Genomic DNA, 72,089 nt, shown 5'->3' on the forward strand with positions numbered 1-72,089 from the left:
CTCGTGCTCGGACAACTTTTGTTCGACCTCCTGGATCGCTCCCCGTGGGTTTCCTGATTCTGAACCACATGATCAATCGAAGCCTTAGTCGGGTCCAGCGTGTCCTTCTTCAGTTTGGCGAAGCAATCCTCGAAAAACTTCACCAGCTGCTCCGTCGACCACTGCCGTCTCCCCGCGGCCCTTGCCCTCCGCCATGCTGTCCTGTGTTACCAGCTCTGTTTCCGTCTCCCTTATAGAACTTTGTCGTCTCACATGGCCACTTCTGGTCCAATTCTCTATACACCGCAGGGGGATTTCTCCTTACTGTCTCACTCTTTAGTGATTTATCCCATATAATCCGGAAAAATAAGATGAAAAAAGGGTCCAAAAGTCCGTTACAGGCGGGAGCTGTCAAATGTGCGATATACTCCTCCATGGCCGCCACCGGAAGTTCTTTCCGCCATTTTATGGATAAAGTATATTTTCACAACAAAACTAAAGTGGCCACACTTCAAATAAACTGGCTGTAGAGCACACTGCACTGAGCTGAGGTTGTGAAAGGTGTTTTACAAATGTGAAAATATTACTTTCTTCTATCAACGTTGTGACACCCGCATTGGGAAACTACAAGCTATAAGTAACATCTGCTTTCTTTCATGTCAATCATTGAAACCTGAAATTAGCAGAGCAAAACCATAATACTGATATGATGTGGAGATGCCGGCGTTGGACTGGGGTGAGCACAGCAAGATGCCTTACAACACCAGGTTAAAGTCCAACAGGTTTGTTTCGAATCACTAGCTTTCGGAGCACAGCTCCTTCCTCAGGTGAATGAAGGGGTAGGTTCCAGAAACATATATATAGACAAAGGCAACATCTTTAACTTTGTCCATATATATGTTTCTGGAACTTACCTCTTCATTCACCTGAGGAAGGAGCAGTGCTCCGAAAGCTTGTGATTTGAAACAAACCTGTTGGACTTTAACTTGGTGTTCTAAGATTTCTTATAATACTGATAATCACAGATTTGTCTCATTTTGGTTTTGAATGAGTGAAGTTGCAAAAATCAGTGAAAATTGGTGGCATGGCAAATCTTCTTTAGTGGCTTCAACCAGGTTATTTGGTTGCTTGACATGGTTTGAACAATAATTAAATCAATTCAATTAGGCCAGTTTGACTTTTAGCCCTGCCACATCTGTTTATGTTCCGGTCCTGTCTCCAGAGTCCTGGTTCTAGTGATACATTTGGCAGAATGCAATGTGATAATGTGAGCAATGGGGGGGTCTTGCCCACCGACTGCAGAGCCGGTGAGAGCCCTGTATCACCTATTCCCAGAAAAAAACACCAGATTAAGTTCCGACACCTAATTGGGCAATGCTGGGCCTTCCCCGGGATCAAGGACCTGGTGGGGAAGTGGGTGTGGGGGGAAGGGTGGCAGGAATCCCACCAGCCCCGAGGCTGTCGGCCAATCAGAGAGGGAGGGTATTAAATGCTGCCCATTGTGTGTTTGCACATAGAGCAGGTTACTCTGAAAGGATTTGATTTTCAATGGGGATCACTTGTCCCTTATCCAAAAAGACAAAAAATGGTGTACTGCAACTGATCATCTCGGTACGTATTCCCACCATTGTGGTCAGTTAAACATGAGTAATTCAGCATTTTCAGCCCCTCTAGACATAACATTTGTTTAATGACTTTACCCATCCGGTCTTTATCACATTGCTGTGTATATGAACTTGCTGTGTGCAATATAATTGGAAAATGCTGGAAAAACTCAGCAAGCCTGGAAGTATCTGTGGAGAGAGAATCAGAGTTAACGTTTCAAGCCTGTATGACTCTTGTTCAGAGCTCTGTAGAAGAGTCATGCGGAATCAAAAAGTCAACTCTGTTTCTCTCTCCACGGATACTGCCACACCTGCTGAGGTTTTCCACCACTTTCTGTTGGTATTTCATATTTCCAGCATTCATGGTAATTTATGTGATTGGCTGCCATGTACCCTACATTACAACACAGACTACACTATAAATGTACTTCACTGGCTTTCAAACACTCCGGGACATCCGATGGACATAAAATACATTAGTGAAATACAAGGATTCAATGTTTCTAACCCATCAGACTCATGTGTACCTTCCCAATCGCCGTTTCATTCTTCACAGGAAGCCCTTTGCTGCACATTCCCCTCCACCCACAGGCCAGAAGTTGCAAGCTTTAGTTTTCGTTCTGTGGTTTCAACATAGTTAGTTGGCAGGAAGTGCAATAAGACCTGCTGAACCAATTTATGTTAGATTATCCTTTCCAGCTAAGAACATTTGGCTTTGTTAAATCACTGTATTTAGTGAAATGAGGCAAGCAAATCTGACCGACAGCCAGCTTAGGACCTACTGCGTGCTTCGGGATCAAATGCCTATCTGTTTAATTTAGTCAGTCACAAGTGGCGACGCGGTGGCACAGTGGTTAGCACCGCTGCCTCACAGCGCCAGGGTCCCAGGTTCAATTCCGGCCTCGGGTGACTGTCTGTGTGGAGTTTGTATGTTTGATGTTCTCCCCCTGTGGATTTCCTCCGGGTGCTCTGGTTTCCATCCACAGTCCAAAAATGTGTGGGTTAGGTGGATTGGCCATGCTAAATTGCCTCGTAGTGTCCAAAAGGTTAGGAGGAGCTACGAGGGTAGGGTGGGGGCGTGGGCCCAGGTGGGGTGCTATTTCCAAGGGCCAATGCAGACCCGATGGGCCAAATGGCCTCCTTCAGCATTGTATGATTCTATGATGACAAATTTGTGCTCACCACACTCATCAGTTTCTCACATGTAAATGAAGCAAACAGACTTTTTAAAATGTCCTGTAAAACTTATTCCATGAATCAATGGGCAGTGTCTGCCCTGGGAGATGACACTTTTTTTTTCAGAGGTTATCAAGTATATTAATACAATATATAAAGCTTTACAATAGATACAGACCCTTTCTTATTCTGCCTCTGTGCAACAATGGACTGCAAACCCTCTTCAGTAAGAATGTCAACAATGTAGAGATGGAGCTCACTTTTAACCAAGTTCCATTATGGTAAAAACATTTAATGGGCCAGCAATGCATTTGGAGAGTAGCGACGGGCTTCAAACCCAATTGAGATTTATTCGGATTCTTTGGGCGCGATTCTCCCAAAACGGGAGAAATCGTAAGGCTGGCGTCAAACCCGGGCGGGTTTGACGCCAGCGCGCCCCTTCCCGACCGGGAACCGATTCTGGTCCCCGGTCGGGGCTAGCAGCCCGACGCCGCAAGCTCCGGCATCACGGGCTTAACGAATTTCGTTAAGCCCGCTTGCCGGAGTTAGCGCCGGCTGACGCGTCATATGACGTCAGCCGCGCACGCACGGATTGGAAGACTCCAACCCGCGCATGCGCGGATGACGTCATCGCGTATTTGCGCGAAACCCGCGCATGCGCGGGCCGGGATGCCCCTCAGCCGCCCCGCGAATGGATACTGCGGGGCGGCGGAAGGACAAATAGTGCCCACCGATCGCGGGCCCATGGCACCCTTGGCACGGCCGTGGTACTGCCGTGCCAATCGGTGCCATGGTTATAAAAAGCGAGTTGTTCCCGCCGTTTTTACGAACGGCCAGACCAGGTCTGTTTGCCGTTCGTAAAAACAGCGTAAAGGGCTGGGACTTCGGCCCATCGAACAGCTGTGAATCGCTGCCGGCCGTAAAAAAACGGTGGCAGCGATTCGTGTCGGGAGTTGGGGGGGGGGGGTGGAGAATAGCGGGAGGGCGGGAAAAATGTCAGGAAGGCCCTCCCGCTATTCTCCGACCCGTCGTGGGGGTCGGAGAATTTCACCCTTTATTCTTCATGCTGTTTACACTATTTGAAGAATCAGACGCCACTTTCAGCTTTCAATCTTGACTGTATCAACAGAGGCAGGACATAAAACTGCTGATGAGATTGGACATCTGTTGTATCTGTAAAATTTCAGATACTTCGACCAGTATATCAATCAAAGGTTTACTTAGGTGCCCTCATGTGTGAGGTGAACAAAGGACAAAATAGGTTCACGGTTTAATGCAATTTTATTCACAATTCTCTCACTCAACAAAGTATGACTCAGACACACAGCTGAGCTCTAGGTATTAACCTCAGTGAAGGAGGCTGGCCAGGCTATGATCACTCAATGTGATTTGATTTGATTTATTGTCACATGTACCAAAGTACAGTGAAAAGTATTTTTCTGCAGCCGAGGGAATGTACACAGTACGTACATAGTAGACGAAAAAAGAATGATCAACAGAGAATATTGACAAATGGTACATCGACAAACAGTGATTGGTTACAGTGTGGAACAAGGAGCCAAACAAAGCAAATACATGAGCAAGAGCAGCACAGGGCGTCGTGAATAGTGTTCTTGCAGGGAACAGATCGGTCTGAGGGGGAGTCGTTGAGGAGTCTTGTAGCTGTGGGGAAGAAACTGTTCCTATGTCTGGATGTGCGAGTCTTCAGACTTCTGTATCTTCTGCCTGATATGAAGGGTCTGGAAGTAGGCAATGCCTGGGTGGGAGGGGTCTCTGATAATGCTGTCTGCCTTCCTGAGGCAGCGGGAGGTGTATACAGAATCAATGTAGGGGTCATAGTTTGAGGATAAGACCTTTTAGGACTGAGGTGAGGAGAAATGTCTTCACCCAGAGAATGGTAAATCTGTTGAAATCACTACCCACAGAAAATAGCTGTGGCCAAAACATTTTGTAATTTCAAGAAGGAATTAGATATAGCTCTTATAATCTTTCTTAGTGTCACAAGTAGGATTACATTAACACTGCAATGAAGTTACTGTGAAAATCTCCTAGTCGTCACACTCTGGCACCTGTTCAGGTGCACAGAGGGAGAATTCAGAGTGTCCAATTCACCTAATGTCTTTCTGGACCTGTGGGAGGAAACCCACGCAGACATGGGGAGAACGTGCAGACTCCGCACGTTCCCAAGACAGGAATCGAACCAGGGTCCCTGGCGCTGTGAAGCCACAGTGCTAAACACTATGCTACCGTGCCACCGTCACTTCATTGCAGTGTTAATGTAAGCCCACTTGTGACTCTAATAAAAATGAATATTGCAGCTGTTGGGGCTGAAGGGATGAATGGATATGGGGGAAAGGCAGGATCAGTGTATTGAACTTGATGATCAGCCATGATCACAAAGAATAGCGGAGCTGAATGGCCTCCTCCTACTTCTATTTTCTATGTCTCTATGATTCCATCTCTTGTTTCCTTATTTGGTTCACTGTTGTCTCCTTTTGTCTTACACATTACCCTGTTGTCATTTAATCTCTTCTGCTTTGTCCTGTGTAATCGACTTTTCCTTTTGTTTTTTCCATTTTCCCACCCTTCCCTTGACTCCGCACTTGCTTAAAACCGGTTACGTTTCCAGCTTTTTTGCAGTTCTGTTGAAAGGTCATTAACTTTGCTTCTCTCACCGTTTGATCTCCGGAATATTTTCAACATTTCCTGTTTTTATTTCAAATTTCCTGCATTTCCCAGTTGTTTGCATTTGGAAAAGTATCTGTTCTAACCGGTGCCTTTTAGTACTTCTCCAACATACCCTCTCCCAGGAAGTATCTGGCATTGAAGCATTTCTCCCCAAGATGCTACAATGTACAAACATTGTAATAATATCACTGCCCAAAGGACAAAGCAAACAGCAAGATGCTGGTGATCCTAGTATCTAGATAAAATGATCAATTTTTATTGACCTCCTTCTGTGCTGAAGTGACTCAATGTCGGAATTTACCGCAGGCGATGGGGGTGCCGCATGCCGGCATCCCAAGTTGTCTCCTTTCGGGAAGGCCCACCGAATTGTGTGTCCACCAATTAGAGACCGACAGCAGCTTCATAGAATCATAGAATCCCTACAGTGTAGAAGGAGGCCATTCAGCCCGTCGAGTCTGCACCCCCAAAAAATCACCCCCCATTCACCCTTCGAATGAGCACTCTGTCCATTTATGAGATTGTACCCTGCCCGATTCCCGTAATCCCATAACCTAACCTGCACACCCCGGATATTAAGGGGCAATTTAGCACGCCCAAACACACACAGCTTTGGACTGGGAGGAAACCGGAGCACCCGGAGGAAACCCATGCAAACACGGGGATAACGTGCAAACTCCACACAGTCACCCGAGGCTGGATTTGAACCCTGGTCCTAGGCGCTGTGAGGCAGCAGTGCTAACCACTGTGCCACGTGCTGCCCCAAACTTGTTCCAGGCATTAGCACGGGAGTGGTGGTGGCAGCTGGTAATGCACCCAATGGAGGCCCAGGATTGCTGAGGGATCCAGACCATATGTGAGTTGAGGCCAGGGTGGGGGCGGAGGTTGAGGTGGCTCTCTGTGGAGACCCTCCCCTGCCTGATGCCTGGTCCCGCAATCAGACAGAGTTTGCTTTTAGGACTTTCCGCATGGTGACTCTCTTGCCCGTTTCTCACTGATGAGCAGCGATGGCAGAGAATATAACCCTTAAGAGGGCATAAATCAATCTCTGTGGTGAGTGAAGGACCCTGTCTGTGGTGCTCCTTTTTTTTGATTTATTATTGTCACATATATTAGTATACAGTGAAAAGTATTGTTTCTTGCATGCTGTACAAACATAGGGGAGGAAGGAGAGACTACAGAATATAATGTTACAGTTATAAAAAAGGTGTAGAGAAAAGATCAACTTAATACGAGGTAGGTCCATTCAAAAGTCTGATGGCAGTAGGGAAGAAGCTGTTCTTGAGTCGGTTGGTACGTGACCTCAAACTTTGGTATCTTTTCCCTGACGGAAGAAGGTGGAAGAGAGTATGCCCGGGGTGCGTGGGGTCCTTAATTATGCTGGCTGCCTTTCTGAGGCAGAGGGAATTATAGATAGTGTCAATGGATGGGAGGCTGGTTTGCGTGATGGATTGAGCTACATTCATGACCTTTTGTAGTTTCCTGCGGTCTTGGGCAGAGCAGGCTCCATACCAAGCTGTGATACAACCAGAAAGAATGCTTTCTATGGTGCATCTGTAGAAGCCTGTGAGGGTCATAGCTGACATGCCAAATTTCCTTAGTCTTCTGAGAAAGTAGAGTCGTTGGTGGGCTTTCTTAACTATAGTGTCGGCATGGGGGGGACCAGGACAGGCTGATGGTGATCTGTACACCTAAAAACCTGAAGCTTTCGACCCTTTCTACTTCATTCCCATTGATGTAGACAGGGGCATGTTCTCCACTACGCTTCCTGAAGTCGATGACAATCTCCTTCGTTTTGTTGACATTGAGGGAGAGATTATTGCCGTCGCAGCAGTTCACCAGATTCTCCATCTCATTCCTGTACTCTGTCTCGTCATTGTTTGAAATCCCACCCACTACGGTGGTGTCATCAGCAAATTTGAAAATCAAGTTGGAGGGGAATTTGGCCACACAGTCATAGGTGTATAAGGAGTATAGTAGGGGGCTGAGGACACAGCCTTGTGGGGCACCGGTGTTGAGGATGATCGTGGAGGAGGTGTTGTTGCCTATCTTTACTTCTCGTGGCCTGGGGGATAGAAAGGTCAGGATCCAGTCGCAGAGGGAGGAGCTGAGGCCAAGGCCACGGAGTTTGGAGATGAGTTTCGTAGGAATGATGGTTCCGGCTTGTGTGGTGTTTTCCATGTCTCTGGGAGCCTGCAGAGTGAAGGCCCTGCCTTCCAGGGCATTTTCCTGGTCTCTGGCAGCCGCTGTAGGGGAATTCCCAGGCCTGGGACTGCAGTCCGACAGCTGCTCACACGTAGTCGGCAGGTCCTGGTCGATTTCAGGTCGTCAGTTTCAGGTGTCTCCAGGATCCTAAAGATCGCTAAATCTGTAAGTAATTGAATTGGAGCATTGTTAGAGAGTTTAAAAGAGTTGGAATGAAGTTTTAGAAGCATAGAATGAGGGTAAAAGATAAAATTAGTGGGTATGCTGGACACAGCTTGCAAGAAGTCATCTCACTCCGGTGCCATCTGGGTTCATTCTATGCTATGTTCGGTGAGGGAAACTGCCTCTAGTGCCCCCTTGGGTGGGTGAAAGAATCTGCCTATAATACCCCCTGTGGTTGGCTAGGGAAACTGTCTGTAGCACCCCCCCCACCCCCCCACCGTTTGGTGGGTTAGGGAAACTGCCTGTATCACCCTCTGTGGTGGGTTAGGGAAACTGCCCGTAACGCTCCCTGTGGCAGGTTAGGGAACCACAGGTAGGCCATTTTGGGACTGAGATGAGGAGGAATGTTGCCACTCAGAGGGAAGGGGATGAATCTTTGGAAATGTCTAACCTAGAGGGTTGTGGAAACTCAGTCATTAAGTATGTTCAGGATAGAAATTGATATATTGTTGTTAGAGATATCAAGGGATATGGGAACAATGAGAGACAATAGCATTGAGATAGAGTTTCCTGTTAAATGGCAGAGACTTCCATAGAATCCCTACAGTGCAGAAGGAAACCATTCGGCCCATTGCATCTGCACCGTCCCTCCGAAAGAGCATCCGCCTAGGCCCATTTACCCTGCCCTATCCCCACCCGGAGCACACGGAGGAAACCCACACAGACACTGGGAGAACATGCAAACTCCACACAGGCAGCCACCAAAGGCAGGTATCGAACTTGGGTCCCTGGCTCCGTGAGGCAGCAGTACTAACCACTGGGACTGAATGGTTTAATCCTGCTCCTATTTCCAAAGCACTCTTCCTGGAGCACCCTTCTGGTGGGTGAGGGAATCTGCCCAGAGCGCCCCCTGTGGTGGGTTTAGGAATTTGCCCAGAGCACCTCCTCTGGTGGGTTAAGGACTTTGGCTCCGGCACCCTCCCCCTTTGGTGGTTTAGGGACTGTGGTTGCAGCGCCCCTCTCATTGGTTAGGGATTCTGGCTGCATCGCCCACTCTGGTGGGTTAGGGAACGTGGCTGCAGCGGTCCCTTTGGCTGGTTAGGGAATGTGGCTGCAGCTCCCCTCCCTGGTGGGTTAGGGAATGTGGCTGCAGCTCCCCTCCCTGGTGGGTTAGGGAGCGTGGCTGCAGCAGGACCTCTGGCGGATTAGGGAATGTGGCTGCAGCTCCCCTCCCTGCTGGGTTAGGGAATGTGGTTACAGCGGGACCACTGGCGGGTTAGGGAATGTGGCTGCAGCGGCCCCTCTGGCGGGTTAGGGAATATGGCTACAGCTCCCCTCTGGCGGGTTAGGGAATGTGGCTGCAGCGACCCCTCTGGCGGGTTAGAGAATGTGGCTGCAGTGCCCCCTCTGGCGGGTTAGGGAATGTGGCTCCAGCTCCCCTCCCTGGCTGGTTAGGGAATGTGGCTGCAGTGCCCCCTCTGGCGGGTTAGGGAATGTGGCTACAGTGCCCTCTCTGGCTGGTTAGGGAATGTGGCTGCAGTGCCCCCTCTGGCGGGTTAGGGAATGTGGCTACAGTGCCCCCTCTGGCTGGTTAGGGAATGTGGCTACAGTGCCCCCTCTGGCGGGTTAAGGAATGTGGCTACAGTGCCCCCTCTGGCTGGTTAGGGAATGTGGCTACAGCGGGCCCTCTGGCGGTTTTGGGAATGTGGCTGCAGTGGCCCCTCTGGCAGGTTAGAGAATGTGGCTGCAGCGCCCCCCCCTCTGGCGGGTTAGGGAATGTGGCTGCAGCTCCCCTCCTTGGCGGGTTAGGGAATGTGGCTGCAGTGCCCCCTCTGGCAGGTTAGGGAATGTGGCTGCAGCACCCCCTCTGGCAGGTTAGGGAATATGGCTACATTGCCCCCTCTGGCTGGTTAGGGAATGTGGCTACAGCGCCCCATCTGGCGGTTTTGGGAATGTGGCTACAGTGCCCCCTCTGGCTGGTTAGGGAATGTGGCTACAGCGGGCCCTCTGGCAGGTTAGGGAACGTGGCTGCAGCGCCCCCTCTGGCAGGTTAGGGAACATGGCTGCAGCGGCCCCTCTGGCGGGTTTGGGATTGAGCCTGCAGCGCCCCCTCTGGCAGGTTAGGGAATGTGGCTGCAGCGCCCCCCTCTGGCGGGTTAGGGAATGTGGCTTCAGCTCCCCTCCCTGGCGGGTTAGGGAATGTGGTTACAGTGCCCCCTCTGGCTGGTTAGGGAATGTGGCTACAGCGGGACCACTGGCAGGTTAGGGAATGTGGCTGCAGCTCCCCTCCCTGGCGGGTTAGGGAATGTGGTTACAGTGCCCCCTCTGGCTGGTTAGGGAATGTGGCTACAGCGGGACCACTGGCGGGTTAGGGAATGTGGCTGCAGCTCCCCTCCCTGGCGAGTTAGGGAATGTGGCTGCAGCTCCCCTCTGGCGGGTTAGATTTAGAACATTACAGCACAGAACAGGCCCTTCGGCGCTCGATGTTGCGAGCAATGATCACCCCACTCAAACTCACGTATCCACCCTATACCCGTAACCCAACAACTCCCCCTTAACCTTACTTTTTAGGACACTACGGGCAATTTAGCATGGCCAATCCACCTAACCCGCACATCTTTGGACTGTGGGAGGAAACCGGAGCATCCGGAGGAAACCCACGCACACACGGGGAGGACGTGCAGACTCCACACAGACAGTGACCCAGCCGGGAACCGAACCTGGGACCCTGGAGCTGTGAAGCATTGATGCTAACCACTATGCTACCGTGCTGCCCCTTTTAGGGAATGTGGCTGCAGCTCACCTCCCTGGCGGGTTAGGGAATGTGGCTGCAGCGGGACCACTGGCGGGTTAGGGAATGTGGCTGCAGCGCCCCCTCTGGCGGGTTAGGGAATGTGGCTGCAGCTCCCCTCCCTGGTGGGTTAGGGAATGTGGCTGCAGTGCCCGCTCTGGCTGGTTAGGGAATGTGGCTGCAACTCCCCTCCCTGGCGGGTTAGGGAATATGGCTGCAGCGGCCCCTCTGGCGGGTTAGGGAATGTGGCTACAGCGGCCCCTCTGGCAGGTTAGGGAATGTGGCTGCAGCGGCCCCTCTGGCAGGTTAGGGAATATGGCTACATTGCCCCCTCTGGCTGGTTAGGGAATTGGCTACAGCGGGCCCTTTGCTCGGTTAGGGAACGTGGCTGCAGCGGCCCCTCTGGCGGGTTTGGGATTGAGCCTGCAGCGCCCCCTCTGGCAGGTTAGGGAATGTGGCTGCAGCGCCCCCCTCTGGCGGGTTAGGGAATGTGGCTGCAGCTCCCCTCCCTGGCGGGTTAGGGAATGTGGCTGCAGCTCCCCTCCCTGGCGGGTTAGGGAATGTGGCTACAGCTCCCCTCCCTGGCAGGTTAGGGAACGTGGCTGCAGCTCTGGCCCCGGTGAATTCCGCGTGCGGCAACGCTGGCTTTCCCCTCCCTGGCCGTGCGCATGCGTTGCCGCGCGACGAGTGCCGTAAAGTGATTGGGCGGCCTGCAGTTCCGGCTGTCTTTGCGACTCGGCAAGATGGCGGACATGGCGGATCTATTTGGCAGCGACGGGGACAGCGAGCCCGAGCAGAAAGGTAACCGGCGCCCCGGGGCTGGGGGTAAACAGTGCACTTGCCCGGGTTCTGTCACCATCGCCCTGTCGGATGTACTCACGGACTGAGGCGGCGCAGGCCGGCCGGCCGGGCCCAGAGGCTTTGGCCATTAAAAGATGCTCAGACTCTTGTTGACTGACCAAGGAGCCCCTGCTTGTTGTTACTGGATGGGGGCCTATTGGGGGCTCAGACCACCCACCAGCTCCCCATCTGAAACCTTTTTTGCCAGTGCAGATCTGTGGACTTGAGCTGATCAAACCTGTTAAGATCTGAGCCACCAGCAGAACCAAAAAGGAGCGATGGAAACTGGCATTTTAGTCTCTAAAACACCCTGCCTTCCCTCAGAACCATACAATCTCTACAGTGCAGGAGGCCATTCAGCCCATCGAGTCTGCATCAACCCATTGAAAGACACCCTATCCAGGCTCACTCCCTAACCCCACCTAACCTGCACATCTTTGGACTGTGGAAGGAAACCGGAGCACCCAGAGGAAACCCACGCAGACACTGGGTGAACATGCAGACTCTGCACAGACAGTGACCCAAGGCTGGAATTGCACCCGGATCCCTGGTGCTGTGATGCAGCAGTGCCAACCACTGTGCCTCCCTTGCTCAAGTTCCACTTTGAGATTTGATGGCCATTTTTGTGTTTTTCACAATAACTTCATTGAAATGTACTTGTGACAATAAGTGATTATTATTAGGGGCTGGTTTAGCACAAGGCTAAATAGCTGACTTTTAAAGCAGACAAAGGCAGGCCAGCAGTGCCGTTCAATTCCCGTACCAGCCTCCCCGGACAGGCGCCAGAATGTGGCGACCAGAGGCTTTTCACAGTAACTTCATTTGAAGCTTACTTGTGACAGTAAGCAATTTTAATTTAATTTCATTTTCGTATTGGAATCAAGCTACACAAAAGGCTAATATTACTGTCACAATATCTTTTAATTTGAGTACAGAGACAGAAACGGAGCCAGATTCATCAGATTGATTTGTTTGTTCCACAGATTTTGACTCGGGATCTGGATCAGGCTCTGATTCGGAGCAGGAACGAGCAGCATCAGAAAGCAATCCTTCAGGGAGCGAAAGTGAAAGAGAAGGTGCGAATGAGGATGAAGATGGGAGAGAGGCTGCAAAGCCTAGTAATAAAGAGTTATTTGGAGAGGACAGTGAGGATGAAGTACACTCAAGACACAGTGGAAGTGACGACAGATCTGATAACCAGTCCATAGCTTCAGGACACTCTGAGCAAGATGATGTCCAGCATTCAGAGACAGAGCAGCAAAGTGGCTCTGAGGAACAACAGTTTGACAATGAAGATGACGACAATCGTTCTGATGCGGGCAGCATGCATTCTGATGCAGGCAGTGTGGGCTCTGAGGCTGGCAGTGTGCATTCTGATCATGGCAGTGTGCATTCTGATCGTGGCAGTGTGCATTCTGACGCTGGCAGTGCGCATTCTGACGCTGGCAGTGCGCATTCTGACGCTGGCAGTGCGCATTCTGACGCTGGCAGTGCGCATTCTGATGCTGGCAGTGCGCATTCTGGCGCTGGCAGTGCGCATTCTGGCGCTGGCAGTGCGCATTCTGGCGCTGGCAGTGCGCATTCTGACGCTGGCAGTGCGCATTCTGACGCTGGCAGTGCCCATTCTGACGCTGGCAGTGCCCATTCTGACGCTGGCAGTGCGCACTCTGACGCTGGCAGTGTGCACTCTGATGTGGGCAGTCCCCATTCTGATGCTGGGAGTACCGGTACCGATGCTGGCAGTGTCCACTCCGAAGCTGGCAGCATCCAATCTGATGCTGGCAGCGTGCGATCCCACTCCGAAGCTGGCAATGTCCATTCCGATGCCGGCAGCGCCCATTCCCGATCTGATGTCGCCAGTAACCATTCCCACTCCGATGCTGCCAGTAACCAGTCAGATGCTGAGGTTTCTGGAAAGGAGGCGCACTCTGAGAATGAGAAATGGGAGAGAGAATCCAGAAGTGACCAATCAGATGAAGAGGGAAAACCACATCATTCGGATGAGGAACAGCATCTTTCGGACGATGAGCAGGAACATAAATCAGGTAAATTATTTGGCAGAGAGGAGGATTGAACTTGGTGCGTTACCGGTCTGTGTGGCTCAGGTACTGATTGGGCAAGTTTCTTGAGCATTAGTACAGCCCAGTCTAAGCTGACTTAATTGAAACATCATGCCAGAAGAACCCTGTGAGTCGTGTTGGTTCAATATGTTGATCGTCACAAGAAGAAGCAACCGTTTGTGTGTCGCTTTTCAGGTTCCCTATCAATGGTTTCAGATTGTTCAAAACTGATAATCCGGTTTGCAAAAGATGCTTTGAGGTCTTGATAGGTGTCGGTCAAAATATTGCTTAGTTTTCCCTTCAAATTGCTTGTGTGGTCCCACAAATATGAAGTTAAACTTTTTTCAACCTTTTTAAGGTATCATAATCTGTGATAGAACCATTTGACATACCATTTAAAATGTGGTCATCAAAGATTCATCAAGGGTAAATGAAATAAGTAACCTGTGTGTGGAAATCCGTGGCGGAGTTCTCCCATTTCGAGACTAAGTGCAGTGGCGGGCGGCTCCGGCCAACCGGAACAGTGGGATCTCACGCAGATCCTGCACTTGGAAGCTCATTACTTATGTACCAGACCATGCAGAATGTCAGCAACCCAAAGGAAAAGGGCTAGCGGTCTCTAGAATATGTCTGTTCCTCAATTCAGCCACCTCCCGAGCCCGTCACGTGCATGGCACCCATGCCTCACTTGGACTTCTACTCACCGCATCTGGAGCCTTCATCCATCTCCTTCCAGTGTATGATGTTTGACCCCTTTGTGATCTTTTCATGCAGTCTTGTTGGGGTCAAGCTTCCCTCCCCTTGGCCTTCTCTCTGCCTTCCATTGTTTGTCTTCACCCACCTCCTTGTTTCTCTGCTTGCCATCGTGAGTCATCACCACTCCCCCATCCTTGCATAGCTCTTCCAAATTGCCCCCTTTTTCTTCATTAGGCCTCACAACCTGGCCTCACCTCGCACTCCATCCCTGGTCGAACTTCAGACCTTGGTTGCGGTAGCTGCATGAACCCCGCAGCACAGTGCTGTCCAGATAAACACTGCTGTGTGGCACCAGGGGGAAGGAGACCCCTGTACTCCCCAACACCAGGCACAGTACTGGTGATCCGACTCGGCGACGCTGGAGGGTCCATGGTCTAGCAGCACAGTGCTGTCCATGAAGACCAGTCCGGCATGGAGCTGGAGGCAGGAACCGGTCTGCTCCAGCAGAGTGGTGAGCAGTGCAGCACTACGGCAGAAAGTTGTTGCACTCACCCCAAAGTCTCTGCCTTGTTCACACCACTGTTTTATCAGTCAGATTCGGCACTGGCGTAAATTCCTACTGGCGTGACGCAAGATTGAAAGGTTTGACGGGAGGCCGATGGGCAACTGTTTTAAGAAGCATTCATGAGATGCAAGTTTCATTTGCCCCCCCTGCCAGTGGGAATAGTCACCCACCATTGGGAGAATGGCAAAGGGATTTTACGTCGGTGGGTTTCCGACTTTTTGGCGCCCGCCACCAAAACCACCATGGGCTGGTTGGGAGAATTCCGACCTGTGAGTCATTATTTATATTTCCAAATGTTTATTTGTTCCCAATTTACTGAGAATCTGTCTAATGGCAGAATTCAGCATTTTCATTTTCCACATGGAAAAATCAGTTGCTTTAATCAGTTTTCAATATTATAAGTTGGCGAAATAGGGCTACATATTTTTCAAATATTCACAACTTCAATATTTGTAATCTTGTATATTGGGAGTATCACTCCGAATTTGATTTTGAGCAGTCCTGCTCTTTGTAATATTGCTTCTATAATTTAACTTTCTGTGAAAATGGCTGGGTGAGGAAGGGGGGTGTGAATAAGTTTCTGGCCCACAACACCTGGTTTCCCCAGCGTCGTGTTTCGGGCGTTGCCCAATGATGTGCTGAGGAAACCCTCAGACGTTCCCATGTAAGCATTTATCTGGCAATTGCCCAGAAGTGCTAACTTCCTCCGGACAATTGCGCTGAGCTGGGAACCATCCAACAGAAATGATTTAGCCCCGAGTTACTCGAGTTAAAGGAACCTGCTACGACTGGGTCCGATCCTTCCCTCCCGGTACATCCCAGATGGACCTCCACTCCCAGGCGGAACCTCCTGCTCCTAGACGGGACCTCCCTCTCCCAGACGGGACCTCCCTCTCCCAGACGGGACCTCCCTCTCCCAGACGGGACCTCCCTCTCCCAGACGGGACCTCCCTCTCCCAGACGGGACCTCCCTCTCCCAGACGGGACCTCCCTCTCCCAGACGGGACCTCCCTCTCCCAGACGGGACCTCCCTCTCCCAGACGGGACCTCCCTCTCCCAGACGGGACCTCCCTCTCCCAGACGGGACCTCCCTCTCCCAGACGGGACCTCCCTCTCCCAGACGGGACCTCCCTCTCCCAGACGGGACCTCCCTCTCCCAGACGGGACCTCCCTCTCCCAGACGGGACCTCCCTCTCCCAGACGGGACCTCCCTCTCCCAGACGGGACCTCCCTCTCCCAGACGGGACCTCCCTCTCCCAGACGGGACCTCCCTCTCCCAGACGGGACCTCCCTCTCCCAGACGGGACCTCCCGCTCCCAGACGGGACCTCCCGCTCCCAGACCGGACCTCCCGCTCCCAGACCGGACCTCTGCTCCCAGGTGGGACATCCACACCCCCCACCTCCTTTTTATATTCACAGACAAAGGCGCACACACACACTCTTTCCCCCCCCCCCTCCGATTGCCTAAACTTGAAGACTTTGACAAAGAGTCATCTAGACTTGAAATATGAGCTCTATTCTCTCTCCACAGATGCTGTCATTTTCTGTTTTTCATAGAATTTACAGTGCAGAAGGTATAAGGTTTACCTGCTCCCTTTAAATTGTCCCTTTAAATCTCCGCTTTACGGCTGCTACTGTCACAAAAAGGGGAAGTGACTTCCCTCTACAGGCCAGTTACTCAACGATGATGCTTCGCTGCTCCTGTCTCATTCGGCCTGAGTGAGGAAGGCTGGGTGAGATAGGGGGCTTCAGAATCCCAGCAAAGGTAAGTCCAGCGAAAGTGGCAATCCAACGGAGATTACCACTCTGCGGAAGTTACAGGCCAGTCTGAGTTTAAAAAGTTGTCTTTTAAACTGTCCTCCATTTCAGTTTCTGCAAGAGACAGTGACAGTGATGATGAAATAGTTAGACAAAAAACAAAGAAAAGAATTGCTTCCGATTCTGATTCTGACAGTGATGCAAAAGATGCAGGTAAGATTCTTTTAGCTATTTTATCCTTCTGGTGAAAAAGTTTTGTTCACAAACCATCTCTCTACTTTAAAGAAAAGAAGGTACCAGAATATTGGTGCTGCTACTTTATACACTACTGTGCAATCTTTTCCTAAATATATTGATGATGTGACTGTGCTGCAGATAAAATAGAAGGCGATGATCTTTTTGGGGGTGCAGATGATATTTCATCCGATAGCGAAGGTGAGAAGCCTCCCACTCCAGGCCAACCTGTAGTAAGTATTTGTTAAACATTTCTAATAAGTCTATTTTTCATCTTCTAGACTGCGACTACTGCAGAAACTTGGACATTTTAAGTTGAATTTCCTCCAATTTAATTTGAATACTTGAAAGTTTTAATAAAGTTGCGTTCAGCCGTGTCAAAATTGCATATAGAATTACATAGTGCAGAGATTGGCCATTCAGTCTAACCAGTTCATGTCATCATTGTGCTCCATTCAAGCACCCCCTCATTCTTCCGCTCAATTCTATCAGCAAAACCCTCTTTTTCCTTTTCCTTCCTATGCTTATCTTGCTTCCTTAAAATGCATCCACTCTATTCACCTCAGCTGCTCTCTGTGGTAGAAAGCTTTGTATTCCCAGCTCTCTGGCCAAGACTCTTTGGAATTTCCAATTTGATTTCTTGGTGACTGTCATATTGGCGACCTCTAGTCTTCCCCCAAGTGGAAACGCTCTGCGCCTATTCTTATTAAAACCTTTCATGATTTAAAACTGAGAAAGATTGCTGCTCGTATGGAGCTGGGAATTGATTGAAAAAAGAAAAAAGTGACATTGAATTTGCGCAAGGCATTGGCTAGGCCACAGTCCGATTATATGTGTTGGGGCGATTCTCTAAAATTATTGCTGGGTGAATAGAGGTTCAAGATTAAGAGGGTTAGAGAAAGTAATAGTTTCCACTGGCTGGTAAATTTTTAATTCATGGGACTTGGGATCTGGATTCTCAAAATAAAAACAAAGAGGAATGTTAGATTGGCATTGCATAAAGTGATGTTACACCTTTGTAAATAGTGACACTGTTGCACTGTTCTTTAAATTTTTAACTAGTCCGCATGTCAAATTGAACGTTATGGGGTGACATTTTAACTGTTTTATCATCCTTGGTGATTTTTTGTGTTCATCAAAAATTAGGAATGTTAGCACTGGAAAATGGAGCACTCTTCATTTTTGGGTACTCAGTCCCAACATTAAGTACTTTCAATCTGGGTATATGGTAAGACCAGATGAGTTGTTTTATGAACAAAGGTTGGACAAGCTAGGCTTGTATACGCTGGAGTTTAAAAGAGTAAGAGGTGACTTGATGGAAACATAAAAAATCCTGAGGGGTCTTGACAGGGTGGATGTGGAGAGGATGTTTCCTCTTGGGGGAGAATCTAGAGCTAGGGGTCACTGTTTAAAACAGCGCCCGAACAGGGCACGAAAAATGTATCCTGAACTCTCGTGGCAGTTGTGAACAATCGCTGCATGGAAGGTGTGCTCCATTTTACTGTGTTTTTTTATGGCCATATTCTGTTTCTCGTTCTCTTATAGAGGCATCAGGTTAGGTCTAATGATCGTATTAAGCTTGTTATACTGCTGTTCTCCTGTCCTCCTCTTGTCCATGTATGTGGGGCCTTTTGTTTTTGCTTGCTGTGCTGTATCATTCTTGTGATTTTCTTGTGTTGTTTGTTAAAATATCAATAAATATACTTGTCGTCCATATAAAATGGAGATGAGGCTAAATAAATTCTGTCAGAGGGTTGTGAGGCTTTAGAAATCCCTTCCTGAAAAGGCAGTCGAAGCAAAGTCTTTGAGTATTTTTAATAATAATAATAATCCTTTATTGTCACAAGTAGGCTTCAATGAAGTTACTGTGAAAAACCCCTAGCCGCCACATTCCGGCACCTGTTCGGGGAGGCCGGTACGGGAATTGATCACTAGCTGCTGGTCTTGTTCTGCATTACAAGCCAACTGTTTATCCCACTGTGCTAAACCAGCCACCTTTTAAGACATAGATGGATAGATTCTTGGTGAGCTAGGTTATCAGAGGTAGGTGGGATGCAGATTTGAGGTTAGTATCAGATCAGCCATGATCTTATCAAATGCGGGGTAGGCCTGAGGGGTTGAATGGCCTACTCCTGCGCCTTGTTTGTTTGTATGTAAGAGTTAGGTACATTCCATTGACCCTGTGCAACCTATGTCAAACCACAGTCTTAAAGCAGTCCTGCTAATCAGCTTGTGAGAATGATTCACTTTTCTGGGTAATTGCTAAATCGGTGCAGTTCTATGAAATGTGCTCGTGCCCATCAGGAGCTCGGGGCTGGCAAGAGTGACTTCGTGCCATTGACTCATCACCCTGTTGCAGTACAGTTTCTGCAGATGACGGGAGTGTATCCAAGACGATTGCAATAATTCTTTTGGTTGTTCGCAAACTAGGAAAATAATTTCAGTATGCAATCTATGCTTTTAGGAGAAGGCTAACGGTACTACATAACATCGAATATGTCTTTAAATTCTATTTCGTGTTTTTTGTTGCAACTTTTCCCTTCTTCCCGTAAAAGGTAATTTCTCCTCTTCCCTGAAAAGATAATGTGAAGTACCAAAAGGATTTGCAGGTTTTTAAACAAATGTTTGTTCATGGGATGTGGGCATCACAGACGAGGTCAAAATTTAATGCCCATCCCTGAGTGCCCTTAAAGAGGTGATGGTGAGCAACCTTATTGAGCCACTGCAGTCCTTGTGGTGATTATACTTTGTCATAGTATTTTGATACAACTGAGTGGCTTGCTAACCCACTCCAGGAGGCAGTTAGAGTTAACTACATTGCTGTGGGCCTGGAGTCACATATAAAGGTAAAACCTGGTAGAATTAACACATTTCCTACCAAGAAGGGCATTGGTGAACTAGATGGATTTTTACAACAACTCGCTGGGTTTCGTGGCCACCATTGCAAATAGAATATTTTTATTTGGGCAGCACGGTAGCACAAGTGGTTAGCACTGTGGCGTCCAGATTCAATTCCCCGCTGGGTCACTGTCTGTTTGGAGTCTGCACGTTCTCCCTGTGTCTGCGTGGGTTTCCTCCCACAATCCAAATACGTGCAGGTTAGGCGGATTGGCCATGCTAAATTGTCCTTGTGTCGAAAAAGGTTAGATGGGGTTATTGGGTTACGGGGCTAGGGCGGAAGTGAGGGCTTAAATGGGTCGGTGCAGACCTGATGGTCCAATGGCCTCCTTCTGCACTGTACGTTCTATGTTATTCCAGATTTTAAAAAAAACTGACTTCAGGTCAAGGGGAATTGGGGATGGGCAATAAATGTTGGCTATGTCAGCAATGACCACATCCCATAAATGAATTTTAAAAAATGAACTTGTGTCTCTGGATTGTTACGACATCCTGGGTTAGTGTGCAGTCAATTCCAGTCCCACTTGACCCGGAGTCGCAACACAATTGAATTCACAAATAATTCTTAGAAAAATACTCAAAATCTTTGGTCCTAGCCTGCCCAATAATTATAGTCACCAGGTTTGTAAATTTAAACACATTTACTTTTTATTTATATCAAGAGCTATAATGAAATAAATAATTATAATCAAATACAACTGGTTGACTATCATCTAATTCCTAATCCCCCACTTTAACTTGCCCCCCCCCCCCCTCTCTAATATATATACACACACACACGACAGATAAATGCAGAGGGGAGGAGGGGGAATAAAAATAAAAAGTAAAGGGGAAAAAGCCCCTACCGGGAATTACCGGGAAGAATATAGCTCTTTGGCAAGCCAGTTAATCAAACCCATCTCTCAGGTGCAGAAAAGTTTGGGTCTTGCTGTCCAAAGCTAGCAGCACCGTATACTATGTTGCAACTTCTTGAATTCCTCCTCCTCTCTCCTACTTGACTTAAAGATACATGTCCATTAAGCATCCTTGGATCAAAATGATAACAGCAAAAATAAAGGAAGGTTGAAATAAGGGAATCAGCAGAAACGACCCTTATGGGATCATTAGTTCAGACCTCTGGACATAACCGCTATGCTACTCTACCCTAACTAATAATCTGAGGAACTGTGGCCTGAAAGTTCCTTCAATAGTCATAACCACCTTCATACCAGCTGAAAGGAATTTGTCCCATGCAGGGGAGATTTTTATGGCTTCCACAAGTCATATAACTTCCACACCCAAGGAGAGTATCTGGCTAGATATGAACATCATTTAGAGCTGGATCTCTGATCTCAACTAACTGGGACTTTATGGAGTTGAAATCCTCTGGTGGGGGGGGGGGGGGGGTTGAGTCGAGGGGGGACAGCAATGCTATCCACTAAATCAAAGGCTCTCTCGCTGTTCTGGGTGGATATACAGTTGGCATCAATCCTTGTCGTTCCCAGCTTAATTATTTTCTTTTTTCTTCAGGATGGGTATGGCATGGACCAGGAACATCAAGAAGAAGAAGCAATCCCAGAAACACGGATTGAAGTAGAGATACCTAAAGTGAACACTGATTTGGGAAATGATCTGTACTTTGTTAAACTACCTAACTTTCTTAGTGTGGAGCCCAGGTATGTCAGACTTGTATCTTGCATCTTCTTAAATATTAGTATGAATGTACAAGCCAGATATCTCGCCCACTTTTGATCACAGCACAGATGCAAAGGATTATTTGGCCCATTTTAGCTCATCCAGAAATATTTTTACAGTTTTTCAAGATAGTATGCAGTCAATTAATTTAGAGTTTCTCCTTCCACTATTCTGCTTCGAAATCCATTCAATGTGTTGCATAAGGAACTCGTGAATAGAAGGTTGTGTTTTTGTTACCTCTATTTAAAGACAAATTTCAAAATGGTTCTCTGATGTTAGGGATCAGTCTTCTGGCTTCTTACTAGGGCGGCAGGGTGGCCCTTTGGTTAGCACTGTTGTCTCACAGCGCCAGGGACCCAGGTTCAATTCCGACCTTGGGTGAATGTCTGTGTGGAGTTTGCACGTTCTCCCCGTGTCTGCTCTGGGTGCTCCGGTTTCTACCCAAGTCAGGTCCAAAGTGGATGATCCCGCATGTTAAAATCCATTTGGCACAGTCTTTGCCCATTTACTTAATCTGTTAAAATCGCTTTGTAATTTTCATACAATGTGACCTTTTTGTAATCAGAAAATTTTAATATTTCCTTTGTGGTGGAAGATATTTCGAAAGTCGCATTAATACTAAAGAATATGGGGGAGGAATTAAATACCACCACCATTACTAGAGAAGTAGTATGATACAAACCAATGGGGCTAAAGGCAGATAAGCCCCCGGCTTTGATAGCTTGCATCCTAGGATCCTAAAAGAAGTTGCTTCAGGGATAGTGGAGTCATTGATTGTAATTTTCCAAAAATCCTTGTATTCTGGAGAAGTACCGGAGGATTGGAAAACTGCCAATGTGACATCTCTATTTAAAAAGGGAGGGAGGCAAAAAGCGGGAAACTGTAGGCCGATTAGCCTAACATCTATTGTTGGAAAAATGTTGGAATCAATATTAAGGAAGTAATAGCAGCACGTTTGGAAATTCATAATCTAAAAAAGCAGAGTCAGCATAGCTCCATGGAAGAGAAATTGTGTCTGACTAATTTATTAGAGTTATTCGAGGAAGCCTCAACCAGAGTGGATAGAGGGGAACTAGTAGATGTGTTGTATTTGGACTTCCAGAAGACATTCAACAAGGTACCCCACAAAAGGATAGTCATAAGCTAAGAGCCCATGGTGTTGGAGGTAGTATATTGGTACGGATAGAGAATTGACTAATGGGCAGGAAACAGTGAGTGGGGATAAGGGGTTCTTTTTCAGGTTGGTGACCTGCAATCTGTAGGGTTCCACAGGGGTCAGTGCTAGGATTACAATTGGTTACAATATATAGTAATGACTTGGAGGAAGGAAGTGAATGTACTGCAGCCAATTTGCAGACAACACAAAAATAGGTGTAAAGACAAGCTGTGCGAGGGATACAAACAGTTTCCAAAGAGATATTAATAAGTTAAGTAAGTGGGGTGAAAAGTTGGAAAATGGAGTACAATGTGGGAAAATGTGAAGTTGTTCACTTTGGAAGGGAGAATAAAAGAACAAAGTATTATTTAAATGGAGAAAAACTGCAGAAAGCTGCAACACAAAGGGACTTGCGGGGGGGAGGGGGGTACTTGTGCACAAAACACAGAAAGCGAGCACACAGGTGCAGCAGGTATTCGGGAAGGCGAATGTAATGTTGGCTCTTATTTCAAGGGGGTATAGAGTATAAGAGAAGGGACATCTTGCTGCAACTGTACAAGGTACTGGTGAGATCACATCAGAAGTACTGTGAGCAGTTTTGGCCCCCTTATCTAAGAAAATATATTATTTCACTGCAGGCAGTTCAGAGAATATTCATTGGAATGATCCTTGATATGGTGGGATTGTTTTATGAGCAAAGGTTAAACAGGTTGGGACACAATGGAATTCAGAAGAATAAGAGGTGATCTCATTGAAATATATAGCATTCTTAAGCGGCTTGACAGGGTAATTGGCAGGATAATCTGGGGCTGTTTAGCACAGGGCGAAATCGCTGGCTTTGAAAGCAGACCAAGGCAGATCAGCAGCACGGTTCAATTCCCGTACCAACCTCCCCGAACAGGCGCCGGAATGTGGTGACGCGGGGCTTTTCACAGTAACTTCATTTGAAGGCTACTTGTGACAATAAGCGATTTTCATTTTCATTTCATTTCATTGCTGAGAGGATGTTTCACCTCATGGGAGAGTTTAGGACCAGAAAGCACAGTCAGGGTAAAAGGGTGTCAATTGGACATGAGGAGGAATTTCCTCTCTCAGAGGGTATGAGTCTTTGGAACTCCTTGCCATAGAGAGCCATGAGGGGGCAGAGTCCCTTGTGTATATATACGGCTGAGATAGATTCTTGATCAGTAAGGCAATCAAGGGTTATGTGAAAAGGACAGACAGGAAAGTGGACGTGAGGAATGTCGGATCAGCCATTATCCTATTGAACGGTGGAACAGGCTGGATGGCCTATTCCTATTTCCTGTGGTCTTATCGTCTTATGATACATGTGTAGATGCTGACCCAAGTAACTCAGAGATAAGATAAAGGCAGCACTTCCTTTATTAAATTACGTTGATTAATGTCAATTTGACTATATCACAAAGCTGCATGTTTTGTGATAGAAGATAAAGCTGAGTTCTGGCTGCATTGACCTTTTTATAAAACTATTTATTCTTTGCTGTGCTCTCCAGCAGTTAGCTGAAAACAATTCATGTCTGAATCCGCCTGATTCACGAGGTGGTTTTGTGAGCTCCCTGTCAATTTGCACAGGATGCATCAGGATTACTGCTCATATTTTATAATCATCTTGCTTGAGCACATACTATAAGAGCTAAGGTTGTTTGGATTGGATTGGATTTTGTTTATTGCACGTGTACAAAGGTACAGTGAAAAGTATTTTTCTGCGAGCAGCGCAGCAGATCATTAAGTACATAAAAAGAAAAGAAAATAAGAGAAAATACATAATGGGACAACACAAGTTACACAATGAAACTACATAAACACAGGCATCGGGTGAAGCATACAAGGGTGTAGTGTTAATCAGGTCAGTCCATAAGAGGGTCGTTTAGGGGTCTGGTAACAGCGGTTTTTGAGTCTCTTCATGCGTGTTCTCAGACTTTTGTATCTCCTGCCCGATGGAAGAAGTTGGAAGAGTGAGTAAGTAAGTTTGTAGTCATTTTTAAATGATCTTTTTTTGTGGGTTTTTGCTTCAGACCATTTGATCCCCAATACTATGAAGATGAATTTGAAGATGAGGAAATGTTGGATGAAGAAGGGAGAACAAGACTTAAGCTAAAGGTAATGCCTTCTCTGTAGGATAAGTGGTAAACTCACCTGATTGTTGAGATTTTGCTGCATGTGATTTACTTTGGAGGGTGGGGGAAGGTGGGGATTGAACTTTCTCATCAAGGAAGTACCCGAGCTATTGACATCTTCAAATTGGATTTTGTTTTCTGGTCTTAGGTTGAAAACACAATTCGCTGGCGAGTGCGTAAAGATGAAGAGGGAAACGAAACTCGCGAAAGTAATGCTCGAATAGTAAAATGGTCAGATGGAAGGTTAGTAATATTCATTACAAATACAGACTAAAATGTCTGACCAAGATGACAAGGGCTGCACAACTCAATATTTTGTATTTCTACTTGGATATATTATGATTTCTTCTGAAGATCCTGGCTTAAGTTTGCTTATTATTATTTGTCACATATCCATGTATTAAAAATAATGCTGAGCACAGTCTGCTCATTCAACCTGCATTGATCGTTATGACCTCAGGAATGTAGGAAGAATGCTACTTTTCTTAAAAGCCAAACAAATATGTGTGTTTATCTGTAATTGTGTGTATGAGAGCGAGTGTGAGACAGAGCGGTAGATATTTTGATTGGTCACCCTTTGGCATTATGTCTCCCATCAGTAGGAACAATTAAGCGGTGGAGCCCCTTTCAAAAGTAATGCATTTATAGAAATGCACGACCTGATGGCTGCACCTATCAGTTTTACAAATTTTATTTTGAGATCCTCAGTTTATGCTGCGCACTTTCAAGCCTCTGATATCAGTTGGGGATATGTAAGTTCTTAAAAGCCTGTCCCAAAATCTGCTCACCAGCTAGTGAAAATTTTACGGTTAAAAGACAGACATTGAAAAAATAACTCTTTGCAACAATGCAAACCGAAAATGTGAAATGAATTTTAGGAATGTTACATACAGGCAGTATGTCTGCTAAAGCTGTGATTAAGGGGTCATAAAAGTGGGTAATTGATTTTTGAACCATTTACTTGTTTACAGATACATGGCTAATGGAATATTGTTTTAATTTTGGAGGATCCCTGGGGTGTAGATAATTTATGAGGGACAGTGCTTAGTCCTGAATAAACAGGTCATGGGACTTCTCAGTGGGAGGAGACCGAAGAATGCCTTATGATGTAATTAAAGGGTGGAGCCAGGTCCGCCTGTAGTTTGCCATAGGATTTTAACTGATAAGACTGGTATTCAGCTGGCTCCTGGAATGTTTTCTCCAAGGTCTTTGCATAGATGCAAACCTGATTGTTAACTTTATTTATAAGTAGCCTTTGAACTATATTGGTTTGCTTAATTAGAATATATGTATGATTGCAGGTGTAGGGAGTAAGTTTAAAAAGTTATTTTTATTTAAGAACTATTGAAACTGTTAATTGTAAAGCTGTTACTTGGTTGCTGATGTGATTGATGAGAAGTTTATTTTGACATAAGATACCGAGGGCAGCACGGTGGCGCAGTGAGTAGCACTGCTGCCTCACGGTGCCGAGGTCCCAGGTTCGATCCCGGCTCTGGGCCACTATCCATGTGCCGTTTGCACATTCTCCCAGTGTTTGCGTGGGTTTCGCCCCCACAACACAAAGATGTGCAGGCTAGGTGGATTGACCACGCTAAATTGCCCCTTAATTGGAAAAAATGAATTGTGTACGCTAAATTTTTTTTAAAACCCATGATACCTATTGGTCACTGCTATCATTCCTGTGACGAAGTATACTTCCCTCACAGTTTTACAAATTGCAAATTGTTGGGTTTCTCATTCGCGGTCCTAATAGATCACCAGGGCTCTTTTTAGTCTTTTATATTTAAAGAGTTGACTTTGCTTTATTTGCAGGTATGCTGATACTGAAAGTGCCTCACATATCTGCACTATCAAATACAAATTCTTTTCTGAATTTGACAAAGTACAAAACAATTTTTAATGTTGCCTTTAAGCAGCAATACTATTAACAAAGAGTTACATTACATTATAGTTTCCATTATTTATTTTGGGGTCCTGCCAAAATCATTGTGTGAATGTATTCTCCCCAACTGAGAATAACGTTAGGGTGGCATGGTGCCGCAATGGTTAGCACTGCTGCCTCATGGCATTGAGGACCTGGGTTCGATCCCGGTCCCAGGTCACTGTCCATGTGGAGTTTGAATTATCCCCTTGTCTACATGGATCTCCCCTCACAACCCAAACATATGCAGGGTAAGTGGATTGACCACGCTAAATTGCCCCTTAATAGGAAAAAAAAATGAATTGGATATTCTACATTTATTAAAAAAAGAGAATATTGTTATAAAAGCAACATTATTTTCTGAACATACTTTCCTAATTTAGTTTATAATTATGAATAGGGGTAGGTCTGTTCTGCCATTTATTGAGATCATGGCTGAGTTGTGTCTTTAACTTGATCCATCTGTCTTCGTTATTTTTACCCTAGTCCAGCAAAAATCTATCAATTTCAGATGCAAAAGCATGAATTGAGCTAACATCAACTGTTTCTGGCGGGAGGTAGTTCCACAATTTTGCATTACATGGAGAAAGACTATTTTAAAATGTAACTATTAGGGTACCTGGTGGCTCAGCAGTTTGGTTCACTAGTATTATATACTGCACATTAGGGTTTTGGGAGAGGTTGAAGAGGAGCTTGGGAATTCCCACTAATAGTCCCCTATCTGGTGAGTGCACAGTCTTAGATGTTTTTTTTTTGCATAGTCTTAGATGAGTTGGCAGGCAGCTATGCCAAATGGAGATCAGCTCTTTCAGCAACACAGCTGCATTGTGTCCTAGTGTTTAATGGCGAGTAATACTGCCGGGTTGGCTGCTCATCACAGTGGCCATTTAATAATATGTACTGTGCCGGAACCTATTTGAAAAGGGGCAGAGAGCAACTTTATTTTCAAAACTTGAGCAAATTTTTTTGTTTTTGTTTTGAAGAATGAAATCGGAATTAGATAGATATCTGACATTGCCAACTTTTGTCAGCAAATGGGTTCAATGTTATTAGCAACCAAGGAAATAGTGTGGAAAGGTAGGCTGGTTTGATCGACAGTCTTCTGCCTGAATCAATTCATTTCTTTAACACACAATTGACTCCCTAAAGAATAAGTAACTGTTTCAGAACTTCAATATTACTGAAATGAAAGACATGTCATTGAAGCTTTTCATCCTGCACTCACAGGACAAATGCAAGAATGCCAAATTTCAAATTATCACAACAATGTGTATTACAGGAGAAAAGGTGTTGATTGATTGGCAGTTCATCTCATTGCCAAAACCACCACATTTGGACATGAAAAGTGCCCAGTTGACCTTGTAATAGCAAGAGTACAGCCCATGATTGGGCAGGATTTGCTGAAAAATCCTGAGTGCGCTACTAGCTGCACCACCAACCAATTTAAGATAATCAGTCAAGCTTGTAATGTGGCCTGCTTTTGCTTGATAGAAGCAGCATACATTCAGACGCAGGGACACGTTCTCTGTAAACAAAAATAATATGTTCAAGCCTTGTGCCATTGTTGAATTACCCAGAAAAATGGGGAGCCTATAGTTTCCGTTGCTTTCTCCATGATATCGCCGTGGCCAGTCAGAGTCGACTTGCCAACAAATCAGCAACCCTTTTCTCCTGTGGTATAAATTGTCGTGATTGTTTGAAATTTGGCATTATTTTGCCTGTCCTGATGAGTGCGAGATGAAAAACTTCAGCAAGATGTCTCCCTTTTCACCAATAATAACTCTGTTCTTATATTAAAGTCCAATGACTTGTGAATTTCTGTGTTATTTCAAGGCACCAAAGCCAGCATGGAAAACTGTCACTGTCTGCATACAGCGTTCAAATAATTATAATTTGTTTTATTATTGTAGTATGTCCTTGCATCTCGGAAATGAAGTTTTTGATGTCTACAAGGCTCCACTTCAAGGGGATCATAACCATCTTTTCATTAGGCAAGGAACTGGTTTGCAAGGTCAGGCAGTCTTCAAAACCAAACTTACCTTCAGGTATGTTGAACTCTCAGGAGTTGAAATTACAGAACTTAATCGGGTGTCTAATAAACTGAATGAAAACATTGTGTGAGTAACACACAATGGCCTAAAAGAATGTTTACCTTGAGTGGAAATATTTGATGAGGACCTGTTTATCTTTTAAATAAAAAGACTGCTTTTACAATGGAAATGGTTTTATATGAAAAATGGCCTTGAAATGTATCAGTATTTTGGTTTCATAATCTAATCCGGTTAAATGCCTTTGTGTTAAACTGTACAAATTAAAGTAAACAAATGTTCCCTTTATCAGGCCCTTTAGAAAATTAAGTCAGCATCTAGGTTCACCATTATAAAGCCACTAAACCATCTTTATCCCAATGTATCACAGGCCTCACTCCACAGACAGCGCTACCCACAGGAAGATGACCCTGTCTTTGGCAGATAGGTGTTCAAAAACACAAAAGATTCGAATCCTACCCATGGCCGGCAGAGATCCAGAGTCCCAGCGCTCTGAAATGATAAAGGTAGATAAACCTGACTGAGCACTAATGAAAATGATTGAAATGGAGGTGCCCTCCCTTAAAGTATTTGCATTTATTGGGGTGGTGTTGTTATCAATGGAGAGTGTATCCATGTGCACTTTGAAGTGACTTAGAAGTATAAAAGCAACTTTTGGCCTTGACAGAAAGAGGAGGAGCGCCTGAAGGCTTCTATTCGAAGGGAGTCACAGCAACGCAGAATGAGAGAGAAGCAGAGTCAGCGAGGCCTTAGCTCCTCCTACCTGGAACCTGACCGCTACGATGAGGAGGAAGAAGGTGACGACACCATCAGCCTCGCAGCCATCAAAAACAAATATAAGGGAGGAGTTAGAGGTATGAAAAATGATCAAGAACTTTGTTCACTGAGCAGCTCATTCTCACAGAAGTACGGCACTGTTTTAATACAAATCTCTCGATTTGCAGCTGAGAAAATAGTGTCTTTGCAAATACAGTATATTTTAATTCTTTCCATAAAGTATTACACCAGTTTGTATAAATAGTCACTTGTGTGTACTAGTGGGATTGGTGATGATGCACCAAATCGTACTTTAGGTCCTGAGTCTAGAATCTGTGGTTACAAATTTGTAGATTATTTGGAAATACTGAAATCGATCAAATCAAATAATGGTTGTAAAGTTTTTCAAAATTTCTCTCAAATGTAAAACATTTTTTTCCTCCACATTTAACAGCCAAATGAAATTGCAGGAATGTGTGGCTAATTGAGTTTCATTCACAAGTCATCAGTTGTGTGATGAAAAGAGGCATTCTGCTATTTTAAAGCAGGATTTCCAACCTCAGTTTCCCACAGATAGCTCACTTGAGAAGCTTTTGTACTTTATTGTCATGAGAAGATTACTTCGATGAAAATAGTGAATCAGAATACTTGCTAAATTAAAATGTTTCAGCGACTTGATGTTGACAATTGACATTCTACTGCTGAAATGCTGAACATAGCAAATTCTGATGTAACTGAATTATTTTCATCCCAAGGTGGAAATGGGGCATTAGTTGACTGAAAATTGCGATGCAGAAATACCTTCTTCCTGCCCACCTCCAGCAGTGACTGTGATGTTTGAACTAGCTACAAAATAGGAGTCTACTTAAAATACACAGATTGAATTTCCATGCCCTATTTAGGATCTGGTGCAATTTTGTTTTTGCACTACATGGAGAAGAACCCATTGAATGGCCAATCCAGTTGTTTTAAAGGGACTGCTGCAGGCAGGTCATTAAAAAAATTAAAAAAATAAAAACAGACTTTGCCAGTGAATTTAGTGGAAGAACAAGGAGCATTCATGCGCATCCAACCCCCCAAAACCTCCCACCTGTTGCCAGCCACTTTTTGCCTCTTCCATGCATCAATTCTATCTCTATTTGTGAAGGAGTCACTGGATATTCTGCCTCTACCCTGCCCCCGTCAATGAGTTGGCTTTCCGTGTTCTTTCAACACCAGTAGCTCGCAGATATTATGGTCATGAGGCATGACCATAAAAAGACTTCAGGCTTCCGTCGCGTCATCAGGCAGACATCTCGCAAACTGCTCGATGTGGCGTTTTAACTGAAAATCACCACGTCCACCTAAGAATTCTGTTTATACTTGTATAATACCATCTGTGATAAAAGAGGAATGAATGTCACCAAGAACATTATAAATAGTCTCATTTTATTAATACAGGTTCTAAGAAACTTGAACGTTGAAATTATGCTGACATTAGCATGTGAGGACTTAATGAAATTTCTCTGCCCACTATTTTAGTCTGTTAGTATCCTGCAGAATATTACCATGTAAACTGCTATAATAACAGTGGCAGCGTATTAAACATATGAACTCAATCACATATAGTTCACAAACACACATTTTGTTGATTATAGGATAGACTTAGCTCTGCACCGAAAGCCTGTAAATCCATCTTTTAAAATCTTGCAAGATATAAGTAGAGCCATCATCAATCTCGCAGTTGTGGCTCATTCCCTAGAGTGCATTGCTTAGAAACTATTTTGGAGGAGTATGGCTGGATACGATGAATAATAAGGCAAAGCAGGTACCAGAGTTTCAGGAAGAGGAAAAGTAAGAATGGAGAACTTGGGTCCGAGCAGCCAATATGTGCCAGGAAACTGAAATGGAGACACATTTAATTATCAGATCAGGGGCAGAGAGCTAGGTGCAGCATGACAGGAATTTAAGGTGATAGCTTTTTAAAAAAAGTCCAATTAAGGGACAATTTACCGTGGCCGATCCACCAACCCTGCACATCTTTGGGAGACTTACGCAGACATGGGGAGAATGTGCAACTGCACAGTGACCTGGGGCTGGGATCGAACTCGGGTCCTCGGCAATGTAAGGCAGCAATGCTAACCACTGTGCCACCATGCCGCCCCTGTTTAAGGTCATAGTTGATGAGAAAGGTAACCATTCCAATATATGAGGACGAGACTGGGAAGGGGGTTGCTCTCAGGCAATAGACAACAGTGGAGTGCACTAGTTTATGAGCAATTGAGGGAGTGAAGTTTCAGTTTGAAGCCAGCAACAGCAAAGAACCACCTCGGAGCCAGTGGAGGAGAAAAGATCAGTTCAAGAGTCAGATGAAGAACAATGTTTGATTCAGATATCAGAACAATGGACTATGGTCCAAAAACAAACGGATTTATGTTCTGTGAACCAGCAGACAACTGGAACTTTATTCGGGAGAACAGCAAAGTGGAGTTAAATTAGGAAAAATGTGGAGAAGCAGAGTAATGCTCTTGAAATGACAAATTTAGGTCCAGTCCAGGAGATAGGAAAATGTGAAGTATATCCCAGAAGATGAACATAGCAATGGTTGGGTCATTAATTATATTCAAAGCTGAGTTAGATTTTTGATAGGCAGGGGAGCCAAGGGCTCTGGGGAGCAGCCATGATCTTATCGAATGGCAGGGCAGCCTCGAAGGGCCCAATAACTTACTCCAGCTTCCAAGTACTATGTTCCTATCTCAGGCTAAGAATCCAGGAGGTCATTTCAAATAGTACGCAGGGTCTCAGCAGCAACGGAGGTCCTCGTGTATAACAAAGTCCTTGTGGAAGAGAAGTTTATTCAGAAATCCCAATCTTTTATGATTGGAAGTACTGGACAGCGCTGGGTTTCAGCTTAGTCTAACAATATTATTAAACTAGAAAGAGTGCCGAAACAATTTACTAGGATGCTACCAGGACTTGATGGTTTGAGTTATAAAGAGAGGCTGGATAGACTGGGACTTTTTCCCCTGGAGTGTAGGAGGCTTAGAGGTAATCTTATAGCGGTCCATAAAATAGTGAAGGGCATGGATAAGGTAGATAGTCAACATCTTTTCCCAAAGTTAGGGGAGTCTAAAACTAGAGGGCAGAGGTTTAAGGTGAGAGGGGGGGAGATACAAAAGGGTCCAGAGGGGCAATTGTTTCACACAGATGGTGGTGAGTGTCTGGAACGAGCTGCCAGAGGCAGTCGTAGAGGCGGGTACAATTTTGTGTTTTAAAAAGCATTTAGACAGTTATGGGAAAGATGGGAACAGAAGGATAAGCGCCAAATGCGGGCAATTGGGACTAGCTTAGTGGTTAAAAACTGGACAGCATGGACAAGTTGGGACGAAGGGCCTGTTTTCATGCTGTAAACCTCTATGACTCTAAACCTCTGACATGGCTAATGCGGAGCTATTTAATCTTAAATCAGAATACTCAGTATCAAAGGCTATAAAATCACTTTTTAAAAATCTCTTCATATTTTAAAACAACGGTGTCATAAGAATCTGGTTTAATTTGTGTGTATTTGTGTCCGTTTCAGAGGAGCGTGCTCGGATTTATTCCTCAGATAGTGATGAGGGTTCTGATGATGACAAAGCTCAAAGACTCCTAAAGGCCAAGAAACTTGACAGTGATGAGGTTTGTACAGTAGAATTGCATGCATAAATCCAAAATACAAATGGCAATAGTTATGGAGTTTTTAATAATGTGAAACAAATGGTATCATCGCTATGTGCTGCCAACTGATGTTAAAATGTTGACCAAGAGCTTGACACCTGTCGTTATAGAACTGAGATGAAGAGGAATGGCTTCACTCAAAGGGTTGTGAATCTTTGGAATTCTCTGCCTCAGAGGGCTGTGGATGTTCCATCGTTGAAAACATTTAAAGCTGGGATAGACGGATTTTTTTTTTTGTCTCCCAGGGGATCAAGTGATATAAGGAACAGGCGGGAAAGTGGATTTGAAGCCCAAGATCGCATTGAATAGCAGAGCAGTCTTGACAGGCCACGTTGTCTCCTCCTAGTTCTTGTATTAATATGTTTTCACATTTAGGTTATTTAGAATTATGTTAATGATGGGCAGATCAGTTTCTATCAAGTCAAAATGGTTGAATTATATGAAAACTTTTAAACCCGGCAAAGTCTGATGTATACTATTTTATATATAGGCGCGTAAGAATGTATTTTATGAATTTTTATATTTATATATCAATATATACATCAACCATGGATGTCAGATAGAAAATCAATTTTATTGGATACTGAATACTATTTTGCAAGGAACCTCCAGAGTATTGAAAGTCGGAGAGATCTAGGTGTACAGGTCCACAGGTCACTGAAAGGGGCAACACAGGTGGAGAAGGTAGTCAAGAAGGCATACGGCATGCTTGCCTTCATTGGCCGGGGCATTAAGTATAAAAATTGGCAAGTCATGTTGCAGCTGGAAAGAACCGTAGTCAGGCCACACTTGGAGTATAGTGTTCAATTCTGGTCGCCACACTACCAGAAGGATGTGGAGGCTTTAGAGAGGGTGCAGAAGAGATTTACCAGGATGTTGCCTGGTATGGAGGGCATTAGCTATGAGGAGCGGTTGAATAAATTCAGTTTGTTCTCACTGGAACGAGGGAGGTTGAGGAGCGACCTGATAGAGGTCTACAAAATTATGAGGGGCATAGACAGAGTGGATAGTCAGAGGCTTTTCCCCAGGGTAGAGGGGTCAATTACTAGGGGGCATAGGTTTAAGGTGCGAGGGGAAAGGTTGAGAGGAGATGTACGATGCAAGTTTTTTTTACAGAGGGTAGTGCCTGGAACTCGCTGCCGGAGGAGGTGGTGGAAGAAGGGACGATAGTGACATTTAAGGAGCATCTTGACAAATACATGAATAGGATGGGAATAGAGGGATACGGACCCCGGAATTGTAGAAGATTGTAGTTTAGTTGGGCAGCATGGTCGGCACGGGCTTGGAGGGCCGAAGGGCCTGTTCCTGTGCTGTACTTTTCTTTGTTCTTTGTTTTGAAATTGTCAACATAATTTTTAAAAAGCCACACATGGAATCTCACCACTTACTCAAACAGTTAGCACTGAATCAGGATAATATGTTGATAGCTTACTTGCTCGATAGCTCTTGTTCAGATGAGCTGGATTTGAGCAATCTTTGCACTTGGTTGTATTATGTGATTTTTTTTTCATAGTTTTTAGCCACATGATGTTCACTATTCCATTTTGATTTGAGTGCAAGAAGTTATTCCAGAGCTTCATTTTCCTGTGTGAATTTGGTTCCTGTCTGAACAGCCTTTGAATATTATCTTTGGGTGAGCTGTCGGCCCACACTGCCCTGCCCCTACAGCCTCAGGAGGGAAGCATGGAGGTGGGAAGAAAGAGAAAGGGAGGGAATCATACGGGTGCAAAGTGTCTAAACTAACAACTTACAAACGTTCTAAATATTCACCTTGAAAGAAAAATCAATGGGTTCTGAAACTTTAGCAAATGCAAAATACTGCACCCAATATTTTATTCAGAAGGTTGAACCTTTAATTCCAATTATATTTATTCTATTACACGGTTAACTATTTTAAAAGCACTTAAGTATTTTTATAAAATTGGTTCCAGATCTATTTAATAATCTAAAGAAAATACAAACATTTCCACCTGGCATTTATATTATCACCACTTTGGAAAGCAGCTGAACCTTCAGGAGTACTCCTGAGTATCATCCAAGTTACTCGCCAATCTTGATCTTCAGGATTTCCCTCAGAGCCACGAGCCAACGCATGCAATTAGAGTGCAGTGGCAACTTGGCACATTGGGAAGCCAGAAGCTGCAGGTCCCTGTGGGGCTGAAATGAGCAAGTTTGACCGGCAATTTGCATTATAAGGACTCGGTTTACTCTGCCCTCAACATAACAAACCTACTTTTATGAAATATATGACTATTGAGATCATCTAATTGGCAGTTCTTTTGATGAGGTACTTCCGTGATTCTCATCATTCGTTTTGAGCATCAAGTTACCCGTTCTCCACAGATAAGTATTGAATGTTTATTCTGTTGTATTTTCTCTAATCACTGTTTCCACTATCCCCCCCCCCCCCCAACCTTTTCCCCCATTTAGGAAGCTGAACATTCTGGAAAGAGAAAAGCAGAGAATGATGATAAAGGTACCAGCAAGAGGGCGAAGAAGTACGTGATTAGTGACGAAGAGGAAGATGACGTATAAGCTCTAAGTGGATCAGATGGCTTGTGTCATCTTACATTAAATTGTACAGTTATATTGTAAGTAGCTATGTTGTCCGATTTTTGGCAAATTTTGATAATCATTTGTAACTTGGTGGTTCAAAATGACTTAAAAAATAAACTTTCTTTTCAAGGTAGATTTTAAGTGATTTGTCTTTTAGCTGTTGAAGTAGTCACATGATGCCACAAAGCTGTGCAGGTTGGGTGGATTGGCCATGCTAAATTGCCCTTAGTGTCCAAAAAGGTTAGGTGGGGTTACAGGGTTATGGGGATAGGGTGGAAGTGTGGGCTTAAATAGGGTGCTCTTGCCAAGGGCCAGTGCAGTTTCGATGAGCCGAATGGCCGCCTTCTGCACTGATAATTCTATGATTGTATGATTTCAATTTTTAAAAATTCCAGGCAGCCAATGTGAAACTAAATAATAGATCAAGCTTCTTTCCCGTTACTTAGTCAGAAACAGTTTAGAATGGAATACAGATCGAGACAATGTGGCTTTGATTATGTTTTAACTGGAACTGTTACTTATACATATATTTAGTGGGACAGTATTTTGTGTTTTCAAACTACCAGGTGATCTGTTACTTAGGAAAAATATTTCTCTCCCATTTATTTTGACTTTTGTGAAGATCATGAAGCTGAAACAGTTACATATTCAGCTAGAGACGTATAGAATTGGAACTGTACAACTTGCGAAATATGGATCCTTTTCTATTTATCTCTTTCATAGATCATAGAATTTACAGTGATGAAGGAGGCCATTCGGCCCATTGAGTCTGCACCGGCCCTTGGAAAGAGCACCCTACCCAAGCCCACACCTCCATCCTATCCCTGTAACCCCACTTAACCTTTTTGGACACTAAGGGCAATTTAGCATGGCCAATCCACCTAACCTGCACATCTTTGGACTGTGGGAGGAAACCGGAGCACCCGGAGGAAACCCACGAACACACGAGAAAACGTACAGACTCTGCACAGACAGTGATACTAGCAGACTCCCTCTGCTGGTACATGTATATATGGTAGGTAGACTCAAATGAATACATTACAATGCACAATACAATTTTCGATACACTACATCTGTTTTCCTTCTTGTCTTGCGCTCTTTCAGTCGCCTTTCCTCCATTTGCATGCCTTTTGCACATTTTTTCGCATCCGTTCCCGTTTCTTTTTTGGGGGGGAAATTTCTCCTGTCCGCTCTCCTAAATTCAATTGAAAAAAAAAAAATTATGGTAGAGCATGTTGAAAGAAAATCTCATTCTCTATGCAAGCTGTCAGCATAGGTGCATATGAATCTAAAAGGGATCTTGAGGTGTTGGAATTGGTGCTCATCATGCCTAGCCACTGGAGAGCAGCAATCAATGAAGCAAACAAAATCCCATTTGGTATATGCTCTGCCAACATGGTAGTGTTCTGATCAGATTGCACCTTGAGAACTCCTTTTATTGGCAAATGAGACATTCGAGCCTTGAGAAGTTTCTGCCCTTCAGTTGTGAAAGGAGGCCGTTGAATAGGTACCTGATAATATTGTATAAAAGGTAGTGAACGGTATAGAAAAAGTAAAATTTGACACTTGTTTTGTTTAAACATGACGTAAGACAAAGGATCCAGGTTTAAAAATTGAAAGACAAATTTAGGACTAATGTCGGGAAATAGTTCACACTGACTTGCATAGACTTCTAACTAGGCCTGAGACAGAAGCTACGGAATGATCTAGTGATGATTTACAAAAATTCACTAGACTCGGGGGTGGTCCCAGTGGATTGGAAATTAGCAAACGTGACACCACTGTTTAAAAAAGGAGGTAGGCAGAGAGCAGGAAATTATAGGCCAGTGAGCTTAAAGTCGGTAGTAGGGAAGATGCTGGAATCTATCATCAAGGAAGAAATAGTGAGGCATCTGGATAGAAATTGTCCCATTGGGCAGACGCAGCATGGGTTCATAAAGGGCAGGTCGTGCCTAACTAATTTAGTGGAATTTTTTGAGGACATTACCAGTGCAGTGGATAACGGGGAGCCAATGGATGTGGTATATCTGGATTTCCAGAAAGCTTTTGACAAGGTGCCACACAAAAGGCTGCTGCATAAGATAAAGATGCATGGCATTAAGGGTAAAGTAGTAGCATGGATAGAGGATTGGTTAATTAATAGAAAGCAAAGAGTGGGGATTAATGGGTGCTTCTCTGGTTGGCAATCAGTAGCTAGTGGTGTCACTCAGGGATCCGTGTTGGGCCCACAATTGTTCACAATCTACATAGATGATTTGGAGTTGGGGACCAAGGGCAATGTGTCCAAGTTTGCAGATGACACTAAGATGAGTGGTAAAGCGAAAAGTGCAGAGGATACTGGAAGTCTGCAGAGGGATTTGGATAGGTTAAGTGATTGGGCGAGGGTCTGGCAAATGGAATACAATGTTGACAAATGTGAGGTTATCCATTTTGGTAGGAATAACAGCAAACGGGATTATTATTTAAACAATAAAATATTAAAGCATGCTGCTGTGCAGAGAGACCTGGGTGTGCTAGTGCATGAGTCACAGAAAGTTGGTTTACAGGTGCAACAGGTGATTAAGAAGGCAAATGGAATTTTGTCCTTCATTGCTAGAGGGATGGAGTTTAAGACTAGGGAGGTTATGCTGCAATTGTATAAGGTGTTAGTGAGGCCACACCTGGAGTATTGTGTTCAATTTTGGTCCCCTTACTTGAGAAAGGACGTACTGGCACTGGAGGGTGTGCAGAGGAGATTCACGAGGTTAATCCCAGAGCTGAAGGGGTTGGATTACGAGGAGAGGTTGAGTAGACTGGGACTGTACTCGTTGGAATTTAGAAGGATGAGGGGGGATCTTATCGAAACATTTAAAATTATGAAGGGAATAGATAGGATAGATGCGGGCAGGTTGTTTCCACTGGTGGGTGAAAGCAGAACTAGGGGGCATAGCCTCAAAATAAGGGGAAGTAGATTTAGGACTGAGTTTAGGAGGAACTTCTTCACCCAAAGGGTTGTGAATCTATGGAATTCCTAGCCCAGTGAAGCAGTTGAGGCTCCTTCATTAAATGTTTTTAAGGTAAAGATAGATAGTTTTTTGAAGAAAAAAGGGATTAAGGGTTATGGTGTTCGGGCCGGAAAGTGGAGCTGAGTCCACAAAAGATCAGCCATGATCTCATTGAATGGCGGAGCAGGCTCGAGGGGCCAGGTGGCCTACTCCTGCTCCTAGTTCTTATGTTCTTAGACAGTTTGATGCTGAGATGGGATTGGCCATTTTTCTGAATGGAAGAACTGAGATCAAATAACCGTGAGATAATTTTGTGACCATCTGTATGCCTCTTATCCTCGTTCCTTCACTCGATTTGTCTGTTAGCTTTCATGCGGCTCAGGATTATGGGCACGCATGCTTTGTGGGATTGGATTACTTTATACTTTTGTATTCTGTATAGGCACTTTGTATTTTCTTTGAATTAAGGATATGAGAAGAATATTGTGAATTATTTTCCTGTCTTTAACCTCATGTGACACTCAAGCTATTGTGATCTGTAGGTGAGTTTTGCTATTTTGAACACCATGCTGGTTAAATGTTTAGCTTCAACTTGGAGAGATAAGTTGGAGTTCTGACTAGCTATGCAAAAAGAAACCTTCTGGACATACACAGGTCAATGTGTATTGTGTATGTGCAGCCCAAAGCAGGAACTCTTGTGAATGAAAGAGGACTCAGTGAAGTTTAGAAACCTAAAAAGAGGCAAAATTAAGTTCCACTGTTAGTTTGGTGGTACATTTGTCAATGACAATTATATCATGAAATGATCCTCTTGCTCACAGTGTGGATGCCAAGTTCAGTGGGGAGGTCCCAGTGAAATCCCTGACACGACCAAGCTTCTTTAATATTACTGCAGCTACATCTGGGTTTTTTTTCCATGTCTTTTATATGATGTGGGCATCACTGGCAAGACCAAAATTTGTTGCCTGCCCTTGAGTGTCCTCGAGAAGATGGCGGTAAGCAACTTAGTGGCTTGCTGGGCCATTTCAGAGGGCTGTTAAGAGTCAACCACAGAGATGAGTTTTGTCGGCACTCAAGATTTGAGCGTTTTAAATCTTAGAGAAAATGTGTGTGGTCAGGACTTATGCATCCTTCACAACGTCTGCTCTTTTAGTTACATTTTCGGCATGTCTGGTGTATTTAAACTTCTGGCCATTGGTGATTCCACAGGGTTGACGATGGAATATTCAATAGTTGTGTTGGAGTTTGTGAGGTGGTTCGGCTTTTCTTACGTTGGAGATGCTCGTTGCCTGGCACTTGCCTGGCGTGAATGTTATCTGTCATTGGTCAGCCAGAGTCCAAATGTAGTCCAGGCCCTGCTGTTGGTTGACATGTACTGCTTTATTATTGGAGAGATTGGAACTGGAACAGAACAATGTCAAATTGTCAGCAAACAGTTCCGTTCCTGATCTTATAATGGAGAGGAGCTTATTCATGAAACGGCTGAAGATGTTTGGATTGAGGATGCTATCCCAAGGAATATCTGCAATGATGTTCTGAGGCTGCGATAATTGACTGTTAACAACCATGACCATCTTCATTTCTGCCAAATGTGATTCCACTTTTGAAGGGATCTCGACCTGCATTTAATTTTACTACTTGGTCCCATTCCAAGTTGCATACTGCCTTGATGTTGAGGGCAGCTGCTTGCACTTCTTAATATGCTAGATTAAGTTACCGTTGGGAAGCCAGGATGTCCGTGGTTGGCATTCCTTCACAGCAGGTAGTAAAAGAAAGGTAGCCAACAAATTTGAAGTAGTTTGTGAATGAGCAACTAGAGTTTGGGGGTCAGAACCTCAACAACTTGATTGAGGAATTCATAGACAATTAAGTAATTGCTGCTGCTTTCAAACTCCACGTTTAACACCCGCATGAAGCAGTTTTTCTCTATACTGTGCTAAACCTGTATGACACAAATTGAACTAATTCAGGGGCGAGGCTGAATGAACAAGACTACCCTTCCAGGCAGCCATTCTATGACTCATTGGTGACATTCATCTACTGAGGGTGCAATTTTACTGTATAAAACTATAAAGAGAAGAAGCATCAGTAGGGGTAGTGCAGGATATGCATTTTCCCAATTTTATTAAAGTACAAAGATAAGTCAAAGCTTTCTGCTAACAGCCATACTTTTGTCGTGTAGGTCAACAGTCATTACACTTGTGCTGCGTTATCCACTATCTGAAATTTTAAGTTCATTACCTCCAACTTGAAAAGGACATTGGAATAAATACCTTGATCTGTGCTGGATGTTGGAACAAACACACGCTTCTGTTTCGTGACGACAAATTCTGCCACAAGGACTCTCGAGATGTCAAACAGCATGTGGGTTTTTTTTCGATCTGATGCATCACAAAGTGGCTTTACCCTGGTAAAAGCCTGTATTGCGTATTATAACATACCATTGAGTTTGCTGAGTGGTTGTCAAGAGTAGAAGGCATCCTGTGTTTCAGCAAATACATGAGCTTGTTGGTGTTGACAGTAATATGACAGCTGAGTTATTTGTTGCCTACTCCATGTTTGTATATTGCTTTGTCGTATGCACAGTTTGTTGTCAATATTAAGATTATGACCAGCTCAGTTGCCATTGGTTATTTCCAGTTTTTCCATAGAAATCTTGTTCTATTGGCGGTTATTTATTTTAGAAATTGAGAATCCAGAACCTAAGGCTGTGAAGTGTAGGAAATGTGGAATTTTTTATTATTATCATAGAATTTACAGTGCAGAAGGAGGCCATTCAGCCCATTGAGTCTGCACCGGCTCCTGGAAAGAGCACCCTACCCAAGGTCAACACCTCCACCCTATCCCCATAACCCAGTAACCCCACCCAACACTAAGGGCAATTTTGGACACTAAGGGCAATTTGTCATGTCCAATCCACCTATAATAAATAAGGAAGCACTGATGCATCAATTCCAAGTTTGGGGTTTTGAAGACCTATAGAGGGTCTGAGGAAGGTAAAATATAATTGATTAATCTAGTGACAAAACTATTATTGAGAGGACCCATTTATTAAAATATGTGACCCTCGACGGTATTAGAGAAGTACACATAGTCTTGTGTGGGACTGCATCAATCACCACCGTTGATATGTCATGAGGTAACTGTTGGCTTTAGGTTAAAGCTACTAATATCATCTTATCATTGCACAATTTCCTCCAAAAACCATGGACCCTCCCCTGAATTATTTTGTGATGCCGTTTTAAGCTCTGAAGTATACACAGTATTGGCTTCATGAACAAACAATTTTTCTGTAACTAGTTTGAAATGATACTTCTCAGGTTTCCTGAATCCTTGCTGAAACGCGCATGTACTATTCTTGACGTTCATGCTGCAGAGGAGGATCTGCGCCATAAACATATCAATGTACACAGTCAAATACGCACACAGTACATATCGGATATATAATGACAAACAGTTGCAATGACGTTCATTCTACAAGAGCACCTGCCTGAATGCATAAGGAATGAACTGAGCCCATTTTGATTGTTACAATCCCAGTTTTATAATTGGACAGGAAAATCCCAGGTTAGAACCCTGGCTCAAAAACTGTAACAGTTTTAAAAATAATGGATGAACAGAGTCATAGGGCCATGAATTAGTTTTGGCAACAAGAAAAGGACAGTTATTAAACTTGAAAATTTAGATTATTGTACCTTAATAAATGTGCACATATTTAAAGATTAAATTGATTACAAAGTACATCTTAAACTACAGTGGTATTAACACAAAATGCCTTTAAGCATGCAAGATGACTGGTCAAATACAGGCATTCTGCTCTGAACCCAAGGTAGTATCTGTGGATTTCTCCTCCGAATCCCCCCCAGATGATGATCACATGTGTTTCCAAACTCCACTCTCAAAAACACACTCTAAAACCTTCTTTCAATAATGCTTTCCCTTAATGGTTTTGCATTCCGAAATCCAGACCAGCTTTTCCAAATTACATTTCTAAACAAAGCTACCGCTCCACTTTTAACAGCAAATTAAGTCCAGGATTTTACACCAACCCCTTCAGGATTTTCTTTGTCTTTACTGCTGTGGAAACTGCTCAATTGATTTAACTCTCTATTCCCAGACTGTATTAAAACAGCATCAGATGTTTCATCTACCTCTGAAATCTGCCGTCCCACTTTAAATCTAGTTACTGTAATTGTCTCTTTAACTCAACACTGTTTCACGGCGCCGAGGACCTGGGTTCGATCCCAGCCCTGGGTCACTGTCAGTGTGGAGTTTACACATTTTCCCTGTGTCTGCATGGGTCTCACCCCCACAACCCAACGATGTGTGGGGTAGATGGATTGGCCAAGCTAAATTGCCCCTTTATGGGAAAAAAATGAATTGGAGCATAGAAAACATAATTTTTTTTCCAATTAAGGGGCAATTTAGCATGGCCAATCCGCCTACTCTGCACATCTTTGGGTTCATAGAATCATAGAATTTACAGTGCAGAAGTCATCGAGCCTGCACCGGCCCTTACAAAGAGCACTCTGCTCAAGCTCACATCTCTATCCTATCCCAGTAACCCCCACTTAACCTTTTTTGGACACTAAGGGCAATTTTTGCATGGCCAATCCACCTAACCCGCACATCTTTGGACTGTGGGAGGAAACCGGAGCACCCGGAGGAAACCCATGCACACACGGGGAGAACGTGCAGACTCCGCACAGAAGTGACCCAAGCCGTGAATCAAACCTGGGACCCTGGAGCTGTGAAGCAACTGTGCTAACCACTATGCTACCGTGCTGACTGTGGGGGTGAGACCCATGCAGACACGGAGAGAATGTGCAAACTCCACACAGACAGTGACCTAGGGCCGGGATCGAACACAGGTCCTTGGTGCTGTGAGGCAGCAGTGTTAACCACTGCGCCACCGTGCTGCCCCCACTTCAGGTGTCTTAAACATTGTTTTAGCCCCAATTCCCTCATTATCTGGATTGTATCTTTATTCCTTGGGAAGCCTCAATCTTTGCAACTCCCTTGTCCTGTCCAGCTTCTGGCAGAGTTGAGAGCTGTTCACTCTCCAGTGTCCTGTCTCCAACTGCAATCAAATTAGCTAACTAAAACGTAAGCGAAACTCCTCTATCTCAAAAGGCCCCAGTTGCTAAGCAATACCCACATGTTTATGCCTTTTATTTATTCTTCACGCCATAGCCCGCTCTAAGCACAATAGAAACACAGTTGGTACTTAACCAGCCCCCACATATAAAAGCACCGTTGTCCTGCATGAATCTAAGTATTGATTTTACCCTTCTAGACACACAAACGTTCAATAAAACACACTTAAAACTATGCCTTATTTCTAATGTTTGCCAACACAAATATAAATCCCTTTGTTTTCCGAACATAATTAATGGCACGATTGTATGATGAATATCATGCCAGATGTGTTACAGATTTTTTTTATTGGTGTAATCGCCGCAGATGAAGGTAATGCACAACGAGCATAAAGGTATCCTCAGTCGCTGAGCTATGTATTTTTGGTTGATTTGTTTAAATTAAGTGAAGATAACATGCGTTTGATTATTAAATGTTCTGCAGGAAGCAGCTTCCTTTCTTCTCTCGTGTAGCATTAGAAATTAAAGTCCAGGTAGGCAGTGAATTCAACTGGGAGGTACAGTCTGCAGTGTACCTTGTACGCAAGAGGAGAAACCCACTCTATTATTAGCTCGGAAACAATATAGATGTGAAGTGTTGGGAAAATAACAAAGCTTCCCACCCCATACCTGGGCAGAAAGGCAGCAGTTCCAGTGTACTTGGGTACTGGCTGACGAGAACCAGGAGCTACTCCAAATTCAAGTGCTGCACTAACAGTGTCACTGTTGTGCAGTGAGGGGCTGAAGTCAAATTCTGTTTTTGTCACGTCTGCGATTCATAAACTCCCTGGGATTTTAATTCTGCTTGTGTACAATTTATCCCACAGGTTTATAAGTCAAATTCTGTTTGTACTGATTGGGATATGCAGGATTTTGAATAGGGTTTTGGAGATCACACTCTGCCACCTTGCGAAGAATCAATGACCTTGAACAGTACAGTGAATGACTTGTACTGGTAAGCAGCAATTGGCAATGTCACCTCCAGATGTCACTGTCGCACAGTTTCCATACTCTGTACATGTTCCATTTTTCTAATACTGAAAGGCTCTTTCGACTCGAGCCATAACTTGCAGGCTACTTGCCCTTCAGTAACCTAAGGAGCAACTTAAATATTGCACATTAGTTTTCCATCTATCATTACAGACAAATTCATACCCACTGACACACAAATTGGAAGTTAGCTTTTAGGTTCTCCTGTTGGCCAATTTAGTGAAATATCTTCTCTGTAATATTTGTCAGAAACTCTCAATGAAACACAAATTACTATGCAGCTGTGCCGCAATTCTGCTCCCATGCAAGGGAAAGATTCTGGCAGATAATTGGAATGCAAATATGACAACTCTATTGGTGTTTCAAGACAGCCTGTTTTAATTCCTCCTAATGCTAGAACAGTCTCAGCATGCATAATTGAAAAATGAAATGAAAATCGCTTATTGTCACAAGTAGGCTTCAAATGATGTTACTGTTAAAAGCCACTAGTCGCCACATTCCGGCGCCTGTCGGGGAGGCTGTTACGGGCAATGAACCGTGCTGCCGGCCTGCCTTGGTCTGCTTTCGAAGCCAGCGATTTACCCCTGTATAATTGAAGATGAAGTAAGTAAGCATTTAGAAATGCATAGGCCAGTCAAGGTAAGTTAGCACTAATTTGATGCAAGCAAGCTGCATTTGACAGATTCTTTTTATCTGGGAAGTAATAGGGAATGCAGTAGCATATGCATTACTATATGATGTAGATTAGCTCCAGTTAAAAATAACATCCATCTCAAGCACACTCCCATTTATATTTCAGCAAGGGTTGACTGTTTTGTAGGTAAATATTTGGGTAAGCTTAATTCCTGGGTGGGGGGAGATAATATTTCCTCTGTTGAAAGTGAAAGAAAAATCCCCTAAAACGAGGATTTCCTGTTAGCCTAAAATATTGGAAAGGTTTCCTGGTTATGCCTGATGAAGAAACGCTAAACTCCACACAGACAGTGACCCTGGGGCCAGGATCGAACCCAGGTCCTCAGCGCCGTGAAACAGTGAGTTAAAGAGACAATTATAGTAGCTAGATTTAGAGTGGGATGGCAGACTTCTGAGGTAGATTAAATGTTTATTTTAATACAGTCTAGGAATCGAGAGATAAATCAATTGTGAGCAGTTTGCACAACAGGCCATTGCAACAGTAATCATGTTATGGTGCATGTCTACTAAACCTAGTAAAGTGATATTGTGCAATAGCCAGTAACGAAAAACGAATGGCAGGAAAAACAGGCACACCATGCAGTCTCCTCACTGATACTGAAATGACAAGATAATTACATTATTGACTAGCTTAGCTTGCTGGATCACTGTACTTCCATGGAACTTGGCAGTGTTACAGGTGGCTTCGAAAGCTCTGTCCTCGCCAAAATTATGGCTTCTATTTCCTGTATATTCAGAAAACAAAAGGCCAGTCGCAGAAATGGCATTCAGGATGCCAAGGGTTAAAGGTTAGCATGCATGCATATTTACTGTTTGCTTGTCGGAGTGAAATACTGGAAAGAAATTTCCTGTTGAAATCATTTCCCCATCTCTTATGTAATTAACCAAATTGTGAAGGAAATCATCATAGCAGAAAGCTCATGCCGGAAGATCTAACAGGAAATTCCTAGTGGCCATTATATAGGCAGAACTTCAAAATAACCTGTTACGGCTACACCCCTATTATATCATTTTTAATCATGGTGCACAATAGGGTGTAGGTTCAAGCATTTATTTACATTGTGTTTTGATAGTTATCCAAATTGCTCTCCGCTCCATGTCATATCCTTTCAAACTCACATTGCCTGAACCCCCCCCAGAATAAGGGAGGCAGCACACACTGGTCGGTTGTCTCTAGAATGAAGTCCACGTTGGCGTCATGTTGGCCAGACAATGTAACTCAGATATCACTGTTAGTAGGTCTTCATACACAGCAGTGCAGATGGATATTCACATCAGATTTTCGGCAACCAAGTTAGCTTTAAACCTAAAAATAGCTCTGAGCAGCCTAACAATGCCACAGATTAATGTGCCAAATAGTACCCCAAGCAGAGGCAGTATGTGGATGAAAAGAAAGGCTTGCATAATTCATCAGATTTTAACATACTGTAGTTCAAATTTCAAGGGCCAAGATCACACATGCAATTCATGAAATCACTTGGTAGCAATTGGTGCATATTTTCAAAAATTGGATTGAACAATATATCGCAAAAGATGGGTTATGTTGAAGTTAGAAATTTGAACTGTGTGGTCTTAAAACTTTATTCTTTCATATGCTTATCGCAGTTTGCCACTGTGTGCATTCCAAGTTATTAAATTTTAAAGTTGTGCATTGACTTGATAACATCCTGCACAATTCTTTTCATAACCTGGATGTCCAAAGTGCTTTACGGCACTTCTGAGAGCTAAGACACTATTGTAACGTCAGAAACATGGCAATCAATTTACGCACAGCAAGATCCTGCCAAATAGCAATGTGATAATGTTCAGATAATCTGATTTTGACTTTGGTTGAAGGATTAAGTATTGAGCAGGACACCAGGAGAACTCCTCTGCTCTTCTTTCAATAATGCCACAGGATCTTTGGCATCTAGGTTTAATGTCTCATCCACAGGACGGCATCTCCAACAGTACAGCCTCCCTCAGCAGTGCATGGTCAGCCCAGATTATATGCTCAAGTCTGTGGAGTTGGGCCTGAAACCTTAACCATTTTGAGTAGGAGGTGAGAATTCTATCACTGAAACATGACTAATGCCCAATGAATGATGTGGGTGAAAATCTTTTTTTTTTGTGGATTCCTAACCTATAGCTTGCTATCTGGGAAGGTGCTGTGTGGTAGTGGTGTTTCCCTAAGGAAGACATGAAAAAGACTCGTGATGTAACTAGTTGATGACTATTTGACATCTGTGAGTTCAATTGTCCGGGACATGTTAACGATGCAATTATCTAAGACATGTTAACAATTCAATTGTCCGGAACACGTTAACAATTCAATTGTCCGGAACACGTTAACAATTCAATTGTCCGGAACACGTTAACAATTCAATTGTCCGGGACACGTTAACAATCCAATTGTCCGGGACACGTTAACAATTCAATTGTCCGGGACATGTTAACAATTCAATTGTTTCAAGGATTTGAAAAATAGCCAATGCAATTTCAGGCTCACTTTCCGATTGGATGGCCATATATTGCATTTCAAGAATCTAGCTTATGTTGAAATGAGTTCCGGTTTCATCACAAGAATGGCAACTGACAGTCTTGCAAAACACTGTATATAATCAATAGCTATTATGATTTTCCATTTCCTACAAGACCCAGATTGTAAGTGACAGGTAGCGCTACATGTTGGAGCACTGATGCCGGCTCATAGAATAGTAAGATGCAGGTTAAATATTCCAGTTTGTTAAGTTCCTGATGTGACTGAGATCAGCCAGCCAGGGAGTGCTGGAATGGCTCCAGCTTTTGGCAGAAGAAACGTGGACCTAAAAAAAGAAAGTGCAACTGAATCACATTTCAAGGTAACCTGAACTATTGAGAGACAATCTAGAGCATCCCATGAGTCAGCCCCTGAGCCAGAAATTGGGTCAAATAGCACAAACCACTCTATTGAGTTGCAGCATTTGCCCTCAAAAATGTACTATGTGCCCTTTTGTGGGGGATTTTAAAAAATGATCCGTTCTCATTTCATGAGTCATTCAGCCCATCGTGTCTATGCTGGCCCATTGACAGAGCAATTCCAATTAGTCCTACTCAACTATTGCAACGTAATCATATATAGTCATAAAAATAAATTAAATCTTCCCAATTTGAAACAAAGTTTTCATAGTAGAGAGGAAGGTCTTACATTCTTATTAAAGGTATTTCTTTTCTTTAATTTAGAGTACCCAATTATTTTTTTCCCAATTGAGGGGCAATTTAGCATAGCCAATCCACTTAACCTGCACATCTTTTGGGTTGTGGGGGTGAAACCCATACAGACAAGGGGAGAATGCACAAATTCCACACAGACAGTGACCCGGGACCAGGATCGTACCCAGGTCCTCAGCACTGTCGGCAGAAGTGCTGGCCACTGTGCCGCCACAGTATTAAAGGCGTTTCTAGTAGAAGTTAAGAAATGGCTGGATGACTTGTAAAATGGCAAGATCTTGGGCTGGATTCAAGCAACAGCACATAGTGCCACAAATCGAGTTGATACCACTACGCTCCCATGTTCCTGATCTTGGATATATCTTTGTGAGGGACACAAGAGGACAACCTTTTCCTCTGTTACCATCTCTGCGGAGGCCGATAATTTTAAAGAGAAATTTGAACCTGCAGTTAACAGCTGAAAGAATGACAGGTCAGTATTCCACATTAAAAATATTTTTAAATGAATGGATTGGATTGGATTTGTTTATTGTCACGTATACCGAGGTACAGTGAAAAGTATTTTTCTTTGAGCAGCTCAACAGATTATTAAGTACATGAAATGAAAAGGAAATGAAAGAAAATACATAATAGGGCAACAGAAGGTACGCAATGTAACTACGTAAACAGCGGCATCGAGTGAAGCATACAGGGTGTAGTGTTAATGAGGTCAGTCCATAAGAGGGTCGTATGGGAGTCTGGTAACATCAGGGAAGAAGCTGTTTTTGAGTCTGTTTGTGCGTGTTCTCAGACTTCTGTATCTCCTGCCCGATGGAAGAAGTTGGAAGAGTGAGTAAGCCGGGTGGGAGGGGCCTTTGATTATGCTGCCTGCTTTCCCCAGGCAGCGGGAGGTGTAGATGGAGTCAATGGATGGGAGGCTGGTTTGTGTGATGGACTGGGCTATGTTCACGACTCTCTGAAGTTTCTTGTGGTCCTAGGCCGAGCAGTTGCCATACCAGGCTGTGATGCAGCCAGATAAAATGCTTTCTATTGGGCATCTGTAAAAGTTGGTAAGAGTTAATGTGGATATGTCAAATTTCCTTAGTTTCCTGAGGAAGTATAATCGATGTGGGTGGACCAGGATAGATTTTTGGAGATGTGCACCCCTAGGAATTTGAAACTGCTAACCATCTCCATCTCGGCCCCATTGATGCTGACAGGGGTGTGTACAGTACTTTTCTCCCTGAAGTCAATGACCAGCTCTTTAGTTTTGCTGGCATTGAGGGAGAGATTGTTGTCGCTGCACCACTCAGCTAGGTTCTCTATCTCCCTCTCCTGTATTCTGACTCGTTATTCGAGATCCGGCCCACTATGGTCGTATCGTCAGCAAACTTGTAGATGGAGTTGGAACCAAATTTTGCCACGCAGTCATATGTGACTAATGAATGACTGGGCACCATTTTCTTTTTGTAGACAATTTACACTTTAATCTATGGAAAAGAGATTCCCCATTTAACTTTTAGCATGACTAAAAATCCCCTGCTGTGGTAATATGTCATACTGCCTCTTAAGTGGACACTTATCCTCCAAGAACCAGTCTAAAATTATTCCCAGCTCCCGATAGGTTGTTTCATTTTTAATTTCTGAGCCAGATAACTTCTAATCCCAGAACTGACTTTCACTATGAGTTACACTAGAGATTCATTCCCTGTAACACAAGTGACGTAAATATTCCAGTCTCCTTTAAATCCTTACAAACTCGGTCAATCTGAATGAGAGTTCCCACCCATATTCTGCATTGTGAACAATAGAGTCTGCATTTTCTTTGCTTTGCCTACAGGAGTTGAAGCCTCTTTCTGCCTCCCAGATCGCTGCAGACTAAAGCAAATAAGTTGCTGTGTGTCTTTGATATTCTCTGATTGATAGGGAAGCCTGTAACCTGATCTTAAAAATGACTTCCTCTGCCCTCTTCTTGGAATCATGAAACACATTAACATTGTATCTGGGCAGAAAAAAACTATTTAGACATCTTTGATCTGAGCTCCCTTCACCTTCGAAGTAAATTGACTGTTTACAGCACACTATTTACAACCTGATACCAACATCACTTTTCTGGGACTTTGGGAGATGAAAGGCTACTCATGCTATGCTCTGAAGTTGCACCATTGCCTCCAAGTGTCAATACATTTCACCTTTTCAGCAAAACAATCAAAGCTTTCCTTTGATCTCTAACAATCACATCACCCAGGCTTACTGTCAGGCAGATCTCAGAATGGATCACATGAGAGTTAAGAATATTTTGTTTATTAAACGCCCCCAACAGTAACCATTTGAAAATCAATTATGGAACATTCCATATATCACATTAACCATTAAATAACAAGGAAACCTCGCCAATATTGGTACCGATACAAAGCTATATCAGCTAATTTTCACAAAAAGAAAACAAACACACAGAATCACCCATTGCAGATTCCTCAACAGAACTGGAGGATAAGCTTGAGAATGTGTTATCATGTCCACAGCTTTGTCGTAGAAATGATCTGTCCATCAATGTGTTACTTGTTCCACGTATCAGTGCCATTCACTGTCCAGGAACCGCAGCTGTGCAAGCACTGTGCATGGCCCAATTTCACCGGAACCAAATGCTGGCATCCACATATTCCACTGGCACTCAAGGTGCGGTTGAACATCCTCGGCTCCCAGTGTGTTTAACCCAAGGTGACATGCCAGTTTCATGCAGCACTCACCACGCCAGCAATAAAAACATCAGTCATCTGCAAAAGCATTTTTTCAATGGCGTTAGCAGGTGGTCCATTTGGAACAATGTCGGGCACCAGGTCCCACAGCGTCTTCTTGCTTCAAACTGAATTGCCTTCTGGACGCATTTGCTCCCCTGAGCCCGGTGTTCCAGGATCCAAGTATCTTAGAAATAAATTTCCTTCTTTCCAGCTACAGAAAAGGAAGGAAACAGCAACAGCAGCCTCCAGGCATCTGCAGCCACCAGCAGGGGCAAGCAGCAAACACAACCTGCAGCTGTGAAGTGCTTTCACAATAACAAGACTAATTCCTAATTTGAAATAGCCTTCCGTTGTGAAGCTCGAGGCTGCTCACAGTCAAAGGGAGTGAAATAAAATTTCAGGATCGAAGCTGCAGCAGGTCTTTGTCCTGGAAGTGTTTGGTAGGACACGACAGGCTATAGCTGTAGTTGCCCATGTTATGGGTCTCCACAATATTTAAAAATGGCTTGAAGGCCTCACAAACGCAAAGCCCCTCACACCCCGGCCCAAGGGCGACCCCCAACCTCCAAAGCTGTAGTCCCACGGCAAAGCCCAACCCCCCCCCCCCCCCCCCGAGGAGTCCCCCACCCCGAGCACTGGGGCAGGAGCTCCAATGCCCTTGAGCTGTATGTCAGAAAATGGAAATGGCTACTCAACTCCTCACTTGCCCTCAGCAGCCATTGCGGCAGCTTCCTGTTTTTGAAAAGGAGTACTTTCTTGATGGGGAGTTGGGTAATTCCCAGGAGACCGCTGCATTCGACTTCAATCTCGCTAATGAAATTGAAATGATTGCAAATGAGGATTAACTATATTCTCGCCATTTTTGGGCCTGCTTCGGAACCCGCCGTCGGGAGTGGGCAGGGTGAATCGCAAATTAAACCACGTTCGGTGCGAACCTCGATTTTGGCCTCTCCCGTTACTCCCCTGCTATGCAATGATCCGCCCCGGCGCAACACAGTCGCTAAGTCACGCCCAGGATATTGTCCAAAACCAGTGCAGATCTTTGATTTTCAAGGATTGACTTAGTTGCTTTCAGACATGTCAGATTGTAAAGGTTTATCCAAATGTGCATGTCACTGTCAAACAATGCAATAGTTATATCTAAAATGTAATAATGCATTAACTTCAAGCTCTGCAAAGCGTCTTCTTCCAAACTCAGAATAAATGTCACCACTAGATGGCACATTTGTATATGAGGAAAAGAAGAGAATCCTGTTATCATAAACAAGTAATAATAATAATCTTCATTCGTGTCACAAGTAGGCTTACGTTAACACTGCAATGAAGTTACTGTGAAAAGCCCCTAATCATCACACTCCGGCGTCTGTTCGGGTACACGAGGGAGAATTCAGAATTTCCAATTCACCTAACAGCACGTCTTTCAGGGCTTGTGGGAGGAAACTGGAGCACCCGGAGGAAACCCACGCAGACACTGGGAGAACGTGCAGACTTCGCACAGAGAGCAGTCCAAGTCGGGACCCTGTCACTGTGAAGCAACATTGCCAACCACTGTGCAAGTTGACCCTGCTACATTTTTCTTGCAACTTTCTGTGAATTTCAAAGAAAACCAACAACATAGGTCAAAATGCCTTTGGTTAGATTGATTTCAAATAATGCTTCCAGTGTTATTTCCAATAATTTGCCATATTACGGTTCACCTCTTACACCGAGCATTGTTCCTACCACATTTTGCCTTGTTGCTTTCTGGTAACCAGAAATGGAATGAAAGTTCAATGAAACTTAATGTTCGACCATCTTGGCTCTCACCATAGCCTCTCCTCTTTTGCTAAGGGTTTGAATAAACCTGAAGGCATAGAGAAAGTAGCTTCTCTGGAGGCAGAATGTACCGAGCTGGAACTGAAGGATATCGTCCAGTCAATACACTTCATTGAATGAACGAATACAATTTAACGTGATTTTTAAATTTTCTTTATTCGTTGGGACGTGGGTATCACTAGCTGGACCAGCATTTATTGTCCAGCCCTAATTGCCCTTCAACTAAGGGTCAGACATATCGCTGTGGGTCTAGAGTCACACATGGGTAAAGATGGAAGATTTCCTTCTCTAAAGGGCAATAAGAGTCATAGAGTTTTACACCACTGAAAGAGGCCATTCTGCTTCTTGTGTCGGTGCCAGACATCAAGCACTATCCTAATCCCATTTTCCAGCACTTGCTCCATAGCCTTATATGTTATGATGTTTCAAGCGCTCATTTAAATGCATCTCAAATGTTGTGAGGGTTCCCGCCTCTACCACCCTTTCGGGCAGTGAGTTCCAGATTCCCATCACCCTCTGGGTGAAAAGGTTTTTCCTCAAATCCCCTCTAAGTCTCCCCCTCCCTTACCTTAAAGCTATGCCCCCTGGATATTGACCCCCCTCTACTAAGGGGAAAGGTTTCTTCCTATATACCCTATCTGTGCCCCTCATAATTTTCTACACCTCAATCGGGTTCCTCCTCAGCCTTCTCTGCTCTAGTTGTGGCCTAACAGGTGTTTTGTACAGCTCTGTCGCAACCTCCCTGCTCTTATATTCTATACCTCGGCTAATAAAGGCAAGTATCTCATCAGCCTGCTAATTGCTTGGAACAAAAAAAATAACAGGAGTGTGACAAGTAAGTCACTGATGAACAAAAAAATGCAAAAAAAATAAAAATCAGGGGAAAATAAAGGTGTTTGTTAAAAAAAGATTGATGAAAGGAAAGTGGCCAAAGTTGGGGAATGTAAATTGTAGAAAAGGATAGCACAAAAGGCCAGTTCCACAAGAAAACATCTGAAGGAGGGTTCCACTTAGAATTTAGAATTTAGAACAGTACAGCACAGAACAGGCCCTTCAGCCCTCGATGTTGTGCCGAGCAGTGATCACCCTGCTCAAACTCACGTATCTACCCTGTACCCGTAACCCAACAACTCCCCCTTAACCTTACTTTTTAGGACACTACGGGCAATTCAGCATGGCCAATCCACCTAACCCCGTACATCTTTGGACTGTGGGAGAAAACCGGAGCACCCGGAGGAAACCCACGCACACACGGGGAGGATGTGCAGACTCCACACAGACAGTGACCCAGCCGGGAATCGAACCTGGGAGCTGTGAAGCATTGATGCTAACCACTATGCTACCATGCTGCCCCACTTGAAAGGTTAGCCCAGGGGTGGGCAAACTTTTCCGTGCAAGGGCCACATTCAGAAATTCACAATTTTAAAGGGCCGCATAGTATATTAAGTAAAATAATTACTTCACCCGGTTATGATTCTGTGCGCCTCATATAGAACATAGAACAGTACAGCACAGAACAGGCCCTTCGGCCCTCAATGTTGTGCCGAGCAATGATCACCCTACTCAAGTCAACGTATCCACCCTATACCAGTAAGTAACCCAACAGACCCCCCCCCCCCCCCAATTAACCTTAAAAAAAACATTTAAAAAAAAAAAAATTTTAATTTAAAAAAAAATAAAAAATTTTATGACTTGGTGGGCCGCAGGCCGTAGTTTTCCCACCCCTGGGTTAGCCTGTCCTTTCACAGATGCCGACTGACCTGCTCTTTACTTCAAGCACTTGTTTCAGGAACCAAAAGGGACTGAGCCTTCTGCGAACTGGAGCTGGCTGATTTTCGAAGAACTTGAAGATATGACTTTCTTGACAGTAAATTCACTCTTCACTACCGAACTAGTTTCTTGGAGGCAAGAGGCCGATTTAATTAGCGTGTAGAGAACAAGCTGTGCTTCTCTAACTTGACTGACAGTTACGCTGTTAGTACATATAGCAAAAATTGCTCTCCGTCATTGGGTGCAGACACGTCACAGTATAATGTTCAGAATCAGTGTTTTGATAGCGCTAACAAAAATCACCTCGTACAGATTAAAGGCCACGTTTTTACTTCATGTATTTTTGCACCGCGTTACACCTAATGGTAAATCATTGTGATTTTATTTGGTAATACAAACCATTTGGATTTTACACTCTTACTGTCTTATTCCCTTTCTATCCTGAATGGATGTGCTGTCACCTCTGGACCAGAAGGTATCCCACTCCAGAGATTTGGGCCGGAGTTCTCCGGCCAGTGGGATTCTTTATTCCCGTCAGCAGTGCACCCCTGCCCGTCGGTTTCACGGCAGCGTGGGGTGGCTTCAATGGAAAATCCCATTGGCAAGTGGCGGGATTATAGAGTCCCACCACCACTTGCCAATGGCTACTGAGAAACACATGGCTTGGGGACCGGAGAATCCTTCCCTTATCATAGAATCAGAGAATCTCTGCAGTGCAGAAAAAGCCATTCAGCCCATCGGGTCTTCACAGACCCTCCGAAAGAGCACCCTACCTACACCCACACCCCGCCTTACCCCCAGCTAACCTATGGACACTAAGGGGAAATTTAGCCAATCCACCCAACATGCACATCTTTGGGCTGTCGGAGTGTTATAACCCGCAAGGGAGCTATGGGGATGGAGCAATCTGTCTCTCCGTGAGTCTTGCTGAGTACAAGCTTCCCCGCTAAGGGGAAGGGGTGCTCAAGTACATTCATGTTTGAGTTCGATATAAAGTCGGCCAGGAATAGAACCGACAGAGTAGACCCGGCTGGGATCTGATGTATGTTATCAATATAATTGCTTCGTAATAAACATAGTTCCATTTCACCAACTCGATTCGGACTCATCTGTGGCCTACTAAACTGCCGATGAGGGAAAAAACTGAGGAAAAAGAAAGGGCGGTTCAGACATTCAAAAAAGGGCTGAAAAGCGGACTTCAGGATTAACTCACACAAGACTGGCCAGATTCTTGTTCTGCAATCGGACCACTCTGCATACCGCAACCGGGGTAGCACCGGCTGAATTGCTAATGGGCCGGAGGCTCCGAACCTCTTGCTTAGTCTTGCTTTCCCAGATAGTGGGAAAGTGCACTGCAGCCAAGAGCAGCAAGGGCGTTGTCCAGACAGATGAAAGCCAACATGATTGTTTGCATAAGGTGACGCAGTCTATGTTCACAACTTTGCAGACGGTGCCCAGTGGTGCACCAGATAGGGCCAGTATCATCTCAAGTACAGGAACAGGGTCATGTCATAAAAAAAGTCAATCACATAAGGTCCAGGAGACCAGTCTTAGGAAAAGTTCTTCGGGAGTGGAAAATTACAGTCAAACCGAATCCGATGCCAGGAGAGGCCAGAGATTCACCCCAAGAAGGCCGCGACACTTAAATGAGAGAGATTGTAGATACGGATTCCGACATGGAGACCCAGGCGTCGGAATTCTTCGATGGGGATTAGGCAGTGCAGCAGCCTGAGACAGTGCATCCACCACGGCATTCCAAACAGAAGTGACGTTCACCGACCAGATATACGCTGCCTGCTCCAGCCCCGCAAGTACAGGACGCATCACCAAGGGCGAAGGGAGTCTGGCGCCCTCCTTCTGCGCAGTCGTCAAGAGTCTTCGGTTTTTGGGCGAGGGGACGGGGGATGCTATAACCTGCATGGGACCTATGGGGATGGAGCAATCAGTCTCCCCGTCAGTCTTGCCAAGTACGAGGTCCCCCGCTAAGTGTGCGGGGAGGCCAAGGGTATTCATGATCGAGGTCTGTATAAAGTCGGCAGGGTATGGAACCAACAGAGCAGACTGGCTGAGGCCTGATCTATGTTGTAAATATAATTTTTTCGTAACATAGTTTTCTTTCACCTTCCCGATTCGGCCTCCTCGGTGGCCTACTGAATAGAGGAAGCCCATACGGGAAGAATGTACAAACTCCACCCAGGGTCCTTGAGCATAACATCACGGCTGACAATCCAGTGTGTATTGGAGAGGGTCTTGCGCTGTGAGGCATGTGGCATTTCAATTGAGAGATTAAATCAAGACACAATCTGCCCTCTGAGATGGATGTGAAAGGGCCCAATGCACTATGGAGAGGAGCAGTGGAGTTCTTCCTGTTCTGTTGGCCAATATTGTTAAAACAGATTAGCCGGTCATTATCACCTTGCCATTTGTGGAGCCTAGCTGTGCTAAAATTGGCCGGGTGGATACTAAGCTAAAGCAACGGCTATATTTGAAATGTACATCATTGGTTGCAAAGAACTTGGGATATCCTCAAGTCGTGAAAGGCATTTTCTAAATGCAAGTTACTTTTCCTCTGACCTGCTGACGGGAACATGGTTTTAGTTTCAGATTTCTCTGCAGCCACTGTTAAATCAGCTCTATATTGATGCTATGGGTTAGATAAGTACCCTGGGTGAGGTTCGAGTCTCTCCTTCCCATTAGAAAGATTGCTTTCTAAATATTATATTTTTCTTGTATTTCCACTGTGAAGTGCCAGAAGCAATGAAGAGTAGCCAAACTCAAACAGCTATAGATCCTGGGATTTATAACAATGCTCTCTGCTGTGCATTACCAATGGGATCACAGTTTAGGATAAGGTTGAACAAAATATAACACAATATGTAGTTTTTATTGTAATCATACCGTGTGGTTGGCAGAAAGCATTTATGTGCACTCTTGTGAGTATTTTTGATCTGCGGGTTATTTATAAAACTGCAGCAAGCTCCGACCAGGATTAGAGCACCAAGCCGTTTGGGGACATCAAATGTATCCAAACAACAGAGGTCATCTGGCGAAATCTCAAACTTTAATGCGTTAAAAATGAAATGGTTAGCCCTGAATTTAGTCCAGTTGCATAAAATTTTAAAAAGTAAACATCCTTTGATATGTGAAGGATGTGGCTGCTGTTAAAGTGGTTCGCAATAATAGCGTCTCTTGTTTGAGCTCTGTACTTCAAGAGCCCTCTGACCAACTTCAGTTGTGAAAGGAAAATGGGGCCTTGTTGAGAGGATTGTGTTAATTAATGTTGCTTTGTTTCAGTGGTGGGAAAGGTACGGCCTTTCATAAAAAGGGAGATTTAACTTGAGCTTCTTAGTGATCTGTAATAACCACAGTAATGAGCGATGTGCAGATTTCGAGTTGGCCGCGCTGGTACGATGCCAGCCTGTTCATGCCTGTGGATGCTGCTCTTCAGCTATGCAGCAGCTGATGACATTCCCACTTTTAAAGTTTCAGCCCTCCCTATTCTCTGATTCATTGCTCTTCAAGGCCAGATATCAGGGCCAGAAAATGAATGTGGCATCTTGGCATGCCCTTTTGATGCCTGAGTTCACATAGGACTGTCTGGAGACCACCCTTTAAGTGAATAAATCATAATCCCGAGTCTCTGTTGTGACATCATATCACCATTATTTTCAAATGTTTCATGGATTTATCTTCATGTACTTTGTTCCCCAATTTTGGCTTTGTGAGCAAAGTCGCTCAAAACAGGCATCTTCCTTGCTTTTGCCACTGCCGCTCTTTGATTGGACTTGATTTATTGTCACGTGTACCGAAGCACAGTGAAAAGTATTGTTCTGTGTACTGTCCAGACAGATCGTTCCATACGTGAAAAAACAAAGATCATCCATAAATACCCAATGTTACTACATAGGCACAGGCGTGGGGATACGGACTGTAGTATTACTCAGTAGAGAAGATGTGTGAAGAGATTAGTTCAGTCCATAAGAGGATCATTCAGGAGTCTGGTAACAGCGGGGAAGAAGCTGTTTTTGAACCTGTTAGTGCGTGTTCTCAGACTTTTGTATTTCCTGCTCGATGGAAGAAGTTGGAAGAGAGATTAACACGATTGAGAGGGTTTTTTGATTATGCTGCTCACTTTCCTAAGGCAGCGGAAGGTGCAGACAGAGTCAATGGATGGCAGGCAGGTTCGCGTGAACTCCCATCTTTGCATTGTTGGTAAATAAATGGAATCGGTGTGTTAAAAAATTGCAATCTTAGTCAAAGCTTTCTTTAAGAAGGAAAGGAGCTTAATTTTGTGTTGAAACAATTCATTGAAATAACTGAATGTGTTATACACGTTCTCCACCTCACCAGAAATCCACAGGGTTATCAGGTGCATGTGCTAAAACAAAACAGTGTCTAAAATTACTACAAGTGTTGAAGAATGGAAAATAACTTGTGGCACGGTTAAAGATTATTACACGTTGATTATAGAAGTAAGGGAGATGTGTCTATTCAAAGCGACCCTGGCTGACACTTTTTCACTACACCAGAGTAGAAGGGCTCATGTTCACTACTGACCTACTTAAACTATTTTCGTAGCTGAAGTCACTCACAATGTAAAAATATCAATCACGAGTAATGCAAGTTAACATAAGGCCAGAATATTGCTTTACATAGCGCACTGTAACATTTTTCATGTTTTCGGCACTCAAGAAAGTTGCTATCAGCTTATACAGGACAAATATCTTATGCTGTACCCAATCAAAAGTCAATTAGTGTGATGATTTGCGGCCATTCCCACTGGTGGGATATTCCGGTCCTGGTGAAAGTGCCACTCCTCCCCGCTGACTGCAGGCTCCCCGGCTCGGAGGGTGTGAAAATGGGAAACCCTGCTGTCAGTGGCTGTAACGGAAGACCCTGCCTTCAGCCAATACCAGACCATCTCCGCCACGGGGTGGGTGGGAAATCCCGCCCATTTCAAAGTGATATCACTTAGAACTAACTAATAGGACCTTAGGAAAAATTCTAGGAATTAGGGTGCAGGCGGGATGGAGGGGACCAATCACTGGCCAAAGGATTTGGTGGAGACATGGACCGGAATTCTCTGGCCGCTGGGATTGTCTGTTCCTGGCCAGCAGCGCACCCCTGCCTGCCGGTTTCCCGGCAGCGTGGGGTGGCTTTAATGGGAAATCCCATTGACAAGCGACAGGAGTAGAGAATCCCGCCGCCAATGAATGGCACGTCACCGAGAAACACTCGGCTGGGGACCAGAGAATCCAGCCCCATTTACCATTTACCCCCCCTCCCCTGGCCGGTGGTCATGCCTTTGCTCAAATCTAATTTATTTTCCTTTTTTAAAATAAATTTAGAGTACTCAATTCTTTTTTTTACCAGTTAAGGGGCAATTTAGCGTGGCCAGTCCAACTACCCTGCACATCTTTTTGGGTTGCGGGGGTGAGACCCACGCCGACACGGGGAGAATGTGCAAACTCCACACGGACAGTGACCCGGGGCCGGGATTGAACCCAGGTCCTCAGCACCATGAGGTTGCAGAGATAACCACTGCGCCACCGTGCTGCCCTATTTGCTCACGTCTATCCATTAATTCGCATCCATAAGCAAAGTGGCATCTTCTGGGCGAAGGACTCATCATAATGTCTTGAGGTGGACAAAGGAAGGAGAAGATGAAGGAGGTCATTTGAAAGGGTGAAAAGAGGCAGGGTGTTGCCGTTGGCGACGTTCAGTTCCTGGGCTCATTCTGCAGAATGGGAAGAAGCACTTTTAACTGCTCGGCTCGTATTTGATCACTATATGGAAATCAAACCTTCCAGATCACTTGCATTTCTGAGCCATCACACCCCTGTCACCAGCCATACAATTCAAAATATTGTGAGGTAGCAACAGTAGCAGCGATGTGATCATTCAGGAATGAAGGTCAGTTGAAAGTTCTTGTGAAAATTGGCTTGAGTTTCTAGTAAATTATGCAAACATGTGCACCTCTCTTTGCCACTGAACAGACACTCGTTATTGTCAGTCAGACTTTCTTCTCTTTGATGCCAGCAGAAAGATCACAATAGACAAAGTAACCACAACACATGAGGGCTTAGCGAGTGTTTTCGTGGTGCTGTACGAGTCCCATTATGGCCCGGGTTATTGAGTGCAAAATGTGGAGTAGCAGTAGTTATTCTGAGCACCATCACAGTAAAAGGAAGCACAGCTTGATATTACCGGAAATAGGATGATTCTAAGATATGTTAGGAAAAATAGTACAATTAGTTGTAACTCTTACAACCCTCTGGGCTAGAAATTGGTTCAGAATTTTAGAACTCGAAATAATTACCATGCTCAGAGCATGTGCCAGAAGCTGGAGACCAAAAGATCTTCAGGCATTGGGCCTCACGCGTCATTGATATAATTCTAGTGAGCCAATCAGGTGCCCAGAGACAGCTCCTTGGTTGGCACCCCATCAATTTAGGCTGGATACGATGCCAGCAGCCTAGGGCTGGAGGAGAACAGGAGAAGGTGCGTAATAGTTCTCAGAGGCCCTTTAAGTGCTGTGGACTCAGGAAGCAAAGTCCTTCATATGCTGTCTGAAGGTAACATTAAAAAGAAGAAACTCGTCTGTATGTTATTGGGCAGGCTCCAGAAGCCCTGTTGGTTAGGCCACAATGTCTCCTGCACTCAATACTGACAAATACCTGGGAGGAATCCATAAAGAGGCATTAATAATGCGGAGTCTGTGTGGGTAGAATTGAGGAACCACAAAGGCAAAAAAACCATAATGGGAGTTATGTACAGACCGCCTAACAGTGGTCAGGACCAGGGGCGCAACATGTACCGGGAAATAGAAAAGGCATGTCAGAAAGGCAAGGTCACCGTGATCATGGGGGACTTCAATATGCAGGTGGATTGGGTAAATAATGTAGCCAGTGGATCCAAAGAAAAGGAATTCATGGAATGCTTACAAGATGGCTTTTTGGAACAGCTTGTCATGGAGCCCACAAGGGAGCAGGCTATTCTGGACCTAGTGCTATGTAATGAACCAGACTTTATTAAAGATCTTAAAGTAAGGGAACACTTAGGAAGCAGCGATCATAATATGGTTGAGTTCAGTCTGCAGTTTGAAAGAGAGAAGGCAAAATCGGATGTAATGGTGTTACAGTTAAATAAAGGTAATTACGAGGGCATGAGAGAGGAACTGGTGAAAATCAACTGGAAGCAGACCCTAGCAGGGAAGACAGTAGAGCAAAAATGGCAGGAGTTTGTATGCATAATTGAGGACACTGTACAGAGGTTCATCCCCAAGAAAAGAAAGATTATCCAGGGAGGGATTAGACAGCCATGGCTGACAAAGGAGGTCAGGAAATGTATCAAAGAAAAAGAGAGATCCTATAAAGTGGCCAAAAGCACCGGGAAATCAGAAGATTGGGAAGGCTACAAAAACAAACAGAGGTTAACAAAGAGACAAATAAGGAAGGAGAGGATCAAATATGAAGGCAGGCTAGCCAGTAATATAAGAAATGATAGTAAAAGTTTCTTTCAATACATAAGAAACAAACGTCAGGCCAAAGTAGACATTGGGCCAATTCAAACTGATTCTGGAAGGCTAGTGATGGGAGATGAGGAAATGGCTGGAGAACTTAATAAGTACTTTGCGTCTGTCTTCACAGTGGAAGACGTTAGTAATATCCCAAAAATTATAAAGGGTCAGGGGGCTGAGTTGAGTATGGTTGCCATTACAAAAGAGATGGTGCTAAAAAAGCTAAAAGGTCTTAAAATTGACAAATCTCCTGGCCCCGATGGGCTACATCCTAGAGTTCTGAGGGAGGTGGCTGAAGAAATAGCGGAAGCGTTGGTTGAGATCTTTCAAAAATCACTGGAGTCAGGGAAAGTCCCGGACGATTGGAAGATCGCTGTTGTAACCCCCTTGTTCAAGAAAGGATCAAGACAAAAGATGGAAAATTATAGGCCAATTAGCCTAACCTCGGTTGTTGGTAAAATTCTAGAATCGATCGTTAAGGATGAGATTTCTAATTTCTTGGAAGAGCAGGGTCGGATTAGAACAAGTCAACATGGATTTAGTAAGGGGAGGTCGTGCCTGACGAACCTGTTAGAATTCTTTGAGGAGGTGACAAGTAGGTTAGACCAGGGAAACCCAGTGGATGTGGTCTATCTGGATTTCCAAAAGGCCTTTGATAAGGTGCCACACAGGAGGCTGCTGAGTAAGGTGAGGGCCCATGGTGTTCGAGGTGAGCTACTGGCATGGGTTGAGGATTGGCTGTCTGACAGAAGGCAGAGAGTTGGGATAAAAGGTTCTTTTTCGGAATGGCAGCCGGTGACCAGCGGTGTCCCACAGGGTTCAGTGTTGGGGCCGCAGCTGTTCACCATATATATTAATGATCTGGATGAAGGGACTGGGGGCATTCTAGCGAAGTTTGCTGATGATACGAAGTTAGGTGGTCAGGCAGGTAGTGCTGAGGAAGTGGGGAGGCTGCAGAAGGATCTAGACAGTTTGGGAGAGTGGTGCAGGAAATGGCTGATGCATTTCAACGTGAGAAAATGTGAGGTCTTGCACTTTGGAAAAAAGAATCCAAGCATAGACTACTTTCTAAACGGTGAGAAAATTCATAATGCCAAAGTACAAAGGGATTTGGGAGTGCTAGTCGAGGATTCCCTAAAGGTAAACATGCAGGTTGAATCCGTGATTAAGAAAGCGAATGCTATGTTGTCATTTATCTCAAGAGGGTTGGAATATAAAAGCAGCGATGTGCTACTGAGCCTTTATAAGGCTCTGGTTAGGCCCCATTTGGAGTACTGTGTCCAGTTTTGGGCCCCACATCTCAGGAAGGACATACTGGCACTGGAGCGTGTCCAGCGGAGATTCACACGGATGATCCCTGGAATGGCGGGTCTAGCATATGAGGAACGGCTGGCGTTCCTGGGATTGTATTCATTGGAGTTCAGAAGGTTAAGGGGAGATCTAATAGAAACTTACAAGATAATACATGGCTTAGAAAGGATGGACGCAAAGAAACTGTTTCCGTTAGGCGAGGAGTCGAGGACCCGTGGGCACAGCCTTAGAATTAGAGGGGGTAAATTCAAAACAGAAATGCGGAGACATTTCTTCAGCCAGAGAGTGGTGGGCCTGTGGAATTCATTGCCGCAGAGTGCAGTGGAGGCCAGGACGCTAAATGGCTTCAAGGCAGAGATAGATAAATTCTTGATGTCGCGAGGAATTAAGGGCTATGGGGAGAATGCTGGGAGGTGGAGTTGAAATGCCCATCAGCCATGATTGAATGGCGGAGTGGACTCGATGGGCCGAATGGCCTTACTTCCACTCCTATGTCTTATGGTCTTATGGTCTAATAATAATAATAATAATCTTTATTGTCACAAGTAGGCTTCCATTAACACTGCAATTAAGTTACTGTGAAAATCCCCTAGTCGCCACACTCCGACGCCTGTTCGGGTACACAGAGGAAGAATTCAGAATGTCTAATTCACCTAACAAGCAAGTCTTTTGGGATTTGTGGGAGGAAACTGGAGCACCTGGAGGAAATCCATGCAGACACAGGGAGAACATGCAGACTCCGCACAGACAGTGACCCAAGCCTGGAATTGAACCTGGGATCCATGCGCTGTGAAGCAACAGTGCTAACCACTGTGCTGTGCTGCCCCATTAGCTGCTCAGTAGCATATGCAAGTGTGCACTGAAGTCAAATTTCTCCCCAGTGATAAATAATTATTTAGCAATACCTGGATATAAGTTCTGTTTCTGCAGGAGAGCGGGACTAGGTAACTTACTCTTGCAGAAAGTGGGCACAGTTACGACAACCCAATGTCCTCCTCCTTCGTTGTAACAAGGGTTGTCAACTGTGATCAAATGTATTCCTAATGATTTACTTACATGATTTGCCTCCACTCTCCAGCCATTAACTGATCAACACATGCATCCTTGTCACTTACAGACTTCCTATGGCAACCGGAAAGCAAAAAGGTTCATTACCCAATTGGATGATGCTTGACTGTCCGCCTGTTCTCACGTACCACTTGTCACTAGAGGAGTACAACCAATGACATAGGGTGAGATTTTCCAGCCCTTCCACTGGTAGGATCTTCCAGTCCCACTGTAGCCAACCCCCACGGCGGGTTCCCCAGCGGTAGGGTGGGTGAGTCATCCAAAACGCCCTAGATTTCAGTGGGGCAGGAAGATCCCAATGATGACCAATGGCTCGCTGCATCTGCCGTGAGCAAACCTGCATCGGGAGGGGCTGGAGTACCCTGACCCACCCATAGGCATCACCATCCCTGCCACCAGAACCAAGGTTATGACATACAAACCTGCCCACTGTGGATATTCAAAGCTTAATGTACGATGTTCAGATATGAAGATAAACTAAAGGGGCATCAAAGTCTAACTCAGCAGCTTACAGGAGGACAATAGTTACAAATGGCAGAAATATGGCAAATGACATTTAATTCAGATAGTTCCAAGTAAATCAGTGCCCCCGAGGCTATGTTGTACATGACACAGCAGCATACCTTCCAACTTACCGTGACCAACATCATAGGATGGCCACTCATTTGATTAAAAAGCAATGGTTGCTCAGATGTGCTGGGTGCAAAATAATCTCAGAGTTGCGAAATGCTAGAGGCCTTGTGGTTTATAATAGCCTCATAAATGTTTGATTGGACTTAAGCTTTGTAACCTTGATTGGGTACCTTCTAAACACCAGACTTTTCACCTTTGAGATTGCATGATCTTGTACCCATTACCTAACTTTGGAAGGTTAGAACATAACCGTCATATATTCTGATTGTATTATCCTGCTCACCACACCTAAATGTGAATATGTGGAATCGTGGTAATGTGCAATGAAGAGCAGATAGCAAATCTCTCCACAAGAAACAGTAAATGTGCGTCAAAAGAAATTGGATAACATGCTTCTCAAAAACTTAGTAAGGTGCGAAAACTTTCCCTTTCACTGCCACTGGAGTAACTGCACATACAAAGGTTTATTTGTTTTTTGCAAAATTATATTTCATTCGTAAAATATCTGAAAGAACATTACACAATTTCAAAACGACCATCACAGAAAATGCAAGAATACAATTTTTTTTCTACAGAAATCATGGTGCACTCTGAAGTGCTTCAATACAGTCAAGCGTTTCCAAATGGTCACCGCAATACTTTATTCATAAATTATCTCAAAGAAAATATTGCAAATCATTTCAAATTTTCGGAACAGGAAAGTGCAATGATATTCACATTTTCTACAGATGTCAAAATGCATTCTGAGGTGCTTCAGTAGAATAATGAGAGCATTACAAACATTTTGTTACAGGGAGTATACTGCTGTGCAAATTATATACATAGGTCGTGTTGCATTCTGAGGTGCTCCAACACTTTAATATGAACAGTCAAGAACAAGCATACAGTCCCGGGGTTCAACACATTTACCAGCCCCTATGTATACATTGACTGAACATAATGGTAATTTCCATTGAGAGTATAGCTGTGCGAGGGACCTTGCCACTATGCATAGCTAGTCCCACTCTGTTAGCCCTTTAAGCATTAACACAGTACGGCTAGACTTGCTGCTTTGACTGTTTTTCAGCTTAATTCTTAATTATGCCACAAACCCTTGAATAAAAGGATTATTTTGTAATTAATGGCTCAGAGAGCATAGAGTGAATGGGGCCATTGTTTAATGTTTGGCTAGGAGAGCACTGCGAGGCTTGTTTTTTAATGTATTAACGGATAATTAATAACATGGCCTAGATTTGCATATTATATAAGCAAACTAACAAGTGGTTTATTAGTTGCTGGAGTAACACTGCGCATTCTGGACATTTTCCATTGCTTCAGCTAGCAGTTTTAGGCATTGTTTTAAACATTTATGCTGACTGCAAATGAATTAAACTAAGCTCAGTTAATAATTGCTACTTTTGTTCCGAGGAAAGTTCCATCCGACCACGATCTGCTGACGGGTGAAATTTATAGATGTTATACTCTGTTATACTCACTCTTTATCTGAGTTACATGATAGCATATCTAAATAACAGCGCTGCTTGATACGCTTTGCCAAAGTAAAACGACAATAAACCTTAATAAGGAAATCAGACTGAAAATAGTGTCCCGCTGCCAAGAATCTTTCCCAACTGTGGGCAGGATGTAGACCGCGAGGTGGGTCAGATATCCGTTCCATGGACCCGCGTACAAGGGTCCAATTACCGGCCATTTTACAGGGTTGCAGGTATTCTGCCATTGGCGAGGCAGGCCTCTTGCCTCGTGGACAGGACACTGACTTCATATAGCCTCCATGGCGAGAGTGGGAGTTGCAAGCATGTAAGCCAGCCCCAATGGGGCTGTTATTCATCTGTTGCACCTCAGAATGCAACACGGCCTATGTATATAGTTTGCACAGCAGTATACTCTCTGTAACAAAATGTTTGTAATGTTCTCATTACTCTACTGAAGCACCTCAAAGTGCATTTTGATATCTGTAGAAAATGAGAATTTGATTTTGAAGTATCCATCCAAGCTGTCTTTTGAAGGTGCTGGGAGGTCTCCTGCCTCCCTTAGCAGCAGCTACCTGGTGAAGCTTTTGAGGCTTCAGACTTGCCCTCCTTTAATTGGATGGTGGGACCTCAAACAACCAATTAAAAGCTGTGTGCAGAAACTCACCCAGTCAGCCCCACTGCCAGCAAACCCTGACATCGGAGTCCTTAAGTCCCCAGGAAAATTCAATCCAAAACTTCCTAATAAAACAGAGAACGTTGGACTTTTTGGTTTATGTCCTGCATCACTTTCTCCTTTTCAGACAAATGTCTCTGTTACAATGACTACAGCTGAAAAGCGAGGCATGTTGCTGAAGTTTTTCATCTTGAACTTGTAATGTTCTTGTCGGATGGCCTGATTTATATTACAAGAACACTTGTAGCTAAAGCTATAAACGATTTATTAACATTAACTGTGGGTCAACTATATACAAAACAACAGATGAATAATAGTATGATCATGCAGAAGCAACCTCTCTCTTCCAGCTCTCCAGTCAGTCTGAGGTCACCTGACTCTAACATTCACTTATATACTAATGAGACTCCTAATGGTCAGTGGGTGAATTACAACACAACCATGCTATCACTACCCACTTTCCTTTGAAGGAATAAATTAACAATAATAATAAAATAATAATCGCTTATTGTCACAAGTAGGCTTTAGTGAAGTTACTGTAAAACGCCCCTAGTTGCCACATTCCAGCACCTGTTCAGGGAGGCTGGTACAGGATTATCATCGGTATATTTACATGTGATACCATTAGCCTGTTATTAATTAGTATTAATTTTTTTCTGTAAAATTTTAAAAACTGGTTTAACATATATATATATATATATATATATATATATACACACACACAAGAACAGTAAGCATAGTATGTACAAATAGTCCAAATATATAAATTGAGTCAATCAGGTTCTCTTCTGACTCTAATTAATCTTCTCAAAGTTTGACCTTGCTGTTCAGAACTTGTAGATTGAATGTCCTCGGGCAGTACGGTGGGGCAGTGGTTAGCACTGCTGCCTACAGCGCTGAGCACGCAAGTTTGATCCCAGCCCTGCCTGTGTGGAGTTTGCACATACTCTCCATGTCTGTGTGGGTCTCACCCCCACAATCCAAAGATGTGCAAGGTAAGTGGATTGGCCATGCTAAATTGCCCCTTAATTGGAAAAAAATAATTGGGTACTCTAAACTTATATTAAAAAAAATTTTTTTTTTTTAAATGATTCAATATTCTCCATGACATTCTCATTCCCAGGGACTGCTGAACTATCTGACACTGCAGCTGATGTTGATTCTGAAGTACATTCGTCACCCAGCACATTATTGTGAAAGTCTTCTCTGGTTTTCAAGAGCACACAACGATTTCTTCTTAAAACCAACCCACCCTCTGTCTGTACATTATAGGAACGAGGTGCTACTTCTTCAAGTACAATGGCTTTTCTCGACCAATTAAAATGAAATGAAATTAAAATCGCTTATTGTCACAAGTAGGCTTCAAATGAAGTTACTGTGAAAAGCCCCTAGTCGCCACATTCCGGCGCCTGTTCGGGGAGGCTGGTACGGGAATTGAATCGTGCTGCTGGCCTGCCTTGTCTGCTTTCAAAGCCAGCAATTTAGCCCTGTGCTAAACAGCCCCTGATCTGAATCTTCAACTCTCACAATGTCATCATTACTCTGAGGTGGTAAAGTTCTGGACACTCTATCATAGAACTGCCTTTGTTTTGCTTTAATGTTTTGCATTTCCTGCAGTTCTCTCCTCCTTTTCCAAGTATGAAAATGTGGTACGCAACCTCCTATTGATGAGGAACTCTGCTAGTGATCTACCATGTGACAATGGTAACATGATTTTGCGAGATATGGATTAGATTGGCTTTCCAATGCTTTCTGTAATGATTGTTTTACAATATGTACACTTTTTTCTTTTTAAAAATAAATTTAGTGTACCCAATACATTTTATCCAATTAAAGGGGCAATTTAGCGTGGCCAATCCACCTACCCTGCACATCTTTGGGTTATGGGGCGAAACTCACGCAAACACGTGGAGAATGTGCAAACTCCACATGGACAGTGACACAGAACTGGGATTGTGCCTGGGACCTCGGCACCATGAGGCAGCAATGCTAACCACTGAGCCACCGTGCTGCCCACAATATGTAGACTTTTTTCATTTTGATCTTTGGGATCCATGCCAATGCGAGCATCACCATTTTTGTTGTTATACGCATACCATGGAATTTACCCCATTGGTAGGTTCTTTTGTCTTCTTGATGACTTGTGGTTTCATATCTGATACGGGTGGTAGGGTAGAAATGCGATTGACATACCGATCTACATCTTCAGCAATTTAACTACGAATAGTTTGTATTGGTGCTTTAGATAATGCATCTTCTTTAAATTGCATGTCATTGGCGAATGGTAGTGCACCAAAATCAGTGAACACATCTTTCAATTTGCTGACAATATTCTCAGAATCGTTGGGGTGTGGAGCCAATCCTTTCGGGATTTTAAAAAAATAAATTTGAAAATAATTTAATAAATTATTTTTTTCAATTACGGGGCAAATTTAGCACGGCCAATTCACCTACCCTGCACATCTTTTTGGTTTGCGGGGGTGGGATCCACGCAGACACAGGGAGAATGTGCAAACTCCACACAGGCAGTGACCGGGGCTGGTATCGAACCCGGGTCATTAGCGCCATGAGGCAGCAATGTTAACCACTGTGCCGCCATGCCACCCTTAATCCTATGTGGATGCTATTTACCAACTGCACTAGACTTATTCTTCACAAGACTGATCACCTAATAATGAATCCAAGCTCTCGGATACAATTACACAATAAGCATAATAAACTGTGTTCTTTCCCACCACTCAGGTCACAAGCAGCATAACATTTAATGCTTGAACCATTATAATCTCTCAGAGATATTTTGTGGTTTCTTCTAATCGGCTGAATTTTTAGATTTTTTTCAAATAAGAAATGCTGATTAAATTGGCTTTGGCACCAGTGTCTAACTTCAATTGGACCACTGTATCGTTCACTTTAAGTGGTTGCAGTCATTTGGCCTCATCAACCGCATTTATTTTATATGGAGCATCAGTGTGCGTTTTTTTAAGTGCTGGAGAATTTTTTGATGCTTCCAAAAAATGATTCTTCTCTGTTATTACTTCAACAAACAATAATGTTTCATCAGTGGAGACCGTGTCTTCCACTGTGCTGACTGATCTGGGGTTGGGCTCCGAGTGACAATTCTGAGCAAAATGATTTTCTTTCCTTTGCATCTGGAACAAAACTTGCCAAACGCTGGACACTGCCTTAATTTGCATTTTTGACCACACCTTTATCCTGATCTTTAACCTGTTTGTTGGTGTGCGAGGAACTGCAGGAACTTTTCCGTCTTTTTTCCAAGTTTCCCGTCTTTTTGGAAAAAGGGCAGCAACTGGAATGTTTTCCTCCAACAAGACATCGCCATTGCTGAGAAACATTTTAGAATGCTGTGCTGCTAGCTCGTGAGCCTGACAAATCTTAACTGTTTGTTCCAAGGACAGCTCCGATTCCCTCAGCAACCATTCCCTCAGCTTATTTTCATTCACACCAAACACAATCTGGTCCCGAATCGTAAAGATTCCACCGCAGAAAAATTACAGGTTTTAGCTTTTAACTTTAAATCAGTGATGAAATGATCTATAGATTCTCCTGTCTTCTGTAAATGTGATCTAAACACATAACGTTCATACATTTCATGCTTTCTGGGGGTGCAATGTGCATCAAATCTTCGAATTACTTCATAAACATCTTTACTATCTTTGCAAATTTAAATAAATTAAAGACAGCAATTGCTTCAGGCCCTGCCCCTGTTAGGAACACCGCTACCTAACACAAATCTGATTGATTTCCGAAATTTACTGCAGTAAGAAACAGATTAAATTGCTGTTTAAACACACGCCTATTACTGTCCACACGAACATGAAATCTGAGATTTATTGTTGGCTTCAGTGACTCCATGTTGTTAATTCTTGCAGTCTGCCAAATCTTCTAATCTCTGTGGATCTCGTGGCAGGCTGATATGGGTGGCACGGTAGCACAGTGGTTAGCACTATTGCTTCACAGCGCCAGGGTCCCAGGTTCGATTCACACTTGGGTCACTGTGCGGAGTCTGCACGTTCTCCCCGTGTCTGTGGGGGTTTCCTCCGGGCACTCCGGTTTCCTCCTACCAGTCCCAAAAGACGTGCTGTTAGGTGAATTAGACATTCTGAATTCTCCCTCAGTGCACCCTAACAGGTGCCAGGTGACAATAATAAAGATTATTATAGTTTTTGTTTTCAGGGTTTAATACCATCTAACCTGGTACCATGTAATGTTCTTGTCGGATGGCCTGATTTATATTACAAGAACATTTATAGCTAAAGCTATAAACGATTTATTAACATTAACTGTGGGTTAACGCGGGCAGCACGGTGGCGCAGTGGTAGCACTGCTGCCTCATGGCGCTGAGGTCCCAGGTTCGATTCTGGGTCACTGTCCGTGTGGAGTTTGCCCATTCTCCCTGTGTCTGCGTGGGTTTCGCCCCCACAACCCAAAGATGTGCAAAGTAGGTGGATTGAACACGCTAAATTACCCCTTAAGTGGAAAAAATGAATTGAAAACTCT

The 72,089-nt window shown here is 44.2% G+C and overlaps 1 protein-coding gene across 2 annotated transcripts; it reads left to right on the top strand.

Annotated features, from left to right (window-relative positions):
• Nucleotides 1–11,253: 11,253 nt before the first annotated feature.
• On the top strand, nt 11,254–41,202 carry leo1 (LEO1 homolog, Paf1/RNA polymerase II complex component). Of its 2 annotated transcripts, XR_005462502.1 has the most exons (13): nt 11,254–11,403; nt 12,426–13,487; nt 16,634–16,735; nt 16,898–16,989; nt 21,164–21,309; nt 24,521–24,605; nt 24,771–24,865; nt 28,454–28,588; nt 28,962–29,097; nt 29,259–29,445; nt 32,907–33,004; nt 35,474–35,634; nt 40,766–41,202. XR_005462502.1 is itself a non-coding variant. In XM_038813214.1 (12 exons), the coding sequence occupies exons 1-12, from the start codon at nt 11,346–11,348 to the stop codon at nt 35,576–35,578; spliced, it is 2,301 nt and encodes a 766-aa protein (XP_038669142.1). In that variant the 5' UTR covers nt 11,254–11,345; the 3' UTR covers nt 35,579–35,732. The 2 variants fall into 2 exon arrangements, 1 of the variants encoding a protein (XP_038669142.1); XM_038813214.1 differs by lacking the exon at nt 40,766–41,202 and having other exon boundaries at nt 35,474–35,732.
• The last annotated feature ends 30,887 nt before the right edge of the window (nt 41,203–72,089 follow it).

The sequence above is a fragment of the Scyliorhinus canicula genome, chromosome 12 (genome assembly GCF_902713615.1).
Source record: "Scyliorhinus canicula chromosome 12, sScyCan1.1, whole genome shotgun sequence".
In the NCBI taxonomy this organism is placed as follows: domain Eukaryota; kingdom Metazoa; phylum Chordata; class Chondrichthyes; order Carcharhiniformes; family Scyliorhinidae; genus Scyliorhinus; species Scyliorhinus canicula.

Coding starts and splice junctions, on each gene's coding strand:
- leo1 (XM_038813214.1), top strand. CDS start 11,346: ATGGCGGACATGGCGGATCTATTTGGCAGCGACGGGGACAGCGAGCCC. Junction 16,990..21,163: donor CCACTCCAGGCCAACCTGTA/GTAAGTATTTGT, acceptor TTTTTTCTTCAG/GATGGGTATGGCATGGACCA. Junction 24,606..24,770: donor GAACAAGACTTAAGCTAAAG/GTAATGCCTTCT, acceptor TTCTGGTCTTAG/GTTGAAAACACAATTCGCTG.